The 56417-nt window shown below is 41.2% G+C and overlaps 1 protein-coding gene across 1 annotated transcript; it reads right to left on the bottom strand.

The window, feature by feature from the left end:
* Positions 1-2860: 2860 nt before the first annotated feature.
* Positions 2861-41522, bottom strand: LOC101390189 (ceruloplasmin-like). Its single transcript, XM_004419264.3, has 19 exons — positions 41368-41522; positions 40277-40527; positions 38909-39121; positions 38213-38383; positions 37315-37557; positions 34521-34686; positions 32722-32852; positions 32208-32348; positions 31726-31937; positions 29338-29488; positions 28271-28483; positions 25253-25460; positions 24405-24544; positions 21977-22105; positions 19800-19906; positions 18674-18872; positions 8801-8940; positions 4661-4823; positions 2861-3125 (listed from the first exon to the last, which is right to left on the bottom strand). The coding sequence occupies exons 1-18, from the start codon at positions 41520-41522 to the stop codon at positions 4665-4667; spliced, it is 3129 nt and encodes a 1042-aa protein (XP_004419321.1). The 3' UTR covers positions 2861-3125; positions 4661-4664.
* Positions 41523-56417: the final 14895 nt, after the last annotated feature.

Below are 56417 nucleotides of genomic sequence, written 5' to 3'. Positions count from 1 at the left end.
ACTTATCCACGATCCTCGGAAATGGTGGCCAGACAGAGAACTCGACGAGCTCTTGGGTACCAGCGCTTGTGTTTCTTGTTGTCCCCAAAGCTGTCAGAAGTTTCCTTCAGATCCCATCACTGCCACCAATACTGTTAAAAAACAAAATTCAACTGAGTAAATGTTGAAGATCTTATTGGCTTTACTCAATGATTCATGAATCGGGCAGCACCCCATCTAGCAGGTAGAGCTCTGAGGAGCTATTCAAAAGGAAAGACTTTTATAGGCAGAAGTGAGTGGGACAAGGAGATTATACTAGCAAAGAGAGGATTGGTTGTGGCAAGGTCACCTTCCTTTAGGGGAGGGCAGGAGTCTTTCAGGCAGACGACCTCACTAGTGCTGACCAGGTGATTCCAGACTGACTGTTTTAAGATTCCATTCCTGGGAGAGGCTGAAACTGTAATTAAATTCAGTGTTAAGTCTTGGTTTGCTGATGTGGGTGTTAGCATAAGTGACTCCATTTTGAGCCTTTTTTTTTTTTAATTAACACCACAAATAGGTATCATTGTTATTATCTTCATTTTATAGAGGAGGAAACTATGGATAAGAAAGACTTGATACCTCATCTGAGACCCCACAGCCAGTGAGTGGTGTAGCTGAGATTCAGGTACAGGCCTGTCTGATGCAGAGAGGCGTCGCGGTCCTGAGGGTATTAGAGTGGGCTCCAGACCACTTTAGCCTGGGCTTCCAAGTCTCTCTGCACTTTGGAAAGATTCTTTCCAGGATTGGTTGTTCTGTTGGCAGATTCAGAACTTTCATTTTGTCAGTTTACATAAAGATGACCAGGTTTAGAGGGCTGATTGATTGCCAACGAACCTGGAGAATAAGTCAATAAAATTTATGCTTTTAAAAGTAAAGGAAGATGGGCATATATTATTGGTCATTTAAAAAATTTGTTTATAAATCTGGACAGAAAATCGTATTATGGAATGAAGTTTTCTTGGTAAGTACAGAATTTGAGTGAAAGAATGTATATTCCTTAAAGCATATTCCTTTGCTTTTTTTCTTTGATTTTTTTGCACTAACAATATTCCTGTTTGAATAGTGGGTACTCATCATTAGAATAAGAGCACCTTCCAACAGCTGTGCAGGAGACACATCCCACTGATGTGTTCTTAGTCTTTGACTCTCCCCTGGTGAGAATGCATTCAGATGGCCACCCTTCCATTCAACTCCATTCACTAAATCACACGTCACATACCCATTAAATGAGGGTTTATTTCGATAGACTGTGACTCTTGTCCATCTCTGAAACCCATAGTCTAGGACTGTGTTCTTAAATACATGAATAAGTAGATGGATTAAGCATTGTTCTTGGTGAGATTTGGGCAACACGTCTCTCAGTTTCTTAAAGAATATTCTAGTTTTATCAGCAACACCTTTAAAACTCTCAGACTTGGATGTTTCTTGGGGTGGTGGGGTCTAGTTACATCCAGATTTTATAGGTTCTTATTAGTTTCAGTATCAAAGAGTGAAGTAGTGTTGTTAATTTTGTCTGATGTTGTAATAGTATATTTAGTATATTAATTTGTAAAAGTCCTCTTCTGGAAACACATATTTGAATATTTTGGGGTGAAATGATATGATGTCAGGGATTTGCTTGGTAATACTCCAGGTGTTCATTTATTGTTTATGAAATTAAGAAGTCAAAAAGTGAAAAGAATGACAAGTCTGACTTTGGTTTCAATTCTCATGTTGAACCCTTTTGTTTAACCAGTTCCTGATTTCAAATATTCTTACTTATTGTCTAAGGCAGAGACTGTTAGCCAACCCACAAGACATTTCTAACTGCTTCTCCCTGCTATTTCCACTAGAGAGGCTACAAAAGCTCCTTTCCAGCCTTCCCTGAAGTTACAAGTAGCCAGATGATAGTGATTTGAACAATGAGGCAGGCAGAAGTTGGCTGGGGCTCCTCAGAAGACTTTCTGCTTTCCTGATAAAAGGAGAAGATGTGGTTGGTGCTACTCCTTTTTCCTTCTTCTCTGCCTTCAACCTGGATGTAATATTTGGAGCTGCGGCAACCATCTTGCAACCATGAGGCAAGAGGCATCAGGGAAAGGCCAATGGCATTAAAGACACTGGCCCTCACATCATCAAGTTGCTGAACCAATCCTAGTAGCCAACTACCTCCTAACTTTTTTTAAAATTTGAGACAAACACCATTGATAATCTCCTCTTAGCTGGGTTTTCTGTTACTTGTAGCAGAACACATCCCAACTGTTAATATTGCTAGATACAAAGTCAGAGCATGAGTCTTTATTTTTGGTTCTGGAAAACTGGCACTTATACCTTCTGTAACCTGCAGTCTTCCAAGCCTAAGGCACAGTATAGTATATGGATTTGCATTTTTGTGTGTGTGTGTGTGTGAGGAAGAGCAGCCCTGAGCTAACATAGCTCTGAGCTAACATCCGATGCCAATCCTCCTCTTTTTGCTGAGGAAGACTGGCCCTGGGCTAAGATCCGTGCCCATCTTCCTCTACTTTATAGGGGACGCCACCACAGCATGGCTTAACAAGCGGTGTGTTGGTTTGCGCTTGGGATCCGAACCTGCGAACCCTGGGCGGCTGAAGCGGAGCGCGTGCACTTAATCGCTGAGCCACTGGGCCGGCCCCTGGATTTGCATTTTAAAGACTGCTTCACATGTTTACTCATGCTATGAGAAGTGCATTTTTTAAGGTTTGCAAATGTTGCAGTTTAGGGTAAAGTCTTGGCTGTATATATTTTTTTCCGAGCCAGACTTCAGTTTGCACCTGCTCTCTTCGTCCCTTTGCCTCCCTCACTGCCATTTGTGAACAGCCTTGTCATACCACTGTGGGCTCTACTTCAGGGACACAGCTTACAGAAAGAGGAGGCAGCTCACATACAAAATTTACCAAGAAAACTTTTATTTCAGGCTAGTTTTCCTGGTCCATTGCCACGCAAGTCTTTACCCAGCCCCTCCTAGACACCTCCATGAGTTTTCCTTCTTCAGCAGCTCCTGCTCATACACTTGTCAGGATTTATGCCAGGGAAAGAAAGTTCATGCTGTAGGAAAGAAAGTTTCATGGAGGTCTAAGTTGGAATATTAAACAAAAATGATTATATACCTGTAAGGAAAAAATATAAAGTTTCTGTAAGTCCTAAGAACATCTTTAAAATGACTATCATTGCTTTTGCAACAAAAAATTTCCTTATTAAATGGATAGCAGCATCGTTGCCCCTCTCCCATGTGGACAGATGACCTGTAGACTGAACCAAGTTTGGCTTTATGTTATTAGGGATGCAAAATCTAGTTTCTCAAAGAAATGTGGTGAATGGGGGATTTATTTCTTGGACACCACACCAAAGCCTCTTTTACTAAGAATGAATGTGAATGATTATAGGAATAAGAGTAATAATTATTATAATTGCATTAGTAATAATGTTATAATTGGTATTAATAGTATGTTGTAGGTAAAAATTCTATTTTGGGCTAATAAGTTTTTGTTTTTGTGAGAAATGTAGTCTTTATATTCAGAGAAGATTGTGAGGAACTGTCCACAATGAAACTCCTTCCCCTGCCTAGCTGCTCCGTCCTTCAGCACAGAGCCCCACAGAGAGCATTTCCACAGAACTCAAGAGCTACACGGTATATGCTCAAATAGCATATGATATACACGTGCCATAGTTTTCCTGATTTTAAAAGTAATTTAAACTTTACAGTAACCTCAGAAGAAGCAGAAAAGTACAAGAAGAAAATAAACCTCATTCATAATTTCACAACCTAGAGGGAGTCACCATTAACATTTCAGTGGATTTCTGTTCAGTCTATATATATATATATCACTTAAAAACCTCATTTAATACACACACACACGCACACACACACACAGCATTTGGATAATATTTCAAATACTATTTTATAGACTGCTTTTTTATCACTCAATATTGTATTATAGGCATTTTCCCATTAAAATTTTAAGGCACGATTTTTGAAGTTGGATAATACCTTAGATGCTAATAGATCATTTGCTTGTTTTCAGTTTTCCACTAGCATAAACTAATGGGGTGATAGATATTTTTTGGCAATGTTGAAAATTTTCTGAGATCAATTGCCAGGTGGAATTACTGAGTCAAAATATTAGAATCATTATTTAGTTTCTTTCAAGAGCTGTGGAGATAGTCTATACTTCCCTCAGAGCATATGCAATGGACCCATCTCACCACACTGTTATTGATACTATCATTGAAAAAAGAAATCTTTGCCAAATTAATAGCTTCCTCACTCAAAAAGTTATCTTACTGTTGTTTAAATGGGGTTTTTAAGTGATATGATTATTAGCAAGGTTAGATATCATTAGAGGTTCAGCAGTCATTTGTATTTCATCTTCTATGAATTGTCTGTTCAAATCCTTATGCATATTTTATATGAATCTGGAAATTACATTTAATTCTAGAGTATCTTTTATCAGATGAGAAATAGCTACCTAAGTTTGATAAAGAAAATAAAACCAGAGTTTCTTGGTCACCTCAAAACAGTAATCTTTGCATGAATGAGTGGTGTGTCATATTACGTAAATGTTCAGTGGATCAGATACCCTTATATACACATTGAGTTTATTAAATATGATCAATTCTAATTAATTTGGCTAATAGCTCTTACCTTTTCATTTGATTACGGTGTAAGTGCTTTCCATTCCAGCCCCAATGTGAATGCTAACATGGCAATGAAATAACCAGGTTCCAACATCTCTTGGATACATTTTTACAGTTTGATAGACTCCAGGAGGAAGGTCATAGACGTCAGAGCGATACAGTCCCGAATCCTCAACAGGAGACAAACACCATTAAATAGCTTATACAAGGTATCAGTCATTTACACATCTTACCATTTGCCATAACTCCCCAATTCTAATGGACTTTGTTAGATGACAATTAGAAAGCATTAGGTGCTGTTGCACCTCTCCTCTGAGTATAGTTGAGGGTTTGGAGCCTATAGTTGAGGGTTTAGAGGAGGAGCAAGTCCCAGAACATTTCAGTGATAGGCCACAGGGAAACACCTCACTCTAAAAGGATACCTGTGTCGGCATCAGTGTTAGATACCTTGTCAGCATCTCATACAAAGGAATGCTCTAGATTTCAGAGAACATTCGGTTTCCCAAATCTCACAGGTTTTAGCTGAAACATTTCTAACTAGGGCTGTTGGTAATGTGAAGATTATAATTTCTTGAGATGTAACTAATCAGGAAAACTCATGGTTATAGGAGGGAAAAGAGCTCGTCTGGCTCCTGCAGCTATGTCTGCCGTCTTGGGATTGGGGCTGAGGACTGAGGGCCGTAATGGCTGCTTTCTCTCTTCAGCAGAGAACCTGATATTTAGGAGATTACGTCCTCTGTAGGCTACTTGGATTTTGAAAGATGAAGGCCCAGGGTCTGGAGGAGAAGGATTAGGAAGAGAGTAAGAGGGATACGAATCGCTCTGCGTAACAAAATGGGAGGTATCTGGAGGATGGGGGACGTGCTGGAGAGTGCAGCTCAAGATGGGGGTCCAGAATCATTTGAGGAGAGAAGGGATTTGAAGAGAGTCTGGAGTGGAAGAAAGTGGAGAAAGAAGTCCTGAGGGTGAGAGGAAGAAACAGGAGAGCCTGAGGGTCTCAGTGATACGTGGTGGAGGGTGATTGAAGACAGGGCTATCTAATGTCAACTGGTAAGTGCTTTCACTATGCTATTGATTAAGGAAAAAGCCTTGTTTACCCCCAAACTTTCACTGAAGGTCTATGACGCACAGTGGTCTTAGTTTCATGGTTGTTTAGGGGAATCATAGAAAATGGGGGTGCGTTCCATTTGAGAACTGCACAGAGAGGGGAAAATATCAGCCACAGGAGATGAGAGGCAAGGGAGATGCACAGAACCAGGAAGGAGAATTGGAGGTTACGAGAAGAACTTCAGGCTCTCAAGACCTGGAGACACTGGAAGGTGGAGAAGAGGAGGCTGGGCCGTTTCCTACCAGATGCAGAGCGGGGGCTTGAGTCTCTGTTATTTGGGCACATTAACTTTGCATCTAAGGTGACCATAATACGGGTGACATAGATACATTTCTACCATGTCAGAAAATGTAGAGAGCAATAAGAAACAATTTTAACTAAGAGATGTTACATACAATGTACAGTAAAGGTACAATATGTACCTGGAGCCCTGGCACCGAGGGAGACCGCAGCATTACGGAACAGGAGGTGACTAGCTAGCTTATTCCAAGACCAAGTTAGTAACCCCAGAGGGCTGCTCTGCTGCCCCCAGGAGTTCCAGGATGTAAAGCCCAGCAGTGACATCAATGCTGGTGTAATTAAATTATACCAAGGGATGGGAGACTACTTATGATCATCTGTGACGGTTCAGAGGTAACAGCTAGAGTTGAGAGCTGGTGGTACCAGGCTCTGTGGGTTAAATAGGGTTGTTCCTAAGGGAGGCAGTGTTGTGAAGAGGTTCAGAGTGAGGGGCTCAGTTCCTACTTCTACCACTTTCTGCTTGTAGGAAAGTTCTTGATCTTGTTAATCCTTCATTTCATTCCCCTACAAAATGGTAATAAAATAGTGTCTATCTCATGGGGAAGTTCTGAGGGTTCAGTGAGAAATCCAAGCAAAGTACTAAGCATAGTATCTGGCATATAAGAAGTACTTAATGACGGTTAGCTATACTTATCATTAGAGAAAGGTTACCATGAATTCCACTTAATTCAACACCTTATAATCATTTATTAGGTGTAGCCCTTCAAGTTTAACTCTGATTTCCTTTTATCTCCACACAATACTTGGCCTGGTTCTAGGATTATCAGAGGCATTTGCTGAACTGAACATCAAATATACTGTAAAAAACTGTAACCAGATTTTAAGTCTCACTCTTTTGTTCTAATTCTTAAAGTCTAATGTAAATAGTATGAGCTTAATAACAATTCTAATATCTAGGGTTTTCCTTAAAAAATATGGGCAGTGTACATGGAAGTATAGAGAAAGGTCATGATGGACCTGGGTGATGGGTAAAGGGATTCATTGTATTATTCTGTCCACTTTATTATACAAAATTCCATATAATAAAAATAGTTTTTAAGCCCAAAAAATGGCTTAAGAGAAACAAATTTGTTCATTAAGGGATAGGAAAGAAAGCAATAAAGGTTTGTGTAAATCAAATCATGCACATTCATTTAATTTACTTCTACGATAGACCCTGAGCATTAAGGAAGCTTTGAACAGAATACATCTAGAATTCCAGACAGCTCTGTGTGAAAGTTCCATCAACGTGGAAAAGATGGATGGTATTATGCCAAGTGGTTAGATTAAATGTCTGAGGTGTCAAGTGCATGGAATATAACTGGTCCTCAATTGTACATTAATGTTTATACACGGATTAGGATGAGGAAAGTGCTCCTTAAGTAAACAAATGACATTAACTTGGAGACAGAAACTGGAAGGATAAAAGAAAATATTTATAATAAATTAGAGAAATGGCCAGTCAAAAGTGGTCAGTAAAAAAACAATTGTAAAGAAGAATGACTTGTGGGGTGAGGGAAAACAATTCAGACAGAAGATACAAAGAGGCTGAGAATACAGAAAACAGGGAATGATGGCAACAATAATAAAAAAGGAACCATAAAGCCAGTTGTCATCTAATTCCACATTTTTATCTTATAACAAATGTTAAAGGAATGAGAGAATTAGAAAGCCACCATTTGTAATTCCCATTACAAAAACTGATTCGGGCAAGATTCATCAATGGATCCTTTTTAAAACTACAAGGTGAAAAATTATTGGGGATTAAAATGTGTAAAAAAAAAATCAAAGACTGCTTATTTATTACAAGAAGATGATGATACTTTTAAAAGGGAGAGAATGGTACACGTCACCTTAAAAAAGTTATCAAACTTAGCCTCACCAGTATCAGCACCTGTTGACATCATGTCCCTCTTGCTGTGATATGTGAGAAGTACACAATATCACCTACGTAGTATCTTTGCCAAAGAGGTTTGACATGGGTCTAATCTCGAGGAAACTATCAGACCAATTCAGGACGTGGAACATTCCACAAAACAACTGGCCTGGACTCTTCAAAAATGAAATGTCATGAAAGATTGAGAAAAAAAAAAGGCAGAAGGTCTCTTCTGGTTTTAGGAAAGATATGACAATGACAACCAAATGCTCTGTATAGAAGATTAGATCTTGGATTTAAAAAAAACAGTTATAAAGAACATTTTGAGGACAACTGGAGATATTTGAATGGATTGTACGTAGATTACCTTATGGAATTAATGTTAATTTGGGGAGTGTGATAATGTTATTGTGCTGGGCAGAGATTGTCCTTATTCTTAGGGTGCACATGCTTTTGTATTTAGGGGTGAAGTCATGATGTTTGCAATTTACTTTCAATTGGGTTCCAAAAAATATATATATAGAAAGGAAGCAAATGTGGTAAAATGTATGTGAGTATTCAAGGTGTTTTTCTGTTATGTTACTAAGGAGTTGAAAATTTTCAAAAAAAAGTTGGGATACAAAAGGTGAAACTAAAGATGATTATAGATGTCTCATTTACTTATCGAGTAACGTCAGATTGCACTTCATGTATTCACAAGCACTTATCAAATGTCCATGGGATATAAAGAACTAAATGTATAATTATTTACTTGTATCTGATATAGATTGTATGTACTGAACCTCAGTTGTGCCTTGGTCATTTCCTCTCCAGCCCTGTTATCTTGCCATGCTGCCCCTGCAGCTGCCCCACAGTCATTCAACGGAGCTGCCCAGGGCTCTTACCGTGTAGTCAAAGCTGTGGCCGTGAAAGTGAACCGTGTGCAGGTCAAACTCACTCCCCATGCCAATCAGGTACCAGTTCACTTCATCCCCAACGTGCAGCGTCAGACCTTGGTTGTTTCCAAACATTCTCCCGTTAATTGCTGTGGGGGGACACCATTTATTATAGTCAACAAGGATCTGAAATAATGTGGGTTTTTAAAAACACCTTGTAGAAAGTATCATGGATGTTTTCAGAGGCCATGAGGATTTTAAAGGCAGCCTAAGGAAGCTGTTAGACATGGCCAAGCCATCCGTTCATGGATGTGTCTAATGCTTGAGAGCTGTTCTTGCCCGAGGAAATGCAGCACTGACTTTGCCTTGACGTAATCAGGCTGGACTAGAATATTTCACAACTAAGGGCATTTAAATTGGCGGATACTTAAATATGTCTCTGTATTTAAAGTATATTTAGATGCGACAGAAGTCAAGATGGCGGCGTAGGCAGACTCGGAACTCACCTCCTCCCGTGGACACAGCCAATTTACAACTACTTGTGGAAAAATTACCCCTGAGACAGAACTGAAAACTGAATAAGAAGAACTCCTGCAACAACGGACAATCCTAACTGAGGTGGAAGAGGCAGAAACTCCCTTCTGGAGAGGAAAAACGCCGCCTTCACAAGCCGCCACCTTCACGGCCGCCGGGAGCAGCTCACAGGTACGCAGCCTCCCTGGAGGCGCGGGGTCCTGAGCCGGGGAGTGCCCCCGCTGTGGGCATTTTGTGGACCCAGCAAAATCGACACCAGGGGCATAATATCTGACTGTGCCTGCTACTAAAACACTGGGGAGCACCCCCAGAAAACCCGGTTCACAAAGAAACTAAAACCGGCTCTTAAAGGGCCCACGCGCAAACTCACCCGTTTCAGAAAGCAACCTAAAATCACCAGAAAGAAAGGTGCACAGTGCTGTGGTGAAAAGACACTCACCTAATAGGCCCTGAGTGCATCTCGGTGAGGGGTGAGACCTCTCCAGGGACTGGGACATTGGTGGCGGCCATTGTTGTGGCCTGGTGTGGGTGTGCTGACACAGACGCCATTGGAGTTCTCCCTGAGGCCTGCTAGCCCAGGGTCTGCCCCACCCGCTAGAGCACTGATTTAATCCAGCTCAGCCAGGGCAGGCAGCCCACCCTAGAGACTGGCCCCACCCAACCACAAGCCCTCAGGCAACTTGTGGGCCTGCATAGATTGGTGACTGGATTCTCTGCAGCCTGGCAACTGAGCCGACTTCAGTGGGGCAGGGCATGCACAAGGAGCCGGTGGAGAGTGTGTGGGGCTCCCACCGTGGAGAGACTGGGTCTGCTTGGGGAGGTCGGGGCATGCACACGGGGCAGGACTGTGTTGACTGTGTGTGTGGACCTGTGGGTGGCAGGGCTTGTCAGCTGCAGAAGACTTGTGCTTCTCAAAGACCCACATGAGGGTTTGCCCCACCTTCCAAAGCCTGAAACAATTGGGTGCTCCTGTGCCTGAGGCCAGCCCCACCCAGCTGCAATCCTCAGAGAGCTAAGAGACCTAATAGGCTAGAGGCTTACAGCAATTGTAAGGCCCTGAGCCTAACAACCTGCCACACTGGGGGCCTACTCACTTAAAAGAAATACTGCAACACAAATGTGGTATTAGAACTTGCAGCCAACTGTGCTGGGGCTCCCCACACCTGATAAAGAGACTGAAGGGCCCGCAACAACTACAAGCAGCTGAGCATTACAACAGCTTGCCAGGAGCATAACTCGGCCTCGCTGGGTGCCTACAGGGAGAGCAAACAGGCCACAACAGAAGGACACACGTAGCCCACATAGGGGTCACCCCTGGAACATTGAGAACTGAGGGAAGCACACTGGAAGCCTCCTAAGGCATCACTTACATAAGGTCACCTATCCAAGAGCAGGAGACGTAGCTGACCTACCTAATACGTAGACACAAGCACAGGGAAAGAGGCAAAATGAGGAGGCAAAAGAATACATTCCAAGTAAGGGAACAGGACAAAACCCCAGAAAAGGAACTAAGTGAAACAGAAATGAGCAACCTACCCGACAGAGAGTTCAAACTAAGAGTGTTAAGGATGCTCACTGATCTGGGGAGAAGAATAGATGAACTCAGTGAGAATGTCAACAAAGAAATGGAAGATATAAAAAAGAACCAATAAGAAATGAAGAATACAATACTGGAAATGAAAAATTCATTAGAGGGACTCAAAAGCAGAGTAGAGGATACAGAAGAACGGATCTGTGAGCTGGACGAAACACTAGAAGAAATTACCCAAGGTGAACAGGTAAAAGAGAAAAGAATTAAAAAGAGTGAGGACAGTCTAAGTGACCTCTGGGACAACATCAAGCGCACTAACATCCGTGTTATAGGTGTCCCGGAAGGAGTAGAGCAAGACAAGGGGGCAGAGAATCTATTTCAAGAAATAATAGATGAAAACTTCCTAACCTAAGGAAGGAAACAGACATCCGGGTACAGGAAGCACAGAGAGCCCCAAACAAGATAAACCCAAAGAGGCCCACACCAAGACACATCATAATCAAAATGTCCAGAATTAAAGATAAAGAGAGAATCCTAAAAGCCGCGAGAGAATGTCAAGTTACATACAAAGGAAACCTCATAAGGCTATCAGCTGACTTCTCAGCAGAAACCTTACAGGCTAGAAGAGAATGGCACGATATATTTAAAGTGCTAAAGGGAAAAAACTTACAGCCAAGAATACTCTACCCAGCAAGGTTATCATTCAAAATGGAAGGAGAGATCAAAAATTTCCCAGACAAGCAAAAATTAAAGGAGTTTGTCACCAAGAAACCAGTGCTACAAGAAATGTTAAAGGGACTGATTTAAGGGGAAAAGAGAAGACCACAAATAGGAAAAATTATCTATTTCCATGATAAGAACGTAATGGATACAAATGCACAAAAAAGAGGTTAGATATGATATCAAAAACATAAAAGGAGGGAGGAGGGGAGTTAAAGAGTACAGCTTTCAGACAGAGGTCAAACTAAAGTGACCATTAATTCTGTATAGAAGAAGAAAGGAACAGAGAAGGACTACTAAAACACTGAGAAAAAAGTTAAAAAATGGCAGTAAGTACATACTTATCAATAGCTACTTTAAATGTCAATGGACTAAGTGCTCCAATTAAAAGGCATAGGGTGGCGGACTGGATAAAAAAACAAGACCCATATATATGCTGCATACAAGAGACACACTTCAGACCTAAAGACACTCACAAACTGAAAGTGAAGGGATGGAAAAAGATACTCCACACAAATGGCAATGAAAAGAAAGCTGGAGTAGCAGTACTCATATCAGACAAAATAGACTTTAAAACAAAAACTGTAAAAAGAGACAAAGAAGGGCATTACATAATGATCAAGGGAACAATCCAACAAGAGGATATAACACTTGTAAATATCTATGCACCCAATGTAGGTGCACCTAAATATATAAAGCAATTATTAACAGACATAAAAACAGAAATAGACAGTAACACAATAATAGTAGGGGACTTTAACACTCCACTGACACCAAGGGATAGATCATCCAAACAGAAGATCAATAAGGAAACATTGGCCTTAAACGACACACTAGAACAGATGGACCTAGTAGATATATACAGAGCATTCCATCCAAAAACTGAAGAATACATGTTCTTTTCAAATGCACATGGAACATTCTCCAGGACTGATCACATATTAGGCCACAAAACAAGTCTCCATAAATTTAAGAAGATTGAAATAATACCAAGCATCTTTTCTGACCACAACAGTATGAAACTAGAAATCAACTATAAGAAGAAAATCAGAAAAACCACAAATACGTGGAGATTAAACAAAATGCTACTGAACAACGACTGGGTTAATGAAGAAATCAAAGAAGAAATCAAAAAATACCTGGAGACAAACGAAAATGAAAATACGACATGCCAGAATTTATGGGATACAGCAAAAGCAGTTCTAAGAGGGAAGTTTATAGCGATACAGGCCTATCTCAACAAACAAGAAAAATCTCCAATAAACAATCTAACAATGCATCTAAAGGAACTGGAAAAAGAAGAACAAACAAAGCCCCAAATCAGTAGAAGAAGGGAAATAATAAAAATCAGAGCAGAAATAAATGAAATAGAGACCAAAAAAAACAATAGAAAAAATTAATAAAACCAAGAGCTGGTTCTTTGAAAAGATCAACAAAATTGACAAACCTTTAGCTAGACTCACCAAGAAAAAAAGAGAGAAGGCAAAATAAGTAAAATCAGAAATGAAAGAGGAGAGGTTACAACAGACACCTCAGAAATACAAAAGATTATAAGAGAATACTATGAAAAGCTATATGCCAACCAATTCGACAATCTGGAAGAAATGGATAAATTCTTAGAATCATACAACCTTCCAAAACTGGATCAAGAAGAAGTAGAGAATTTGAATAGACCAATCACCAGTAAGGAGATCAAAACAGTAATCAAAAACCTCCCCAAAAATAAAAGTCCAGGACCAGATGGCTTCCCTGGTGAATTCTACCAAACATTCAAAGAAGACTTAATACCTATCCTTCTCAAACTCTTCCAAAAAATTGAAGAGTGGGGAAGCTCCCTAACTCATTCTATGAAGCTGACATTACCCTGATACCAAAACCAGACAAGGACAACACAAAAAAAGAAAATTACAGGCCAATATCACTGATGAACATTGATGCAAAAATCCTCAACAAAATACTAGCAAATCGCATACAACAATACGTTAAAAAGATTATACACCATGATCAAGTGGGATTTATTCCAGGTATGCAGGGATGGTTTAACATTCGCAAATCAATCAAAGTAATACACCACATTAATAAAATGAAGAATAAAAATCACACGATCATTTCAATAGATGCAGAGAAAGCATTTGACAAGATACAGCATCCATTTATGATAAAAACTCTGAATAAAATGGGTATAGAAGGAAAGTACCTCAACATAATAAAGTCCATATATGACAAACCCACAGCTAATATCATCCTCAATGGTGAAAAACTGAAAGCTATCCCTCTAAGAACAGGAACCAGACAAGGATGCCCACTCTCACCACTCCTATTTAACATAGTACTGGAAGTCCTGGCCAGAGCAATCAGGCAAGAGAAAGAAATAAAAGGGATCCAAATTGGAAAGGAAGAAGTGAAACTCTCACTATTTGCAGATGACATGATTTTATATATAGAAAACCCTAAAGAATCCACCAGAAAACGTTTAGAAGTAATAAACGAATATGGTAAAGTTGTAGGATACAAAATCAACATACAAAAATCAGTTGCATTTCTGTACACTAACAACGAAGTAGCCGAAAGAGAAATTAAGAATACAACCCCATTTACAATTGCAACAAAAAGAATAAAATACCTAGGAATAAACTTAACCAAAGAGGTGAAAGATCTGTACACAGAAAACTATAAAACATTTCTGAAAGAAATTGAAGACACAAAGAAATGGAAAGATATTCCGTGCTCTTGGATTGGAAGAATTAACATAGTTAAGATGTCCATACTTCCTAAAGCCATCTATAGATTCAATGCAATCCCTATCAAAGTTCCAACAACATTTTTCACAGAAATAGAACAAAGAATCCTAAAATTTATTTGGAACAACAAAAGACCCCGAATAGCTAAAGGAATCCTGAGAAAAAAGAACAAAGCTGGAGGTATCACACGCCCTGATTTCAAAATATACTACAAAGCTATAGTAACCCAAACAGCGTGGTACTGGCACAAAAACAGACACACAGATCAATGGAATAGAATCGAAAGCCCAGAAATAAACCCACGCATCTATGGACAGCTAATCTTTGACAAAGGAGCCAAGAACATGCAATGGGGAAAAGAAAGTCTCTTCAACAAATGGTGTTGGGAAAACTGGATAGCTACATGCAAAAAAATGAAAGTAGACCCTTACCTTACACCATACACAAAAATTAACTCCAAATGGATTAAAGACTTGAATGTAAGACCTGAAACTGTGAAACTTCTAGAAGAAAACATAGGCAGTACGCTCTTCGACATCGGTCTTAGCAACATCTTTTCAAACACCATGTCTGACCGGGCAAGAGAAACAATAGAAAAAATAAACAAATGGGACTACATCAAACTAAAAACTTCTGCACAGCAAAGGAAACCATCAACAAAACGAAAAGACAACCTAACAGTTGGGAGAAGATATTTGCAAACATACATCTGATAAGGGCTTAATCTCCAAAATATATAAAGAACTCATGCATCTCAACAACAAAAAAACTAACAACCCAATTAAAAAATGGGCAAAAGACCTGAACAGACATTTCTCCAAAGAAGATATACAGATGGCCGACAGACACATGAAAAGATGTTCAAAATCACTAACTATCAGGGACATGCAAATCAAAACTACAATGAGATATCACCTCACGCCCGTCAGAATGGCTATAATTAACAAGACAGGAAACAACATGTGTTGGAGAGGATGTGGAGAGAAGGGAACTCTCATACACTGCTGGTGGGAGTGCAAACTGGTGCAGCCACTATGGAAAACAGTATGGAGATTCCTCAAAAAATCAAGGATAGAACTACCATAAGATCCAGCTATTCCACTGTTGGGTATTTATCCAAAGAACTTGAAAACACCAATTTGTAAAGGTACATGCACCCCTGTGTTCATTGCAGCGTTATTCACAATAGCCAAGACTTGGAAGCAACCTAAGTGCCCATCAAGGGACGAATGGATAAAGAAGATGTGGTATATATACACAATGGAGTACTACTCAGCCATAAGAAACGATGAAATCCAGCCATTTGTGACAACATGGATGGACATGGAGGGTATAATGCAAAGTGAAATAAGTCAGAGGGAGAAGGTCAAATACCGTATGATTTCCTTCATTAAGTAGTAGATAATAACAACAATAAACAAACACATAGGGACAGAGATTGGATTGGTGGTTACCAGAGGGGAAGGGGGGAGGGAGGAGGGTGAAAGGGATAATTCGGTACATGTGTGTGGTGATGGGTTGTAATTAGTATTTTGGTGGTGAACATGATGTAATCTATGCAGAAATAGAAGTATAATGATGTACACCTGAAATTTTTACAATGTTATAAACCAATGTTACTGCAAAAAAATAAATAAATAAAATAAAATAAAGTATATTTAAATTATCACAAGAGGCTTAGAATATTAGGAGTGTGTGTTTCCATTTAACTGCCCTAAGTCAGACCTTTGTGATCTGTCACCAGTATCACCAGAATGGCCATTTCCTGAGCTCTAGGACTCTTGTCACTCCTCCCGCGAATCCTCTACAGGTGTGGTTTCCAATGGTAAGAGGAAGAAAATATTAAAATACAAAAAAGATATATATCTATAGGGGCCGGCCCAGTAGCATAATGGTTACGTTTGCGTGCTCCGCTTCCGCGGCCCAGGGCTCGCAGGTGTGGATCCTGGGTGCAGACCCACGCACCGCTGGTCAAGCCATGCTGTGGCAGGCGTCCCACATGTAAAATAGAGGAAGATGGGCACAGATGATAGCTCAGGGCAAATCTTCCTCATCAAAAAAATATATATATACGTATATATATGTATCTACTCCTTTTTACTTTTCTATTTTGTGTGTATCTTTTTGGTTTTGTTTTTTTTTGTGTGAGGAAAATCAGCCCTGAGCTAACATCTGCCAATCCTCCTCTTTTTGCTGAAGAAGACTGGCCCTGGGCAAACATCCGTGCCCATCTTCCTCCACTTTATATGGGATGCCGCCACAGCGTGGCTCGACAAGCGGTGCGTCGGTGTGCGCCCGGGATCCGAACCGGGCCGCCGCAGTGGAGCACGTGCACTTAACCACTTGCGCCACCGGGCCGGCCCCAAGTATGTATCTTTTGAAAAGCATAAAATGTGTTAATACAGAGATCAAATGTATAATTTGTAACTATTTGTCTATGGAGGGTGGGCTGTAATTCTTTTAGTTGATGGAGGGACATAATAGAAAAAACTAGGAGACTCTGCTTTAGAGCAGTGCTTCTCAAACTTTAATGGGCATTTGGCCTGGGAATTTTGTTAAAATGTAGATTTTCATTTACTAGGTCTGTGAAGCCTGAAATTCTGCATTTCCAACAAGCTCCCAAGTGATGCTGATGCTCTTGGTCCACGGATCATTCTTGGAGCACAAATGTCTAGCTGACTGCCAGAGTTGTGCCTAAAACACACATCGATTCCTATTGTTCCCTCACTCAGTGCCCTTGGTGCCTTTAGCACAGTTGGTTCTCAAGAGGATTTTATCCTCTGGGGGACATTTGGCAATGCCTGGAGACATTTTCAGTTGTCACAACTTGGGGAAGGTGCTACTGACATCTAGCGGGTAGAGGCCCGGGATGCTGCTAAACATCCCACAATGCACAGGACAGCCCCCACAACAAAGAGTTATCCAACCCAAAATGTCAATAGTGTCAAGCTTGAGAATCCACAGTTTAGACCAAGTTTAAATTCTTAGCAAGGTTTTCGAGGTCTTCCACAACTGTTTGCTTTTTCCTTCCAGGTGCTGTGTGACTTGGCTCACATTCGTCCATCTACCTGGAATGTCATTCCCAGCCTTTTCTACTACAGGGACTCCTCTGCATCCTTACATACTCAACTCAAATGTCTCCTTCCCTTCAGGAAGACTTTCTCAACCTTCCAAATAAGAATTTAAACCCAGCACTCTGTTTATATTTCTCTTACAGCATCCCCCCAAGTCAGCCTTGTATTGTAGCGATGCCCAAGGCTGCCACACCTACACTGGGAACAGCTTGAGAGAACATGCCCCATCTATGGGCCTTTGTGTCTCCTTAGGGCTGAGTACAGTGCTTTGTGCCCTCTGTGAGACTTATTAAAGGACTATGAGTAGAATGGATGTAGTCTTTGAATTAATTTTAAATTCACAGATATTTCTTGGGGGAAAAGAAACAAATTGAAAAGGATCATATTTAGATTTGCCTTAGCTAAGGACCCCTGACCCGGGCATCTCCCTGAGCTCCCTTGGCAGAAAGGACAGGACCAGCAGTTTGACTGAGTGAGACTGTGATTCAGCAAGATTGTTCACAAGCTTCTTAATTGAATAGTTGTCCCATTACTGTGATTCTAGACGGGGACAGGGCAGAAACGGGACATGCCCAGTCACAATCAACCTATGAAAGAATTTGGGTTGATGAGCTTGGGGCTTTTAAAAGTTCTGCCTGTGAAGGCCCTTTGGTAACAGGGTAGGGAAGAGTGGGCGGGCCCCGTGCTCTCTGGTTTGCCTCAAGCCCCACCTCTGGCTGCATTCATCCAGGTAAAATACTTAGAAAAGGGTGTGGTAAGGCCCTCCAGAAATGGTAGCTGTTCTGGTTTCACGTGGCCCCCATGGCTCCAGAGGCATTAGAATTTGCCACGCTGCTAAGTCAGCCGTCTACAGCTCGCAGGCCAGGTCCGGCCCACTCACTGCCTGTTTTTCCTGTGGCCCATGAGCAAAGAATGGTCTTTAAATTTCTAAATAGTTGAAAAAAAATCAAAAAAGAATAATATTTCCTGACGTGAAAATTATATGAAATACAAATTACAGTGTTCATAAATGAAGGTGTAGTGGCCCTTGTTTATGGGTGCTTTTGCGCTCCAAAGGTGGAGGAGAACATGGTTTATGGCGGAGATCGCATGGTCTACGAGCCTAAATTCTTCACTCTCCGGCCCTCTGTGGAGAAAGTTTGCTGACCCCTGGTCCACGTGGGGTGCGCCACAGCTCTATGTGCTCGCGATCTCTAGACTGAGCTGAGCTTGACAAACGGGAACCTGCAGCTGTTCCCTTTGTGTGAAACCACCCGTTGACAAGTCAGTGAGCGGACATTACCATGCATTAGGTTGCTGAAGAAGAAATTGGTATCATTCCTGTCCACTTGGTTCGGGTCTAGAGAATAGGTGTTGATATTTTCTTCAAAGTACCAGGATTTGTTCTCATCAAATATCATGAAGTGGAGAACACGGTGAACTATGCTGGTGGTGTTTCTGCGACATACGATCAAAGGGCCGACCAGTCCACTGTTAAGATCCTGAACAGGCGAAGCAAGATTGTTAACTGTGCCCACAGCTAAAGACTCCCCATCAATAGAAAGAGTAGAATCAAGTTTTCGTTTTAGTGAGGTCATATCCTGAGTTTTTAATTATTAGGATCCTAAGTCTGAGAGTAACGAACAAAGTGTTTGAAATGTTAAATCCTTGATTAAAGAAAAATGATCATCTCTCATTAGAGCTGAAGTCTAAAGAGAACAACAAACTCTTGAAAGGCATTTTAGACACGTTCCTCAGTGGATTTAGCTCTATTTTTGAAATTTTAATTAAAAAAAGGACCTTTGGTTTTAATTAGAATTCCTGGCATTAGAGTTGCCTGGCGAGAAGCCGGAAGGTCTGGACCCTCTCCTGTGCGCCTCTGCGCGGCAGCAGCTTCTGGCGGGAGCCTTGGCTCGTTTATACTCATTCTGGTTTTGGATTCGGTGTCTGGGTAGATTCTTGTTCCAGGCATAGAGTGGGCCAAAACAACTAAAAGTTCCAAGATGGAACACTTTTGTATTGTTGAATGCAAATAAACTGGAACTCCAGAGTAGTTTTTAAACACTATGTAATATGTATGTATTTATTTCTCATTAATTATAGAATTTTTAAATTCTATACTTTGTTTTCTGTAACCCAAACCAATTCAATGAAAGAAAGAAGATATTATTATATAATTATATATAGTTTCCAATTTACAGTGACATTTTGGAAAATATCATAAAGCTAAGTAATCCTAATATAATAATTTATTTTGCTCTTGAAAAATGAAAACTTGTGTAGGATTAAAAGCTAAGCAGTATTTAGGTTACTGAAGAGAAAGTTTACATGGAACTAAGATTTTTTTTAAACAAAAATAAACTCCTTCTTCCTTATACTATAATTTCTAGGAGGAGATAGAATAAAAACTGATTTGATTTAAAGTTTACCTTAACCACGTCCACAGTTGAATAGTAAAACCAAGGTATGCACTCAAAGTCCTTTGAGGTAGGACCAGTTCTTTCAGGAATCTCCCAAATGTATGTTTGGATCTCTCCTAAAATAGGCAAATACAATGCATTTAAATCACATCTTTTAAATCACACTTCTCTGTGAAGAACCAGGTATCAGCTATACAAATATTAGGCAGCACACTTCTGGCTCTGCTGCTCCCGGCTCTGTGATCTCAGTCCACGTGTTTCTGTTTTCTGAGCCTCTGTTTCCTCCTGCACATGAAATGGGGATTTAGGGATTAGAGGAGATGGTGCAAATGAAGCCCTTGGTATTGCATCAGCCGGGTCACAGGGCGAGTTGACGTCCCTCTCAATGCTGGCTATTATGTTTTCAGGGTTACTGGATCACAACCTTATAGCGATTCTGCCATTGAAAAATGTCGATCACTAAATATCTAACGAATTCATTCCGCAAGTATTTATTGTAGTGAAGATAACTGAGGCTTTGAAACGTGCCAGACTTGTTTTGAACCCCAGCTCTGACCCTCCCAATTTGTGGATCACATGCACCGCCTCCCTGCCCCCGAAGCTGTTTGCATTAGCCCTACAGAATCTGAATCCTCTTGACTCTTGCGGGAATGTTCTTTTGGTTCCCAGTCCCCACCTCTCGCTGCATAATCCTACATCTCTCACTTCCAGAGGCTTCAATTAATTTTCCCAAGTACTTGTGACATAGTCTTTCTCCTCCATTAACCAATCCCATCCCCAGCCTCCCCGATTCCCCATCTTTAACAATCTACTTTGTACTAACCATCCCCTTCCAGCACACCACCCAGTGCCCAGGGCACAGTTGGCACTCAGAAGCTTTTGTGGAATGCGTGTAATGTGATTCTTTCCTGACTAATCAGAACAGAGTGCTGACTTGCAAACTCTCTTGGTAGGAGATTCATATTGGTGAGTCCAGCATAGGACTGTCTGTTTTTAAAATCAAAAGGGATAGGGCCGGCCCAGTGGCATAGTGGTTAAGTTCGCATGCTCCACTTGGGCGGCCCACGTTTCCTGGTTCAGATCCCAGGCGCAGACCTACATACCGCTTATCAAGCCATGCTGTGGCAGGCGTCCCACATGCAAAGTGGAGGAAGATGGGCACGGATGTTAGCCCAGGGCCAATCTTCCTCAGCAAAAAGAGGAGGATTGGCAACAGATGTTAGCTCAGGGCTAATCTTCCTCACCAAAAAAAATAAAAAATAAAAAGGGAATATTTCACCTACCATCAAAGTCTACCTTCAGTCCCTCTGCCCCACAAATCTTCCCTTTCTGAATTTGGCTCTTTCCTTGACACCCTTAATTCCCAGAACTACTTGTTTTGGTGGGCAACCATGGTGGACATTCTGGCTGCCCCTCTCACATCCCCCTTTAAAAATGAAGGTCTTGTTGCTCCACCTGGTGTCAACCCCCTTGAAGACAGCCTTGGCTGAAGAGAGCCACCTCACCCAAGCCTGCATCCCATGACTGAGGCAGGGGCATGAGGGCCCAGCTCTCTCACCCCAACTCGGGACAGCTGAGGGCCCCCTATCTTCAGAACTTCTCATCTGCTCAACTTCTCCCCCTGCCCAGTTCTGCTTCTTTCTCTTTCTTTGCACAGTCGTCGATCCCAAGAGCACTACCTGCACACAGATCTTGATTTCAGAGTCTGCTTCCTGGGCATTGATATTAAAAAGTGCTCCTTTTCTTCTGAGTTGAGAATGCCAAATGGCATGCTGTATAGTGGTGATGCCACAGAGGTTTATCACTTCCTCTTAGTGGCTTAGTAGGCCTCTCTCCCCTACCCCCTCCCTCACACACAGCATCTTGTACTCAACTCCTACTTTAGCACTTGAGTTGGAAAGATTGAACATAGCATCAGAACACTTGGCAGCTGGACAGGTGGAGAGGTGGGAGGGAGGGTGGCCCCAGAGGAGAAACTGTATACACTGGGGAGCTTTGCTCATGATGCCCTACCCTGGAAGCAAACTCAGATTTGCAAAAGGACCTCCTCTCCCAGACTCATCCTTCACACCCTTCTTACTAGTCCACTGGTCCCTCATCTGGACCTAGACTGTATTTAGGAAAAACATTAGCCCCACAGTCCTGCATAAAATCTCTAGGGCTTTTCTTTGTCCCAAAGCAGTTACCTGGCTGTGTTGGAACAACAGTGGAAGAATTTGTTCTCACTCCATGAGCATGAATAGAATATGGTCTTGAGGCCTTATTTTTAAAGATAATTCGGAGTTTTTGACCAGGGTTGAGAAGTATTAAAGGACCTAAGGAATATAAAAAGGAAAATGCGTGGATAATTGTTATTTATTTTAAACGATGAGTCACCTGTCCTCGTAAGTATTTATACAGTGACTTATTCTTGTCCCTTTCCCTAACATGTGGCCAAATGAAACACAAACAACATTTAACAAGTGGACCATTGCTGATCTATGCAACATGGTTCTTGCCTGGAAAATTTAAGCCATCTTTATAAGCTCTCGCTCTAGAAAACTTACCTTGATGAGCATCAGTGAATGCCTATGAACACACACAGTTTAGAAGAACTCTGTTTCCTTTCTTGACCAGCCTCATCATTTAAGCCTTTGATTCTTCCTCCTTTTCCCTGGTGGAGGCAGGGAGGAGCTGCCACACTTTTTATTGACCCAGGGTGCTTTTCTCTCTCACAGATTAAAGATCCCTTCATTTTACTGTTCTTCCCTCCCATCCCAGGCCAAGAAATGCGGGTGTAAAATTTGTTACAAATCTTCTTTCTATTTGGAAGCAGACTGTATTGATGGCTCTAAAAATTCTGAAACAGAGGTGGTTTTGAGATGGACTAAGCAGTAAGAACTCTCCTCAAACTCGAGCTGTAATTACTGTAATCAGAGCCTGGAAGAGCCCTTCTGGACACTAGATGCTAGCTAAAGACAGCACCTCTTTGCCCCACGGCAATTCCTCCTCCCCAAACACTCTGCTTGCTTCTCCTTCTCCGTAAAGTGTTTTCCTTTTCTGTATAAGTAATAATGGCATCTAAAGGGTCATAGTGTGTTATTTATCTTGGTGCGTTTGGCCAGAATCCTACAGAAAACAAACATCCTGCTGTTACTACAGATAGGGGCCCACCTAACAGCAGTGAGAACCGGGTAGCACAGACCTCCCTCTTGGGGTCCCAGAGAGACAAGCTCAAGAGGCCACTGAGGAGCCAAGAAAAATAAAAGTTCCTCCTCCTCAGCATGTAAATCCATCTCCACACCAGAGAATGGCCTCCAAAGACACACAGACACCAGGACCCGAACAGGATTTGAGCTTATGGAAATGCCGTGTGACTTCTGGAAATACTATGCAACATACAGAAATGCCACACGACATAGGAACATCATGTGACCTATGGACATGCCATGTGACTTCTGGAAATTCTTTGTAACTTATGGCAATGTTACATGTGGGTGCTTGGGGGTAAAGAAAGGGCTGTAATTTTCCTCACTCTTGCACAGAAGATGAAATTAAATCTTAACACTTTAAGTTTTTAAATTAAACACAAATTTAAATGAAGAATTCCCCATCCTCACTAGAGTAGTGCTCCTGGGCTTCGTTTTAATTTCAGTGAAATTATCTCTAAATGCTACTTCTGAGGTCCTTCTAGAATTCTTGGATTCTGAGGGCAAGAAACCAAGTAATCTGAAACTGACCATATTAATTTTCTATGGTCTCTTTATTTTCCATGAAACAATACTTGAATCAATTTTCTTTTCACAGTAAAAGTGCCTATCAGCAGACAAATTAGAGTTAGAATTACAGGTACTTTCAAACTGGTGCAGCCACTATAGAAAACAGTATGGAGATTCCTCAAAAAATTAAGGATAAAACTACCATATGATCCAGCTATTCCACTGCTGGGTACTTATCCAAAGAACTTGAAAACACCAATTTGTAAAGGTACATGCACCCCTGTGTTCATTGCAGTGTTATTCACAATAGCCAAGACTTGGAAGCAACCTAAGTGCCCATCAAGGGATGAATGGATAAAGAAGATGTGGTATATATACACGGTGGAATACTACTCAGCCATAAGAAACCGATGAAATCCAGCCGTTTGTGACAACATGGATGGACATTGAGGGTATTATGCAAAGTGAAATAAGTCAGAGGGAGAAGGTCAAATGCCGTATGATTTCCCTCATTAAGTAGTAGATAATAACAACAACAAACAAACACATAGAGACAGAGATTGGATTGGTGGTTACCAGAGGGGAAGGGGGGAGGGAGGAGGGTGAAAGGGATAATTCGGCACAAGTGTGTGGTGATGGGTTGTAATTCGTATTGGAGTGGTGAACATGATGTAATCTATGCAGACATAGAAGTATAATGATGTACACCTGAAATTTTTACAATGTTATAAACCAATGTTACTGCAATAAACAAAAAATTAAAAATATATATATATAAAAAAACCAAAACAAAGAAAAAGAATTACAGGCACTTTCCTCTGTCAAGGTGGAGGCTGACAAGATCCTCAATGCATGAACAATCTCTAGTGGCTGAGGACAAGAAAAACCCCCAAACCAACCTACAGTATATCAATACCTAGTATATCCAGATGTTTGTCATCTTCATTTCTTTTTGTTTGATTCATGAATGTGATATCATCATATTGACGGTATACGACTTTCTTGTATTTGGACCCAAGAAACATCCCAGTTCTATCCAAATATATGTTTGTGTTGCTTTAAGAAAACAAAAACAAAACCAAAAAACCATGAATTAGTTAACTTAACCCTTAAATTAGACAAATTCCCATATGGAAGAACTTCTTATTGAAAGAATGCAATTTATTAATATCTAGAGGCTATTTTACCTTGGAAAGTAATAATTCTTTTTTAAAAAATATATTAATTCCGGTAAGACTGTTGATATTCATTCTGCACTTTAAAACATGTTTTCAGGATGAAATTTTAGTTTTGACGAATGAATAAATAGTAAGAGAGAAAATCAGAGAAAGAAATCAAATTTTACAAAAAGAGAAAAATCAGAGGCTTCAGTTTGAGGTTCCCAGATGAATAGAGATGGACAGAAAGAAGTGAAGACAAAAGGAAAATCTGACTGATTCCACATGTTAAATGCAGCTGCAGTGATGTTTATTATGCCTTAACGTGGTGAGACTGGGTGCTAACACGTGCAGGAAGACAGGACGCAGGAAGCGAAGAGCGACACAGGGGGAAACAGCACGGAAGAAGTTATGTAGATATTTAGCCGAGTTTGAAGTCATTTATAATTGAAGATATCACACGCACACATTTTGAAGTTATTTGTAATTGAATGTATCCTAAACACACACACACACACACACACACACACACACGAGGGGCTGAAAGGAAGGGTGGAGCACTACAGAGTGAACTCTTTCTAATTAGAGACTGAAGTAATCGCCATACTTATTTCCTTGTAGATGATGCAGTTCCTTCTCCCACTTCCTGCTTGGAGAAAAATCCCACACGATTTCCTCAGCTGCGATATAAATAGTCTTCTCTTCCTGGCACTGTTTTAGATCAAGGCTGGGCTCTGAACACTGCCTCACGTGGTATTTATGCTTCATGCCTCCTAGATAGTGCTCTGTTGTCATACAAACCACATTAAAAATTCCTGGAGGTGAATAAGAAAACAATGCTTAACACTTTGCATTCAGATAGATTTCTCTGTGATGTCATCTATAAGATATTTACCCCCCCAAAGAAATACAGTAAGACAGTTCATTCATTCTTTCATTAATTTGACAAATATTTGTCGGGTATCCTCTTCATGCTGGGCATATTTCTGAGGCACTGGGGAAACATCAGTGAACAAAACAGTTAAAAACCCTTGTCCTTACAGTTTACATTACAAGGTGTTGTAGAGACAGACAATAATCATAGTGAGTAACTTTTTTGTGTGTTGGAAGGTGATAAGTGATATGGATTTAAGAAAAAATTAGAAGAGTCTAAGGGGGACTGTGAATTCTGGGTGTGTGTGTGTGGGGTTAAGAGAGCAATGAGCAGTGTTTTATAGGGTGATCAGGGTAGGCCTTGATGGGAGAGTGACATTTAGCAGAAGACTCCTGAGAGGTGAGGTGGATCTAGGGGAAGAGCAGTCCAGGCAGAGGAAACAGGCAGCAAAAGCCCCAGCCGGGAGCCTGTGTGCTGTGTCTGGAGACCATCTAAGACGCCTGTGCGTCTGGAGCAGGGTGGCAGAGAGGGCTAGGAGACAAGCCTGGGGGTGGAGGGCTGGGTCTCGGGGTTCTTGTGGGCCACTGAAAAGTCTGCAGCTTTCACCCAGTGAAATGGGGAGCCACTGTGGGGTTTGAGTGGATGAGCGTGATAAGGACACTCTGGCGACTATGATGAGAACAGACCGGAGTGGCAAGGGTGGAAGGAAGGAGGCTGTTAGGAGGCTATACAACACTCAGAGAAGATGGTGGAGGCTTGGAGCAGAGAGGTAGCAGTGGATGGAATGAAAGGAGTTGAAGGGAATCAGACTAACACGTTAAAAACCCAAAACGGCGACCACAACAAAAACTCCAGCATGGTTCAGACCAGTGAATTCCATGTGAACTCCAGTTGTCTTTCTTTTATTTTGGTAACTTTATGCCCACCACGTTCTGACACTGCCTCTTATTGTCACCTTCATCAGCACTAATGCCCTTTCAACTCTGTACATATTTCTGTTGTCACTATTACTTTCTGTGGAGGATTGAAGAAGACTGACAAGGAAGCAAAACTTTCAGACTCAAAGGGTTTGGGAAAGAGAGTTTGTTTAGAATGGAAGAACTGCCATATAGCCCAGTGCTTGACACAGAGCGGGCATCTCTCCACGTTTACCGCAAGTGATATTGTTTAGGAAAGAGAATGAGGAGCAGACAGTTTCTTTTTCTTTTCTTTTTTTTTTTTTTTGGTGAGGAAGATTGGCTATGAGCTAACATCTGTTGCCAATCCTCCTCTTTTTGCTGAGGAAGATTAGCCCCGAGCTAACATCCGTGCCCATCTTCCTCTACTTTATCTGTGGAACGCCTGCCACAGTGTGGCTTGATGAGAGGTGCGTAGGTCCGAGCCTGGGATCCGAACCTGCGAACCCCAGGCCGCCAGAGGGAGTGCATGAACTTAAGCACCACGTCACTGGGCTGGCCCCCAGACAGCTTCTCTTTAAGTTCAGGAAAACATCCACAGGGGAAAGGAGAGGAAGAAGTAGGGCAGGGACAGGGACGGACTTTGCCACTGAGCCAGCGCACACAGCAGAGAAGAGAAAGAGGGCAGAGAAAGAGCTTTCTTTCTTTCCTCCAACTGCTCTTAAGCTCAGGTTTTGTTTGTTCGAAAGTGAAATAACAAATTTTGAAATGTGGAAAATGTAGCTGGATGAATCTGTGGTATCACAAAGAGTTAAGGTACCAATACCGGGTAGCTGGTTTACTGTGTAGCTGGGATTTGATTGGTGCCAGGAATTTTTGACCAAGATGAATGGATTTTTTTTTTTTCTGCTGAGGAAGATTCTCCTGAGCTAACATCTGTTGCCAGTCTTCCTCTTTTTGCTTGAAGAAGATTCACCCTGAGCTAACATCCGTGCCAATCTTCCTCTGTTTTGTACGTGGGTTGCTGCCACAGCATAGACACCGATGAGTGGTGTAGGTCCGCACCTGGGAAATGAAGCCGGGCTGCCGAAGTGGAGTGCACCAAACGTAACCACTAGGCCACAGGGCTGGCGCCCTGCTTTTTTTTTTGGGGGGGGGGTGAAGGTGGATCTGCAGGATAAAAGAAGGAGCTAACATCTTATTGAAAGACTAACATATGCCAGGCACTTTACTCTATACTACGTCTATCTCATCTGACCATTGTCTATTCCTTTTTGTGGATTACAAATTATTACAATCCTTGTTTTACAAATGAAGGAATTAGGTTCAGAAGGGAGGCTCGGCTTTTCTGATCCCCCAACAATTCTCTGATATGAGGTGTCTTTAGAAAAAATGTTGCCAGCAACAATCAGCCTCATTGAAGTCAAAACATTTTTCTAGAGAGCAGAGCTATCAAGGAGAGGAGTAGAGAGAGGGAGGCACAGGGAGGGGGTAAGGTAGAAGCCGGAGGAAGGCCTGGGAACAAACGGACAGGAGAGTAAGAAATGCAGCAGATAATAGGATGAAAACAAGTTAAAAGGCTGCAAAGCCTCTTCATCGCTCTTGAGGAGTGTGGGCTGATTTAGAGCCTGGAGCCCAGGAAGAGAAAACCAGGAGAGCCAAGGGGATTTTTACGTACAGGAAAATGATACACTAATGCTCCTATAAAGTAAATGGAGCAGTGCAAAGGTTTTCCAAGCACTGTTTGTATAAGTTCCGTTTGTTTTTCCGTACAAACAGAAAATTCAGGGCATATAAAAACACTGCCTTTTCATACTTTGGACGTGTTTTAGGCCGAAGAAGATCCAATACTCACCTGTGGAATCAGGTGTCATAAGAAGTGTCTGGGAGTTGTGGGGAAACACAGCTAGAGTGTCCTTCCTTGCTCCTAAGGAAGTGAAGGTATTTCCTGAAAAATATATCCCATGTAGGTCGTCCTGTGATCCCACACTAAAGACATGCCATGAAACCTTGTCTCCTAAGCACATGTCCAGTCCGGGCAGATTTCCGTACATGAAGCCGTTTATGGCTGCATATGACATTGGTGACAAAGAAAAGAAAATTTAATTTACTGGTATTTGACATCTTTTGAAATTCAATGAAGGACTAATCATAAAGCAGTTCATCTATGTAATAATCTCACGGTTACCCGAGACAACTCTTTCCTTTTGGATTTGAGGGAACTAAGGCCAGAGAGGCCGTTACTTCTCCAGTGCCATTAAGCAAATGAATGGAACTATTAAGACTAGAGTTCGAGTCTCCAGATTCTAGACCAATCCTTTTCCCTCTACACCTTACAGTCTTTATAAACCAACTAACAAACTAACTAACCAACTCAACAAACACCCCACCCACCCAGTCCACTCATTTGGCAATAGAGAAATACATGACTTTTCTGTCTCACATTTAGCAATAGCTAAAATGTATGCACCAAAAAGGCCTTGATAAATATTTGGTAAATTGAATTTAACATAATCACCTCAGCAGACAATATTTTTATTGGGAAATTATATTTAAAGGAAACATAAAAGGGCCGGCCCCGTGGCTTAGCAGTTAAGTGTGCGCGCTCCCCTGCTGGCGGCCCGGGTTCGGATCCCGGGCGCGCACCGACGCACCGCTTGTCCTGTCATGCTGAGGCTGCGTCCCACATACAGCAACTAGAAGGATGTGCAGCTATGACATACAACTATCTACTGGGGCTTTGGGGGGAAAATAAATAAATAAATAAAATCTTAAAAAAAAAAATAAAGGAAACATAAAGCATATTAGCCAAACACAGAGGGGGAAATGTAAGTCTTTCTTAAGTAATCTGTAATTCTTTAGGCAAAATGAAATTAAACAATTGCTCAACGCATTTATCTTGTAAATGAAATGTTCCCTTACAGTACATCTTGTTAGAGTTTTGGAAGTCTGGATCCTCTTTATCCACATTTTCAGGCTGTGTGATAAATGTTCTGATATTTTCATCCAAGAGGAAACTTTTATTTTCATCAAATATTGTGGCAAGTAGGTAAAACTCTTTGTCTATTCCTTTCTGTGGATGAGAATAGACAAACGAATAGACATGAAGTACAGGTGGTCCATATTCAAAGTCTAGTCAAACGGCTGATCTGCACACAGGATTTCCCATACAAGGGAATTTGTGTAGTCCTGGAAAATCTGATCAAGTGACTTCTCCCCTTATGGAAATTTTATATAAGGGAGTGAATCCCAGTGAATGGATTTATCACAGAACTAAAAAGTTGGGAGAAACTTCTATGGCTGTTTTCATACAAAGCTCTTACTCAGTGACTCCTACATCTGACCTCCATAAGACTAAACTGTATAATCACAGATGTTTATAGTGGCTTTTCATAGGATGCTTTGTGGAAAGCAAGTCAAAATGTTTTCAATTCTAGAAAGCCTGCATTTTCAGGGTTTATGAAGAAATTAAATATGTATATATACTTATATTTTTGGATAAAATGTAAAAATTATATGTACTATAAGAATTATGAGACTATTTCATATGACTTTCATTATATAGATGAATATATAGTCACATTTTTAAATAAAATATACATTCAATTACACATATACTTATATTTGGGAATTTATAAGGCTTTATTACATATGAATTATAAATGCAGGAATGAACTTGGATGTTAGTTCCCTTGTGAGTGAGGAACAAGGGCATCCTCAGGCATTTATGGAGCACCTCCCACACGCTAGAGATGGGCCGTGGTTGTTACAGAAAGTTAATAATTAATGTGCTTTCAAGGAAATTCTAGTCTAGAGGGAGAGACTGGCCAGTAAAAATAATCACACAGTTGAGTGCTGTAATAGAAACCTCCACAAGGAACTAGAGGGCTCTGCGGGAACTTCAAGTAACATTAGAGAATATTGTCTGAAGGGAAGGAGAGGATCTTCAGTCCGAGTTTTAAAAATGTCTCCCCTTTTAGCGGGTAAAACAGTGAGGAAAGACCATTCCAGAGAGAAGGGCAAGGTCAAAGAGATGTGAATTAGCCTTCCTCACTCAGGGACTAGAACGCTAACCCTGCAGTGAGGCCAGAATGGCTTGTGCAGGGTGGACGAGGGGGCGTGAGTCTGGAGGGACCAGTGGGGTCTGACGTGCTGGCTCCTGAGCCAACAAATTGTGGCGTTGTAACTGCAGGCCCTCCAGGACCAGTTCAACCGACCCCACCTCTTATCAACAGAGTGATTAAGAATTGCCTTTCAGAAAATCTGCAAAGTCACGCAGCCAGGGCGCGACAAAAGAAGAAATCATGACCTGAAATGACCTCGAGACCAAAGATCCTCCTTCCCATGGAACCCAAGGACTGAGACACCACCAGAACTTGAAAGTCAGACTCTCAACAGAAGCGAGGAGTCGGTCCCTCATTCAGGAAGACTCAGTGTTAAAATTCCTTCCCCACCACATCGAAAATGTTTGGAACCTTACCATAAAAGTTTAGAACCTCATCATAAATGTTTAGAATGCTATCATAAATGTTTAAAATCTTACCATAAATGCTTGAAGCCCACCAATCAAAACCTGTCCCACCAGCATTTGTGCGTGCCAGCCTGTCCTCCCTAACTTCTTAAATTTCCCCCCAAGTCCTGAATCGGGCAGACAGATCTGAAGATCTGTCCTCAGACACGCTCTCTGTTCTCCCTGCAGATTGATCTCGCAGAAGAAAGCTGATCTCTTTTCCCAAAGGCTGATGCCATAATTAATTGGCTTGTTTATGCACATCGGGCAGAGAACTCCAATTTTGTGCAGTAACAGGGTGATTTTTAGTTTGGAGGGTGCTATAATCAGATTCGAAAGGGAGGGACGTGGAGCTATACTGAAGCAGGATGAGAATGGGGACAGGAGTTAGAGGGTTAAAGGAATTCAGAAGGAAATGATAGTGCCTAAAATAAGGCAGTGGTATTAGAAATTTGGTGACTAATGTTGGAGGTGAGAAAGAAGGAGTTGCTGAGAGAAGTCCCAGGCTTGGTGGTGTCATTAACTAAGAGATATAATAAAGAAAAAAAGCAGGAGGAGGGCTGGGTGGTGGCTGTCCAGAGGGAGACGAAGAGTTGAAATAGCCAAATGGAGTTAGAGTTGTCTGTGGAACACGCTAGGATGGGTGTACACTGGGCAGAGGAAGAGACGGGTCTGGAGTTGAGGAAAGAAGGGAGTCACACAGAAGAGCTGAAGCTGCTCAATGCCACATTGCCTTTCCCTGCAGTCCTGTCTCAGGCAACCTCTCAGCAAGGCACAACAGCCCAAGTCCCACGACTCACTTGTCGGCCCTCCTCTCCAAGACTTCCATTTCTGCACACGAGGAGAGGCCCTACAAGGCCGCTGTTGGTGTCTCTCGTCTGATTTACTGAGGAGTAGTATAACCAGGTCAGGCAGGTGGGATCTGTGGAGGTAGGACCCACGTCTCCTGGAACTTCCCAGGTATAGACAAAGGTTGAGCCAGGATTTACATGTGAGGAGGGTGGAGGGGTACCTAGTAAGAAATAAACATTTGTGAAGTAGGACCTAGGACCGAAGTACCCTAGTCTAGACTGTGGGATCTCTGAGAGCAAGGACTGTATCTTGCTCAACTTGGAGCACCTTGGGTGACACTTGAAAGGGGCTGAGGGAATCGCTCTGTCACAGTAAGTACACAAAGTTGTTGGGAAAAGTGGGCTACACAATAATTTTGGGAGGCGTTTTATTTTCTTGCTGGGGTTACACTGCAGCATGCCTGGCTCAGACCTCCCTGAGGCCTACTTACCTCCCCTGGGTGTTCTGTAGAATGAGCCCTCGTTGCTCTTGTTGTAGCGCAGTCCATGAGGATGGATGCTGAGCGGCAGGCAAGCATTGTTATAGAAAGTGACCTTGATGATCTGTCCCACCTCCGCCTTAATGACAGGCCCTGAAAGCAACAGAGTTAGCAGCTGTCCTTGGTTTTCATAAATGTAATTATCAGGTTGTATTACTTGGGTAAGGTTCTTCTAGGACCAAATTAAAGGGATGATGTTGTGACAGAAATGTGTCCACCTGCAAGAGGTCTAGATGATTCGGGGTCTTAGGAAGTCACTTTGGACCACACAAATATATTACTCTTGTTGGATTTACAGGGACACAAGAATGTTGTTTAAAATTGGGTGAATCAGAATGTATTGTTTTCATAAGGTTATAAGATGACCCCTAAAATCTCTAAAACTGAGTTGATTAATACCATTTTGATTGCACAGAATATGTGTAAATGGTGTTTATAACCCTGCAAGCTATCAATAGAATTTTACCAAGAATTCCAAGGTGCTCGTCTCTTGCCTTTTGCGTTCGGAAGGAAGCATCTGTGTATTCACGGTAAACTAGTTTTTTGTAAGTTCCCCCGATTCTGGTTGGGCTTTGTTCAAAATACGGCTGGGATTCACTGTCAGAGAAAGTAGATACACAAAGAACTTTTAAATTTACAGTGATCATGTGAAAAGAAAGCAAGAATCTACATACATCTGTTTTAAAGTTCTTGTAATTAGGTATAAAAGCAATTCATGCTCATTGTAAACAATTTGGGAAATAAGGAAAATTATAACGAAGAAAATTAAAATCTTCATAATCCCATCATCTATATTTAACACTGTCAATATTTCCATGGATGTCCTTTCCGTCTTTTGTCTATGTCTGTGTACACAAGTACCTATGTCTGTCTACCTAGTAGCTTACAGATTTTCTTTTGGAATAAAAATTAAACAGACATTATGTCTGATTTTTTCCAGGCAGGTAGTAACAAACATTGCTTTTAAAACAACTATGTGCAGAGATGCTGGAATGTTAAGATGAGAGCTAGCATTCTTATTTTTTTATTCTATTATAATACAATAAAATGGAATCCCTTGAGGAAAAGTGGTCCCTAGTAGTGAAGTGGTGACTTGCAGTGCTAAGACATCCTAGAATTTCACAGCTGGGAGAACCAAGCAAGCCAAAAGAATCTATTAAATCGTACTTATTTTAGTCAATATAAAATGAGGGTTGGACCTGACTCTGAATCAAATTTTTGCTCTAAGCGCATATATCTTTCTCACAATTAATAGAAAATGTCCTTTACACAGACTGAATAATTTATTGATGAGCTTAAAATATAAGAAGAGAAAATATTCTCTTGATATTCTTAGTTTCCTCAAATTTTCTGTGAATGAATTAGAGAAAAATAAATACCATGGGAAACATTATTTTTTGGTGGTTTTAGAACTTGATATTTTCTGGCACATAACTATCATTCAATAGACCAGAAGGATTAAAACTCCTGTAATCTTCAAATTGGTAAATATAGTTAGCAGTTGGACTATCAGAAAAATTTTTTGTGCACTTTTAAACGCTGATGCCACAGTAATGTATGTTAGTCTTAGTTTTTGGTCATTAAAGTAGCAATCAGTAATATATTCTTAGGAGTTATTGAGTAAAAAATATTTATACAGTATGATTTAAGGATATCACAGGAAATAACTTAATTGTGCCTTCAGATCTTAGCAGGAAATTATAAATTACACATGAAGAATGTTTTTAAATTTTCGTAAAATTGATGTTGTTAAATGTCTCATAATTATAAAATAAATCCATTTTAAAATTTAGTGCTAGGAAAAAGATGAACAGTAGGTTTTCCTTTGCATTGGCTGCTAAGGCATTTAAAGAAAAACTGTGTAGGGCCGGCCCCGTGGCTTGGTGGTTAAGTGCGCGCGCTCCGATGCTGGTGGCCTGGGTTTGGATCCCGGGCGCGCACCGGGGCACCACTTCTCCGTCCATCCTGAGGCTGAGTCCCACATACAGCAACTAGAAGGATGTGCAGCTATGACATACAACTATCTACTGGGGCTTTGGGGGGAAAAAATAAATAAATAAAATCTTAAAAAAAAAAAAAAAGAAAAAAACTGTGTGGCAATGATCCTTAGGCTCAATATTTTCCAATTATTGATATAATTATTTTTCTACCTTTATTTTCAGTAGCTTCTTATTATAAGATGCTGAACCCTTTTTAGGAATAGCTGGTTACAAAATTTCAGTTATCTTTACTTAACCATAAATATTTTAATCTCTGAGTCATTACCTTCCAGCTGCTGTTAAATTTTTTTTAGTGAAGAAATCTATGCCAGATGGAGCATAGTTCCAAAGAATTTCTTCAGCAGCAATATAGTAACAGATAACATGTGTCCCAGTAACATCTGTTGAAGGTTTTTGGCAATTCCTCACATTGAAAAAGGCCTGCATACCCTCTGAAAAACAGCAAACCCGAGTAGAGAATGTTATTGAAACATTTTTCTCAGTCCATATATATTTTTAATTTTAGCCAACAATATGGTAACTTCCCCTTTCTTTGAGAAATTTGAGGTATTTTACATATGGAATCTGTGTAAAAACCTAAAACGTAAGAAATAAGTACAAAGACTAGGATGCAAAGATGGATGTTAGAGGAATGGGTATTACTTAAGAATAATAACCAGCTTTGGGCCAACTCTTGCATGAAGATGGCATCTGCCTACTGAGAGGAATTTGAGAGTCTATTTGGCCAAAAACATCTTCTCACGTGGGTATGAAGTTGCCATCACTATTCACCAATGAGTTAGTTGTTTTATTAGATTAACTAGTTGGCAGACAGGAGGAAAATCAAGGAGGTACATTTCCATGAGGGCATCAGTGCTGTGTCTGGATTTCAGAGCACTGTTGGTGGCAGTATAAATTAGTATAGACTTTTTGGAAAGCAATCTGGCAGCATTTGTTAAAATTAAAATGCTTCCATTACATAATTTCACTTCTTGGTAGTTAGCCAAAGAAATATTTGCACATATATAAAAAGATACAAATAAAAAGGTGTTAACTACAATATTGTTAATAAATCAAAAAAGTGGAAGCAGTTTAAATGTCTATCAGTAAGTAAATGGTTAAATAAATTAGGATACACCCCAAATATAGAAAACTATATAGCAGGTTAAAAGAATAAGTTAGATGTATGGGGAATGTCATGGAAAAGATTTCAAGACATATTGATGAGCGAAGAAAGCAGGCAGCAGAATACCATATGTAGCGTGACCTACTTACATAAAACAAAACACAAAACATAGCTATGTATTTTTATTTCTACGCGTTCATACATATTGGGTGAAAAGGCACAGTAAACAGGTTTGCAAGTATTCACACCCAACTGATTACAGTGATTACTCTCTGGGAGAGAGGTGGGATGGTGGTGGGGTTGGGCTGGACTAATGGTGTATTCTTAAACCAGCTCTCTAAAGAAAAACACAAAAATCTGATTTATTTGCTAATTTTTGTGGTGTAAACACTCCCACTGTGGCAAATTTGAAGCTACCAAGAGTTTACCAGCTGGCTTATCTAACTCTTAGCTCTCTCGAGCTGGTATGAGCAGGCGCCCATATACTACTGTACCATGTTAGACTTCCACTTTTTCTGCTTGCTGCCCCCCACCTAATTCTCCCTCCCTCCCTCCCTCCTCTTCCTTCCTTTCTTTCCAGCAAAAGTCTGTTCATGTATACTTGTAATTACAAAATAACAATGTGCGGAAGTAAAAAAAAAAAAAAAAAAAAACTGTAGGACACAGAAAGAGAAGAAACACAGGAGAAAACTCTGCTGTCAAACAGCAGAGAAAACTCTGTGGTCAAGGAGCTTTCAGAAGCTTTCTCGATTGTGCCTAGAGCTGACCCTGTCCTTCCTGCAGTGCTGAGGGGGAGAGACCTGTTTTGAAGGCACCATCTGCCAAGGAGGCAAATAGGAGGAGTGGGGCTGAGTGCATATTTTATCCTGAAAATGATATTCCTTTCTAAGTGTGAACTTTTTTTTTTAAGATTTTATTTATTTATTTATTTTCCCGCCAAAGCCCCAATGGATAGTTGTACATCATAGTTGCACATCCTTCTAGTTGCTGTATGTGGGACGCCGCCTCAGCATGGCCGGAGAAGCAGTGTGTTGGTGCGCACCCAGGATCCGAACCTGGGCCGCCAGCAGCGGAGCGAGTGCACTTAACTGCTAAGCCACGGGGCCGGCCCTAAGTGTGAACATTTTTACCACTAAATTCAGTCCTTGAGTTATAATAGCTTGTGTGTGGTTCTCCTCTTCCCCATAGTCCTGGGAGGGACACAGCACATAGGAAATTCTGATAAATATTTGTGGTTTAGTTGTTTAAATAATTAATTGAAGCATGATGCCAACCAAAGTATGGGACTTAGAAAAAAGAAAGGTTTTGATCAGAGAGGTAAATTCCATTTTTGTACAAAAAAATAAAAGTTAAATTCTTCAGTTCTAATGACAATCATGTTTTCTGATTGAAAAATGAAACAAAACATTTACATGATTATATGTAGAGTTTGGTCATATTTAAGAATAGAAAAGATCAGTAACTTCATAACTGGCCATCTTATCATTCAATGGGAGTGTGACTAAAGAGGGAAATAAACTAAAATTAGGAGGTTTAGTGAGTACTGGATTAGAATTATTTGATCCTACGTAATTCCTGGCTCTGCATCTTATAGGGTTTTGGGCAAGTGTTTAACCTCTTGGAACTTGTTTCCTCAGTTAAAAAAAAGCTGTAACAATACCCACGCTGTCTGACACTCAGAGTTCTTGTAAGGCTCACAGGCTAATGACGATAAAAGTTTTTTTGTAAAAACAACAACCAAAAAACCCTATATACCTAAAAAGGTTTATTGTCATAGAGTTAAGACTGTCAGAGACCTAGGTTCCAGTCCCAACCTTGTCACTGACCTTCCAGAAGGCAATCCTATCACCTCCTTAGATCTCAATTTCTCCATCGGGAAGATGAGGCATTTGCAATGGGTTGTACCCTTAGAAGTTCTCCGACCCTATATTATGTAAAAGTAATAAATCCTTACCATATATCTGGCAGCCCACCATCCACTCTCCAGGGCCCTTGGCCACCATGAAGGCATCTACCAGCGAGGCAGGAAAGACGGTAATGGTGTCCTTCCTGTGATTCCGGGAGATCAGCGTTTGTCCGTGCAGGTAGATGGAGTGCGTGTCAGATCCACCACCCATGCCAACAAAATGCCACCTGACCTTGTCCTCTGCACACATGGTGAGATTGGGCAGATTTCCGTACAAATATCCATTTATTGCTGAAAACACACGTATGGTAACCTATCAAACACGGTAGATCAGGGCCATTTCCTCGTTAGGTAAACCTCACTGCGTCAACACTGTTCTCACATATAATCTACGACAGGATTTGATTTGTGTTTCACAAAAGAGGAGGCCATAAACATCGTGTGTGCTTAGAAGTGATGGGGCACAAAGATTCGGAGTCAAGAGGAGCGACAGTCAGCTGACAGGCAGGAAGCAGTGAAGACGGGAGAAGAATAGGAAGAATCGAAGTCTGTGAAAAAGAGAGCCAAGATAAAGGCGACAGAACGCGGGCATCTTTCCCAAAAAATTCTTAATAGAAGCACATTTTCATAAAATGGCCACTTATGCCTTTGTTCTTTCACAGCATTTTGTTACCTTAAAATTGCATCTTTCCTATGCTTTTACTGTCTACTTTTGATCAATATCAGACTTTAGAAAACAGATGCACCTGCCTGACTTTACTTGCTATGAAACTTTGGAAACCGGCAGGATTTACCAGATGTCTTGCATATCAACCAGCAGACCCTGAGTGAAAGACTGAAAAATGTCAACTCAACTAAACAGCTTGAACAAGGCAAGTTACTAATTAGCATCACAGAGGTTAGAATTATAGGATACTGTGAATGAGAAAGTCCTTTTTAATCTTACAGTGCATGTGATTGCTCTCCTGGAAGCCAGGATCACTGGTATTAACTTGGCCAGGTTCAGTGTACGTATTAATGTTGTCATCGATATACCAGCTACTGTTTTCATCAGTTATAGAAAACATCAGAACAAAAGACTGGTCAATATTTTTTTCAGTGTCTCCATCCAGCGTGCCTGAAACAGAAAGAACAGCAAAACTTACTCTTTGCAATAACTATTTTTGCTATAAAATAAACTGGTGATTCTAACTCATTTGATTTAAAATATAAAAGTAAAATCTTGCACCTGCACAGACAGAGTCCTAAGGAACCAAGCATGCAAGGAACAGCAGACAGGCTCTCATCTTCCTAATTCCTCCCACCCTGCTGATTCAACAGGGTGAATCTATAGTAGAGCGATTTCTCTCTGTAGCAGAGAAAGGCGGCAGCAAGTTTGTGCTAAGGCGGCTAAGGTGAAGTTTGCCGGGTTTGACTGCCATCTAGTGACCAACGCGCATTATTGGACTGGACCTGAGACGTTGGACTCATGATCGCCACCTAGTGCTCGGAGTCCAAGATGGCAACTTGACTTTCCTGACTGGAGCCTGCAGGTCGAGGCAGGAAAAGGGAGCTCATTGGAGAGCAAAATTCCCCTAGGACAGCGAGGGAGAGCCCGCATGTTCTGGTTGACTGGCTGCAATAAGACTGAAAAATACATTACCTCTTTTACAAGTCAGAATTGGTCCAATAAGTCCTGAAGCCACATCTTTTAGAGTGTCTACATGGGAGTGGTAAATCCTCGTCACACAGCTACTGTCATTGGGGCCAGGCCCCTGATTTTCTTGCACAAACCACTTGTAAGTATACTGTGTCCCTGGCTCCAGACCGTCATCTTCCTTTTGCAGGCCCGTAGTGTTATCAGGATACAGAGCACCTAGAAAACATAACACGCACTGCGGTCATGGTAACCATTCGACAACACTGTATTGAATGTGACTTATGCTTCCGCCATTAAGCCATAAACGTATGTTAATTTGTATTTTTAGAATAAGGTGTGCATTTCCCCTGTCCTTTCTCCTGTCTCCTGCCTCCCTAGATCCACCTTATTTGGCTTCCACTTGAATGTCCAGCTTGGCTAGTTTCTAGACTAAATTGGAACAAGGCAGGCAGTATATTAACAAACTATCATCACCTTTATTGACAGATCCCACAAACATCTATTGTGCACCTGCTGTGTGCCTAGATCTTGGATAGAGAGATCCAGGCTCCTGAGTTGCCCTCCATCTTTTCTTATTGCAAGTCAGTTAGTCACTGACTTGGGTCTTTTGGGACCCAGGGCATCAAGAGGCATCCACGTTACCTGTGAGTAGCCATTGGAGTCCCCAGTGGCCCTCTGCACAGCTTACATTACCCTGAGCTGTTACCTTGGTTCTGAATCTGGGGCCCTGTTCCTTTTTCTTTCTTCTTCTTCTAGAATTTCACCATAGATCTCCACCTCTGAGGCTAGATCCCTGACATCTATGGATAAAATTCCTTCACTCAGTAGAAGACTTTGAAGTATGGCTAACCTCTCATCCTTTACCCGTGGACCCTCCTGCTCCATGTTGAACACAAAGCCCTATTTGTTGGCATTCTCTTCCCCTCCTTTTCCCACACCATTAGGCGGTTGTGAGTGTAGATGTCTAGGAAAGAAAATACTGTCTGGAAAATAGTGATTTCTCTTGACACTGTTGTTTTCCAAGAGGCAAATCCTCATCCACTAGCAAATGGAAACGAGAACAGTGTTTCTGCCAACCTAACATCTAGCTCATGAGTGTCTCCTAAAAATTATTATTATTTTGTTTTTGTGAGTGAGAAGTGTGTTTTCTTTCCCAGGAATTGCACAAGGGTGGTCACTCATTTAAGATGAGCAATTGAAAGAGGACTGTCATGGATATAAACATTAAAGACATCAGAAGTAAGAGTCTGCCTTCACCCCAGACTACTCCTAGTTCATAATGATGACCAGTCCACGGCTACCTTGCTTTTCCTGAGGTATCGGGTTCCATAAGCAACAGCTCAGAAATGTGAAAAAAGAGGATCTGCTTACCTTCATTTTCTTTCGTGTAGGAGAGTCCGTGAGGATGGAGACTATAGATTCTTGAAGCAAAATTTTTTACATGTATATAAATGAAGTCTCCAGTCTCTGCCTTAATTATTGGACCTAAAAATCCCAACCATGATGGTTTCTCAACGATTGTTTGAAATGTATCATCAGTAAACTGAAAATACAAAGCCTTTTTATAGACAGATCCTATCCTATCTGGGGCTTGTTGTAGATATGTTTGGGACTGAAACTCTCTGTAAAAAATAAACAAACAAAAAAAGAGAGAACTTTAACAAATTTTGACTGGAAGGAAAACAATGTTAAATCAACTGAAACTAGAAGCAAGAAGCTTTTCAGCCTAATTTTGATAGAGAAAACTCAGACACTGGAAAAAATGTGGAGAGAGACAAAAAAAGTGTTGAAGGCAAGGAGAGCGTTGGGGCGTCTGATGAAGAGATCAAGCACAAGTGTAGCAAGAATATACATGGCATTTTGGCTTAAAAGACTTACTCAGTTCTTTGTACTGAACCACAAAAAGGCTTCTCACCCCATGTCGAGGTTACTTTAGCTCTCAAGCATTAGAGCAATTCTTATGACTTAGGATAGTTGACACATTTCAATGGATTTGTTGGTAGAACTGAGGGCATTTTGGCCAACAAACATAATAAATCAGAATCTCACTCATAACCTCCAGATTTCCTGCTTTCAATGGTCTGAAGAGAGAAGTCAAGAAGATGCTGCGGTTTTACAATCTCTGCCCTACACTCCATGTCAGAAGCGAAAGTATTGTTTTATAGCTTGAGCACCGCTCGAACAAAATCGATGATAAACACAGAATTAGTGAAGAGCCCTGAAATAACGTGTCACAAAAGCAAGAGTGGCAAGAATCCCAGGAAGGAGCAATTTCTGATTTATATTAATATCTGTCTTCCATGCCGTGCTTACACTAAAAAGACAAAGAAAGTGGTTTCAACAGCAAATATGCCCTTAAAGCGTCAGTCATGGGAAATTCTTCATCAGCATTTTATCAATGAGTAACAGGTACCAACTTCTGCTTCTGATAGGAACTTTTTCAAGGCAAAGGTATTACTTACTGATCTTCTGAAATAGGCTTCCCATTGAGCATATTTCTACCAGTAGGAGCATAGTTCCATGTGGTTTCTTTAATGCCTATGTGGTAGTGCCTATCTTTTGCCCAACCTGGAGAACTAAGAAAAGCCAGAAAGGTCAATGGTAAAAGCACCTTCATTTTCAAACCCAGAGCCTGGAGAGGCTACCTGGCTGACCCGTGCCTTCCTTTTATATCCAGGCTCTCTTCCTTTATTTGTGTCCATTTACATATGTCAGGGTTGGGTAAGAGCTCATCACTGGCTTCACCTATGTGCACGTCACTTCCTTTCTGAATGCATTTGGTATCCATTAGTCAGGCCAAGTGAATTGTTACGCAACCCCTAGAAAATACTGGTTCTTGACCCTGTCAACGTACACTGCCAGTTTAGAGCTTGCTGGAATTACTGGATAGGTGGGCTACCCAGATCGTCCATCATCCCCTGACGATTACTATCTGTTTCTAGATTATAGGAATCACCTCCAGTCTAGACTCCAGCCTCCATTTCCTCATTGTTCCCGTTCATCCTACAAACCATTCCCAGATTCTTCTTTAAATGTTACTTTTAATAAGTTATTCTCCTAGATGATAATTTAAATTCCCTCTCATTTAAGATTTTCTTTAAGTTACTCTCAAATTTCTTGACATTTAAGACTACCCATAATCTAGCCCCCAATCTGATATTCGAAGTTTGTCTCCATAATTCACTTAGGGGATCCCTCCCCTCTGGGAAGTTGTCTTATTAAGGACACAGCATGGGGTGGGGGAGAATACATAGGCAGTGGAATCAGACAGCTCTGGGTTTGAATCTTAACTCTGCCACTTAAAAATTGTGTGACCTGTGTGATTATGGAATTCAATTTTTTCATTTATAAAATGATAATAATATTACTTACCCAATTAGGAAGTAGTAACAATTAAATGAGACTGCACATGTTGTAGGGGAGCTTGGGGCATATAAGAAGCCTGGTACACAGTCAATATTTAACAAGTATAGTTTACCTCCCTTTCCCCATTGGTAGAATGGGCTTTCTGAGCTCATCTTATCACATGCACACCCATTCCCCAGCCTGGTATTCCCTCCCTCCCCTTCTCCCTTCCTTAGTTTATTCAGATTTTCCGCATTCTTCAAGCCTCAACTGATGCTTAGCCTCCTCGGGGAAGCCAACCCTTACCGTTTGGGCCTACAGACATCCCCACTTGCTGAATTCACCAGCCGTGTCATGGCCTGGCAATTAACCACACACGGCTTCATATTGTTCTTTAAATTTTCCTGTGGTATTTTCTCTTTCTCCAATAGCTGATAACTCCTATAGATTAGGGACCACTTCTTTTTATTCTGTATATCTCCTCGAGATATCAAGAAATAAATGTTAAATTTTTTTGGAACCAATCAATAGAGTGCCTTGGCCACGGTTACAATAAGGGGGGAAAGGAGCAGGAGTCTTTGCCATTGATCTGTGCGTCATTGTGTATTGGGACGTCCATTCCTATTCGGTAGTGTTGGAGACTTCACAGTTTGAAAGCCACAGTGGTTTCAACAGTCAGAGTGGCGGAGTGGTACTTTGATTTAGATTTGGAAACTCACAGTTAGAACTTTTAAGGTAGCGCAATCCTATGGCGCCTCTTGTTCTGCAGCGTGCTTCTATTCCTCAACTGTGTGTCTTAGAGACCTTTATGTACCACTACCTAGGAGTCCACTTCTTTCATTTTAATTGTAGCATATTGTTTCTATTATGAATGTACTTCATTTGTTTTTTAAAACAAAATCAAAGTATATTTTTCCTGGGTATACATACAGATATCAATACACACTTAAAGAAATGCCCCCAAGTGTACATATCAAACTAAATACAGCTCTGAGAGGAAGAGAGAGGATTATTATATTTAAATTTTTTTATGTGGAGAATACATTTCTATATTACTTAATGTAAAAAATCAACAAAGTATTTGCAGTAAAAAATAATGAGGCTATAAATCTGCCTTTAAGCAACTGTTGCTAAATTGTACACAGGTCAAAACTTCCAGGCTCTCGTATCATAAAGTTTTTCACATTTGTGAATCCTTTGGTGAGTTTTAAGAGGAAGTTGGGTAAACAGCCCACTGTTTCAGTAGATTTTAATGTCACTAGCAGATGTTGGAAGGAATTCGGAAAAGCTAGGCCTGGAGAGACTGAGGTATGTGGAGAAACCACCCACAGGAGAACCAAGAGGAAGGGACTCACCTCTGGCACCCTTTGGGAAACGGTCGAAAGGGCTGGGGAGAAGACCCAGGTCAGACGTGCTGGGTCTCCCAAGAGAGGGGTTAGAGATGAGCTCTCTGACCTCAAGGAGGAGAACCAATGGGGTCGGAAGAGTTGGAAGCTAAAGTCTCACAGATTTTGCTCTGGATATGGAAGAACCTTGTAACTTCCCTGTCACCGTGGCCTAACCAGCTGCCGTAGAAGGATCCACCCATCAGGAAGGAGGGCGGGATTCCTTAAATGGGCATTCAAATGCCCCTTTATCCTGAAATTCTATGACTTCCTTCCTCATCCTCCCAGGAACATTGATTTTACTCTGGAATGTGGATAATAGAAGATCCATTCAGTTGGCATTTTTTTCCTTCGCTAAGAGCCCTGATAAGTGCAAAGAAGTCCAGAGCATTCAAATCACACAGATCTCCCTCCAGTTCCTACTCCACCATTTACTGTCTGTGTGATTCTGGATGAGTTACGTAATCATTCGGACCCTGAGTCCGCTTATCTGTAAAGCAAGGGTAATAATAATTAAACCTCACGGCTCCTGTGAGGACCTAGCTTCCAGCCTGATGCAGAGTAGGCCTTTAAAGACAGTTAGCAACTGGCCCCACACAACGAAAATGGTGTTGGGAAATATTTGTTGTTTGTTTTCGTCTCAACAAATGACTAGGAAAACTGGCTTCCATTTTTTGGGGGGGTTGCGGGGGAGGGAAGCACTTTTTCTTAGGTAGTGTTATAATTTATGCCTTGTCAATATGGAAATAATTTTTGTAGTCCTGCCCTTCCCTTCCTGCATAGCCCTCAGCAGATCTGTTTTTTGGTGATGCAGCAATATTGAAAGTCGCCATTATTTGACTATATTCTTGGTTCGTAGCCCAAAAACATGAGGCGACTTACTTAGCTAAGCTTTATTGAATTTGGCCCAAAGGTGTGAGCTCAAACAGCTTGGAGGAAAATTTAGATTCCTTCCTGGTTTTTCCATTCCACAACTGAAAATAAGGTTGGGAAATAAATAGAGCACATGAAAATATGCAGAAGAACCCAGTGATAACAGCATCTTACTTTTGTAAAAAGCTTTACAATATATAAAATATCTTACAAAAGAAAAATATTACCCTATGTAATCTTCACAACACTCTCCCCTAACCCCCATTCCTTATACCTGTTTAGTAGACGAGGTCTCTAAAGCTCCGAAGGTCAAGTGAGTTGCTGCAGGATGCATACTTCCAAGTTATAGTGCCAGGAGTCCAATACAAATCATTGGATTCAAGTCAAATGTTTCTTCCATGTGACCTTATTAACTGGCTTCAATAGTTTAAGTGTGTTTACTTCTATGTTATCAACAAATGCTAAGTTTTGCTCAGAATGTATGACTCTAATCATATCTTCCAACAAGACAGACCAATGAAATATAAATGATGTGGGGGCAAGATGGGGAGTTTAAAGACTTCTCATCCATTTTTTTTTAACATCCATTTCTATTCTTTCTATTACTTCTACCAGTAACCACCATTTGTTGCAAGTCAGATCTTCCTTAGCCGTTTTCTAAACATTAACTCTAATTGTGTCAGCAAATCCTGAAAGAGAAGTTTATTAAGTTCTTTTTATCTGGAACTTGGGGGTTTTAGACAACTTGCTAATCTAGCTACTCTGCAGAAAACTATCAACCAGATTATGTTGTTATTAGTGCTGTAAATAGATGACTCAAACTCAACTTGCCCAGATAGGAACTCCTACAAATTCTAGTTTTAGCTCCAACCTGTTCAGAGCTTGGAAGTCATCACTGCCGTCCTTACAACAAGAAACACTGGGCAAACTGGAAATCAATGACTTCTCTTGCACCCATCAGAGAATGGAGTTTGTGGGGCAAACCACTATTCCCAAATCTGGAGAGTCAGGTGGATCTAGAGAGTCACAGAAGAGATCTACTTACATGGAGCAGAAGTTGCTGGAGCCATAAACTGGTAGGAACACTTAAATGGTAGTTAGAGTGAATTGCTGGAGGTTGAATACAGACTAGCATGAGAGTGAGGGGGTACAGCCTTACTAGGGCCCCCCCCCATACTTTCATGGGCTTTATTTCCCGGAACACCACCAGGTTCTCAAGGTGGAGATCTGAGAAAGGTCCCCACATGGTTCTGACAGGGGAAGGAGAAGAATAAACCTTGTGAAGTAGACCCAGAGACTTCTCCATCACAAAGTCTTCTCCAGGGGGAAGACTTTATCAGAGGCTTGTCCCAGAGCCATGGGGGAAGGGTATCTCTCTCAGTCCGGTCACCTATAGCCTTCCTGTTCACCTAAGGGAGAGAGGGGGTGCTTTACAAGAGGAAGCACTTGTGAAGGTCACAGGCCAGAAACAGAGGCTGACTGAAAGACTGAGATTTATTTGGAAGATTATAGAATGCTCTCCCTCCCTTACACCTGGCCATGATACAAACAGAGCTCTAGTATAATAACAGTGGAGTACAGCTGAAAGAGCTCCAAGACACAGACTGTCCCTAAGAAGGCATACTTAGGGGAGCCCAAAGTCAAGAGAGGAGTTAAAAAAACAAAAACGAAAAGGACACTAGAGGAGTTTGAAGCCTCTGGTACCTGCAGTTATAGCAAACAGTAAACAAAGCCCAGCTCCTAGCTGGATAAACAGTCACACCAAAGGCCTATTTACCTCACTTCCTGTTACCCAACACCACATCTTTAAACTAAGAATTACAAGGCATGCCAAAAAGCAAGAAAAAACAGTCTGAAGAGACAAAGCAAGTGTCAGAACCAGACTCAAATGTGACCCAAATGCTGGAATTGTCAGACATGGAATTTAAAATAACTATGATCAATAATATTAAGGGCTATAATGAAAAAAGTAGACAGCATGCAAGAACAGATAGTTAATGTAAGTAGAGAGAAGAAAATTCTAAGAAAGAATCAAAACAAAATGCCAGAAATAAAAAAAACACTGTAATAGAAATGAAGAATGCTTTTGATGCTTCGTTAGACTGAACACAGCTGGAGAGAGGATCAGTGAACTTGAAGATCAGTCAATAGAAACTTCCAAAACTCAGATGCAAAGAGAAAAAAGAATGCAAACCAAACAAATAAATCAGAACATCCAAGAACTGTGGTGTAATTTCAAAATGTGTAACCTACACAAAATTGGAATACCAGATGGAGAAGAAAGAAAGAGTAAAATAAATATTTGAAGTAAGAATGGCCAAGAACTTTCCATGATTAATGACAGACACCAAACTGCAGATCCAAGAAGAAGCTCAGAGAACACCAAATGCCAGAATAAATACCAAACAAAACAAAACAACCCTATAACTAAGCATATCATGTTCAAAGTATAGAAAACTAAAGATAAAGAGAAAATCTTGAAAGAAGTCAAAAGAGGGAAAATATGTTACCCATAGAGAAACAAAGAATTGTCAAACTGAACTGGTCTTCCTTACCCCCCAAAAGCCATCCTGTTCACTGCCTTCATCTCAGTTAACAGCACCTCCAGTCTTCTAATATCCCAGGTCAAAAATCTTGGATTCATCATTAGCTCCTCTCTTTCTCACATTTCACATCCAGTCTGTCACCTGTTCAAAATATATCTAAATCCAGCCACTTCTCACCACCCCTACTGATACTTGCCTGGCTCAAGCCACCACCATGCCCCTCTAGAGTACTGGAAAGGCCTCCCAAATAGTTTCCCTACTTCTAGCTTTGCCTCCCTTCAGTCTCTTGTTAACACAACAGCCTGAAGGACTCTTTAAAAATATAAATTGTATCAGGTCACTCCTTTGCTCAACGCCTTGCAATGGCTCCCTATTTCTTGCAGAATAAAACCTATAGTCCTTTCTATGGCTTTCAACGCTCCTTACTGATCTCATCTCCTGTTACATCTTTTATCTTATCTCTACTCTTCTCTCCTTTGCTCACTCTGCTCCAGCCAAGCTTGCCTCCTTGCTGTTTCTTGGACATAACAGCCACACTTGCAATAAGGCCCTGACACTAACTCTTCCCTCTGCCTGAACACTCTTCCCTCAGACATCCTGGTGGCTCCCTCCTTTGCCTCCTCCAAGTCTGAAATGTCACACTCTCTGTGAGGCCTACCCTCAGCACCTGATTTAATATCACCACCTGCTCCACCTTCTCCCTAATGCTCAGGATCCTCCCGACTTTGTCTTTTGTCCATAGCACATATCTTCTAATTTGCTATAAAAATTTTCTTATTTATCAGGTTTATAGTTTATTGTCTGTCTCTCCTTATGAAAATACAAGCTCCATGTGGGCAGGAGTTTTTGTTGATTTTGTTTGTTGATGTATCTCCAGCACCTAGAACAGTGTTTGGTACAAACTATGCCCTTAATAAGTATTTGTTGAATGAATGCATTGTAGGATACCCTGAAACTGGCTATGTGGCCTGGGAAAACAACAGCAGCAAAAATAATGACAATAATCATTTTGGGGGTGCTTTCTATGTGTTAAATTCTTTATGAGTTTAACTCATTTAATCCTGACAACCTCGAGAGCGAGGCAATGAAAAAAGAAGGAAGGTAGGACTCCTGCCTGCCCGGGTCTTACAGCTGGTTCGACGCAGAACCAGGATCTGGACTGCTAGGCATTTTGGCTCCAGAGCCCATGTTCTTAGCCAACGTGCTGTGCTGTGAAATCTGATTATCTCTCTGTGCCTCGGGTATTTTCGTCTTTGTTACAAGTTGTTGTGCTGGATTATTTTTAAGGATCCTTCCATATTGACGAAATCATATGTCCCTCTGCTTCACTCCTTTACCTACTTTGCTGAAGGTTTTCCGACTAAGTTATCAGATAATGACTCGATGGAACCAAGAACCAGAGGCCCCGTGGACATCACATCGCAGATCCTTCATCGTGTTCCTACTTGCTATTTTCAGATGCAAATATGACACAACTGTGCATGAGTAAACTTTTTCTTTTCCATGACAATACAATGCTGGCTAGGCCTACCTATCTAGGTTCTCCTTGTATCTTTAAGGATGAGCTAACAGTGATTTTGTAAGTCAACGTTCTTCAAAGAAAACAGAACAACTTTAAACAGCCAGATTAATCAAAACTAACAAGCCCCAACTCCTGCTGTTTGGGGTACATCAGGACTCTTGTGGGAGAGGGACTGGAGGAGCTTGGTAGAGCTTGAGATAATCAACTAGCCAGAAATACTGGGATAGAAAATGGCAATATCAATAAAGAAAATTTTATTGGGGAAAAAAAGTTTTTTGCCTTCTTCGTTTACCAACTATGAGCCATTTCTACTTCACTGTATATGTGAATGACACTCAGCTGTAGGAAGTCTCATCTTCATTCACGTGTTCAACATTCAGCAAGTGCTTATGGAGAGTCTCTGTCTGCCTAGCCTTATTCCAACTGCTAAGGGTATATAATTCCATTTATATAATCAGGCAGTACAATGAGTGTGGGTGACAGTGCAGCCACAAGCAAAATATGGCCAGACAAGAATACAACCACATTTCTTTTTTTTTTTTTTTTTGTGAGGAAGATCACAACTAACATCCGTGCTAATCCTCTTTTTGCTGAGGAAGACCGGATCTGAGCTAACATCTATTGCCAATCCTCCTCCTTTTTTTCCCCAAAGCCCCAGTAGATAGTTGTATGTCATAGTCGCACATCCTTCTAGTTGCCGTATGTGGGACACGGCCCCAGCATGGCCAGAGAAGCGGTGCATTGGTGTGCGCCCGGGATCCGGGCCCGGGCCGCCAGTAGCGGAGAGCACGCACTTAACCGCTAAGCGACCCCCACAACCACATTTCTTGTCCGTGCCCTCAAATATATTACCCAATTTGTTTACTCATTGCATTACTAAAACCAATCCACCTTCAGTGGATGAATATTTGCCATCTTGAAAGACAGTAAAAAGAATTATTGTCACAGAATATCCGGGCAACTCTAGAGAAGAAAATCTGACAACTGTTTGGAATGGTGACCCTATCATTAAAAAGTCTGTGTGACCTCCCAGGGTGATGACTTTGAGAGTCTCTGTATTCGCTTGGATATGCACAGTCTGGTGTGTTTCTTATTAAAACGGTCACAGCGTGTCACATTCACAAATCTTCAGCATGCTATCAGCTAAGAAAAAATGGGTTAATTGCAAAAATTAATTTGTAATTCATCATTTGGACCTCAGAATGACTTTTCTCCCATTGAAGCAATGTTCTGAGTGGTGGGTGGATTCCACTTCTGCCCTCCCAATGCCATTGTAACCCAAACGCAGGTAAAATAATTAAAGATAGTTGTTACTGAAAAATGGCCACTTAAAGTGAGTCCACTTGAAACTGGAAACAAAATATTTGATTAAGACTTTATTGTTATTAATAAAACCAATTAAGTAAATAAGCTTATTTTATGTTATATTAGTTTAAATCCTACTTTTTTTGATTTATAAAAATGACAGTTTCACATGGTTAAATCTAATATTGAACAGATTTGGGTTAGATTTATAAGTCTGCACCGAATCTTAGAATGAACCAGAAATAAATCAAGCGTCAGTTGGATTTGAATTTTATAATTTTTGTTGACAAAGCTTTATGTGAGCGCAACATGGAGTCCTTCATTCTGCTCTCAATTTTTGTAGTGCCTTCACAAATAGGATTATTTTCCCTAAATATTAGAGGGCATCCTAAGGTTGTCTTTTAATCTATAATACTCAAATCATTGTTTTGACCCTCAGAACCTGTCATCATCCTTTTTAACTTTGTTTTCTTCAAATGTTTACTAGTTTAGCTCTGCCAGATCCTTATTTGTCACAACTTTGTGACTAAAGAAAATTTTAAAAATATGTAATAGTTTTAAAAACTTTTGTTTTAAATTTTAGTTCTTCAAAAAAGAAGCTTTAATTAGGGAAATAGGAATGACGATTCTGAAAGAGCCCTTTCCTTTTTTTGGGGTGGGGGTGAGGAAGATCAGCCCTGAGCTAATATCTGCCAGTCCTCCTCTTTTTGCTGAGAAAGACTGGCCCTGAGCAAACATCTATGCCCATCTTCTTCCACTTTATGTGGGACACCGACACAGCATGGCCTGACCAGCGGTGCGTCAGTGCGCTCCCGGGATTGGAACCTTGGCTGCCAGCAGCAGAGCCTGCGCACTTAACCACTATGCCACAGGGCCGGCCCCTGAAATGGCCATTTCAAGGACTGTATATACAAGCTGGTATTTGACTTCAGAGGTGAATAGAATTAATTCTTTGTTATAGATGACTCATTTGAAAAACATGGTTTTTCTTCTCCTTGGAATTGGTCTTTCAATATTACGATGCTTAAAACATATCACAGCATCATAATAGCTGTTTTGTACTTTTACAAAAGCTATTTCAAAAGCCACATCTCAAACCTCTTGATTCACATATAATCCATTCATTTTTGTGTTTTAAAGATCCCTCATTTGCCTCCCACACTTTTTAGTTTGAAATTTCAAACTACAGAAAAATTTAGAGAATAATTAATACAATGAACAAAGGTATTCCCTTTACCTGGATTCATCAATAATCAACATTTGCCACATTTGCCTTATCTGTTTCTATATATTTAGTTTTTCTCTGAATCATTTAAAAGTAATTTACAGACGTGTCACACCTAATACTTTAGCATACATCTCCTAAGAGTAAGGATATTCTATCCATCATCACAATATCATTATCATACCCAATTTAGCATTGATACTGAAAACTTGACTAAGATGTAGTCGGTAATCAAATTTCCCCAATTATCTTAATGACGGTCTTTGTAGCTTTTTTCTTCTTTTTTTTCTGACCCAGAATCCAATCAAGGAACATATTTGCATTTGGTTGTTGTGTCTCTTAAGTATCTTTTATTCTAGAACAATTTCTTAACCTTTTTTTTTTTGGTCCTTTATTGTATTTACATTTTTGGGGAGCACTGCCAGTTTTGTGGAATGTCCCACAATCTGGATTTGTCTAATTGCTTCCTCTTTATTAGATTCAGGCTGAACATTTTGACAAGAACATCACCTGGGTAATATCGTGTACTTCCCGTCACATCAGGAAGCACGTGACACCAGTACACACCATCGTTGGTAACGTTACGTGCCTTCGTTTGGGTTCTCCTAAAATTAAACCCTGAGACAAGGGTTTGGGTACAAGTAGTTCATTTGGGTTGTGATTCCAGGAAGCACAATGAGAAAGTGAGGAAGTGAGAGAGGGAAGGGAGAAAAGCCAATAAGTGAGTGAATTAATGCTGTGGGCAACTGGGGCCCAGTCCCGCTGGGGATTCTTTGAGAAACTGAATAATACCCCCCTCAGAGTTATCCTGCTGAAGAGCAAGGAAGTTTTGGAATTTATCCACCAACTCTCATTGGTGAGAGGTCATTGCTGGGGTGTTGACTCCCAGGCACTTCTGGCCTGCCCTGTGTGCTGTGCGAGCACGCTCCTCCTCCCAGAGAGCATCTTCAGGTAGAGAGAAGCAGGAAGCCGTCTGTCTGTACTGGAGCTGTCTGCAGAAGCCCTACAGGGTGAATCAAGGGGAAAGACAGGAGGCATTGACGTGTCTGCTACACTCAGTTTGGTCACTTGGAGAAGGTGATGTCAGCCAGATCCCTCCATTATAAAGGTACCTTTTCCCCTTTGTAATTAAGTAAGCTCAAAGGTGGTGCTTTGAGATTGAATAAATATCTTATTTCCCAAACACACTTTCACTCTATGATTTTAGTATTATTCATTCATAACTCTCATTAACATCAAGGATCAAACCCTATTTCCGATCACTGAACTCCAAAAACCTATAATGAATGAAGGTTAACCTCACCTGGGCCCCTGAGCGCTTTACCCCTGGCTATCCTCATAGATCTTCAGATCCAAAGGAACTCATTCTTAGGGTTTTTATGGTATTGTAGAGCTGACCCAAGACACCAGGAACTGCCTCTAGGATTCTTGTGAATGTTTCTCTTCAATCTCCCTGCCCATACCCTCAGGGCTGTGTCTATCTGCCTCTGACAGAGGAGGTGAAGAGGAGGCCCAGAGCTCAGAGGTGGAGCGGAGGGACTTGCCATGTCATATCCAAGAACACCAAAAGGCCCCCTAGGAGCCTTGTTTCCCAGTTCAGAGAAGCTGATGAAAGACTCCTCTGTGACAGACAGAGTCTGTGCTTCTAGAGATTCCCTCCACGGTGGACCTGGTGGATTCCCTCGAGCTGCAGGACTCAGCCAGCCTACCTCATCTTGCCGCCTGGAGTGGAAGCTCCCACATCCAGCTCATTTCCCCGGCTCCTTATTCTAGGGTCCTTTTTTCTGGGCCTTTCAGGAATAGCTTTATCTGACCTGAGGCTGAGAGAGCTCAGTGGTACCCATTCAGCAGGGTTCTGTGTCCTTGGACTGCAGAGGAAACCTCAGCTCCCAGCCTAAAGGACCTCCAACTTCCGTTGAGTGCCGTCTGTGGTATCCCTACATTAGATACAGTGGTTCTGAAAGTAGAGAACCAGAGTCTCACCAAAGACAAAAGGAAGGAGAGGGAGTTCAGAAGCTGTATTGAGTTGTTCTCTAAAGATCTCAGGCTCCCACGTGTGTCTACAGATAAAAATAAGTTTCTCTAACCGTCGTTAGAATCACTCATATATTTTAACCTTAGTGCCTAGAGTGACAAGTTATGAACTCTACCATAGCCAGAGTCCCTGTAGGTGCTCAAACCCCAAAAACACATGGAGGGACATGTAGGACCAGATCCGGGTCACACCAAGGCTAGCTCACAAATTTTGGAGAATATGATACAGGACCCGAGACGTCAATATTAATGCAAGTTTCTGGGCTGCTGTGCTTGGGGCTTTCCTTGAGCTAGAATTCCGCAAGGCTTCCAATAAAACATTTTGTATGAAATCCAGAACTGATTGTTAAAGGTCCAGGAACAGCCAGGGGGACACTAGAACCTACCTAGGTGTGCACAGCGCATCCCCTGGAAAATAAATTGATCTTTTCCAATAAATTGATCATTTTACCATTTTACCTGGATACCTATTCCTAAACAATATATTGTTTATTTTTGAAGAAAAATATAATAGCAAGCATACACCTGTTTGTGTTAGAAAGGGGCTTGTCTTCCTGGGAGAAGACAAACCGGGCAGGCTCCAGGGCACAATCTGGCTCCCGTGGCCCAGCAGCTCTCAGGAGTGGGCAGAGGGGAACTTCCGGGGAGGAAGTGAGTGTCATTAGCTCATCTAAGCCATGGAAAATGGAAGGGGGAGCAGGAACATCATTAGCACATGGTTAAGCCAAACCAAAGACAGATAAAAATCTCACCCCGGTCAGTGCCCTGAAGTTAAAGGGATGGTCCGCTGGCAGCGGGGCTCTTGGTGACAACTGCCCTGGGCACCCTGCTCTCTGTTCCCACTGCTCTAGAGCAGTGGGTGCTCTATACCTGGCCAACAGGTGTTCCTCTCTCCCTTCTTTCTGGGAATTCCCCCTACCTCTTCCCTGTTTCCTGAATCCTATTTCTTCCTCTTCTCGGAGGAAGAATTCTTTCATTTTGGTGGAGTGTATTCCCCAGGAGTTTCTTGCAAGGGGAATTTTTTGAGAACTTACTCATCAGGTAATGTCATGTATCGTGGAAATATTTTCCTTTAGGATTTAAAAGGCATTGCTCCACAGTCTTTACCCAATTTTACTGTTCAGAAATTTAAAGGCAGTATGATTCCCTCTACTTTCTATGTGACCTATTCTTTTTTCTTTGGAAGCTCATAGAATATCCTCTTTTGATTGGTGCTTTTTAAACTTCATTTGGTATATCCTTTCTGTCTGGATACCCATGCTCTTCAGTTCATGAGATTTTCTTCAATTATAGTGATTTCTGCCCTCCATTTTCTCCATTCTCTCTTTTTAGAAATTCCTATTATTTGGCCTTGGACTTCTTTGACTGACTGGTTCTCTAATTTTCTTAGTTTTTGCTCCATTAAAAAAAATCTCTTATTCTTTTTTCTCTAGTCTCTGAGTGACACCTCAACTTCATTTTTTTTTTGTTTGAGGAAGATCAGCCCTGAGCTAACATCCATGCCAATCCTCCTCTTTTTGCTGAGGAAGACCGGCCCTGAGCTAACATCTATTGCCAATCTTCCTCCTTTTTCTCCCCAAAGCCCCAGTAGATAGTTGTATGTCATAGTTGCACATCCTTCTAGTTGCTGTATGTGAGACGCTGCCTCAGCATGGCTGGACAAGCGGTGCATTGCTGCATGCCTGGAATCTGAACCCGGGCCTCCAGTAGCGGAGTGTACACACTCAACCGCTAAGCCATGGGGCCGGCCCCTCAACTTCATTCTTTAAATCTTCTATAGAGTTTTTTGTATACGCTATCTTATTTTTAACTCCCAGGAGTTCTTTTTTTTTTTTTTTTTTGGTGAGGAAGATTGGCCCTGAGCTAACATCTGTTGCCAATCTTCCTCTTTTTGCTTGAGGAAGATTGTCCTTGAGCTAACATCTGTACCAATCTTCCTCTATTTTGTATGTGGGACGCCACCACAGCATGGCTTGATGAGCAGTGTGTAGGTCCGCACCCGAGATCTGAACCTGTGAACCCTGGGCCACTGAAGTGGATCGCGTGAACTTAACCACTACAGCCCTTGCTCTATTTTTTTAATAATATTCTCATCTTTTTTCATGAACATAGAATCTTCTCTTATTTTTCTGAGGAATGAATGATATTTGTTTTATTTTTTTAAGTTTTCTTCTCTCCAAGTTTGTTTCCTCCAAATTGGTCTTTATTTAAATTTGTTTTGGTCTCTATCTTTCATTTAAGAGGTTTCATCAGATGTCTGGGGATCCTTATCTATCTGTTCACGATAATGAATGGAGGAAAGAGCTGATTGGAAACTGAATGTGCGTGTGCACGTTGTGTGTGTGCGTGTGTGTGTGCGCCCATGTGTGAGGCTGACTGATTCTGAACTTCACTGTTGGGTGAACTGGGTGAGCCATTTATTGAGGAATTCTGAAAATCACTATATTAGTTTCCTATTGCTACTGTGACAGATAACCACAAACTTAGTGACATAAAACAGCACAAATTTATTATCTTATAGTTCTGGAGAGCAGAAGTCCAAAATCAGTTTCACTGCTAAAACCAAGATTTTGGCAGGCCTGAGTTCCATCTGGAGGCTCTAGGCAAGAACCCATTTCCTTGACTTTTCCTGCTTCTACAGGCTGCCTGCATTCCTTGATTGATCCCTCTCCTCCATCTTCAAAGCCAGCAGTGTAGCAGCTTCTCTCTGATTCCTGTTTCTGTTCTTACATCTTCTCTCTGAATCTGATACTCTTGCCTCCCCCTTATAATGACCTTGTGATTACATTGGACTCACCTGCATAATCCAGGATAATCCCCTCATTTTAAGATCCTTAATTTAACCACATCTGCAAAGTCCCTTTCAAGGTAACATATTCACAGGCTCCAGGCACTAGGACATGGACATTGGGAGGGCAAGTTATTATTCAACCTACCACAGTAAATATATAAGTTTTTCCTCTTGCACTAGCCGGACTCCGTAGAAAGAGGCTCCAGCTTGGAAGGTAAAATTCTGGCTATCAGCATTCTGAGATCTGAGTGGGTTAAGAGGGCTTGGGGGTGGGTGTGCCTTAGCATTCATCATTCAAGATGTGCCAGTCGCTCAATCTCTCTGGTTTTGATGCAGTGTCCATATCTTCAGTGAATCTAGTTTCCTCCAATTCAGGGACCCTCTATTTACCCTTTCCAGAGAATAAACTTTCAGATGTCTGCCACTTCCCAGTGATATGGAGAGGAGAAGGGATACAGGGACTTGCCCAAGCCTTCTCGTCTTGGG

Source organism: Ceratotherium simum, chromosome 5 (assembly GCF_057802395.1).
Source record: "Ceratotherium simum simum isolate JZ-2026a chromosome 5, ASM5780239v1, whole genome shotgun sequence".
Taxonomy (NCBI): Eukaryota; Metazoa; Chordata; class Mammalia; order Perissodactyla; family Rhinocerotidae; genus Ceratotherium; species Ceratotherium simum.
The sequence above is the reverse complement of the archived record's forward strand: the minus strand, read 5'-3'. Positions and strand labels throughout refer to the sequence as shown.

What these genes read in the sequence shown, in the direction of transcription:
- LOC101390189 (XM_004419264.3), bottom strand. Translation starts at nt 41,522, where the DNA reads ATGAAGGTGCTTTTACCATTGACCTTTCTGGCTTTTCTTAGTTCTCCA. An exon ending in AATTTAACAGCAGCTGGAAG is followed by an intron (nt 32,853 to 34,520) that starts GTAATGACTCAG and finishes TTTCTCTGACAG; the next exon opens with TGAATCCCAGCCGTATTTTG. An exon ending in GCCACAGCTTTGACTACACG is followed by an intron (nt 4,824 to 8,800) that starts GTAAGAGCCCTG and finishes TCTCCTGTTGAG; the next exon opens with GATTCGGGACTGTATCGCTC.